This window comes from Pseudophryne corroboree, chromosome 5 (genome assembly GCF_028390025.1).
Source record: "Pseudophryne corroboree isolate aPseCor3 chromosome 5, aPseCor3.hap2, whole genome shotgun sequence".
Classification (NCBI taxonomy): Eukaryota; Metazoa; Chordata; class Amphibia; order Anura; family Myobatrachidae; genus Pseudophryne; species Pseudophryne corroboree.
The window spans coordinates 102,789,900-102,861,988 of NC_086448.1; the positions used below are offsets into that span (position 1 = coordinate 102,789,900).

The 72,089-nt window shown below is 45.9% G+C and overlaps 1 protein-coding gene across 1 annotated transcript; it reads left to right on the plus strand.

The window, feature by feature from the left end:
* Positions 1 to 29,225: 29,225 nt before the first annotated feature.
* Positions 29,226 to 48,138, plus strand: VIM (vimentin). The gene is made up of 9 exons (XM_063921529.1): positions 29,226 to 29,883; positions 31,294 to 31,354; positions 39,594 to 39,689; positions 42,157 to 42,318; positions 43,177 to 43,302; positions 44,798 to 45,018; positions 45,104 to 45,147; positions 46,599 to 46,678; positions 47,681 to 48,138. Exons 1-9 carry the CDS (start codon positions 29,336 to 29,338, stop codon positions 47,723 to 47,725), a joined length of 1,383 nt encoding a protein of 460 aa, XP_063777599.1. The 5' UTR covers positions 29,226 to 29,335; the 3' UTR covers positions 47,726 to 48,138.
* The last annotated feature ends 23,951 nt before the right edge of the window (positions 48,139 to 72,089 follow it).

Below are 72,089 nucleotides of genomic sequence, written 5' to 3' on the forward strand. Positions count from 1 at the left end.
GTGTGAACGCAAAAGATGAAGAGGAAACTGTAGAGAAACAGAATAGAGGTTGGTGACAGATGAGTTTGTAGAGGTGAAGAAGATTTTATAAAAATTTGACAACTGGATTGGGCACTACGGGGAAGTGATTCTCTACTTGGTCTATACCCCTTAAAAAAAATTCTGTGTGTCTTATCTCTACTGGGACTATCCCAGCCATCAATCCAGTGTCCTGTCCATCCTAAGTTCATAGGGAACCCGGTATCTGTGAGATAATTTGCTCTACCTGTGATGGACATGCATCTAGAACAGTAGAATGCGACATTAATCTTCAAGTTTTGTCAAAGGGTAATGTTGCATTTATTTTGTTCTTCCCATTAGCCGAATCTGTGTTTTCTATATGGCTTATGATTCCTTACTATATGTCCCTTGGTCCCGTCTATGTGTTTAATAATGTGGCTTGTGTTTTCTGTCTAGGGGATCTATATTGACTATGTTTCCTACTACTCCCACAATCTCTGGCAAAATGCCCTTCCTTCCTACAAGTGTAACATATTATTGACCATTAGGGATCTGGGGTTTGGACTGATGGGTCTTTCCTGTATGTGCCAGTATACTTACCGTCCTCAACCTCTCCACCTGTTGTTCTCTGCGCCTAGCACTATTCTTGTGATGTTCAATAGCACACTATCTAAGATTAGCTACTGTGACCCCTTTCCAATTTTGCAAAGAAGTCTGCACCCTGACACTCAATGCCTTATTGAGCCGGTCCATTTGCACAGAGACAGCCACCTCCCATTTGCCGAATAAGTGTTTACCAGTGGTCTTATCCAGATGGAGAGTTTTCTATTACTGCAAAAAACAAAAAACAAAAAAAAGTTTAACAAGCTTCTATGTCATGCGAAGTATTTCATTCAATCCTTCTCATCCCGTATTAAGGGTCTGTACATGGTCCAACAAACATTTCCGAGCTCATCTTGACTAGGGGCATTACTAGGAATGAATACTTCTTATATGGTAACTGAAAGAAATACCCTGGGGTTACCTTGTCTCTGTCCGCTTTCCTACTGGCAAATACTAATGTGCGGACAGGTTTTTCTCCATTTCTGACGTTACTTTCTTGATTTTTTGTTTTGTTTTATTTTTGGGTTTTACTATATATGTACACAAATGATACCATACTTACCTGTTCCACTGGTCTCAGCCACTTCCCCCACAGGCTACTGCTCTTCTTTTATCGGTTGGATACTCCTCTGGGTACATGAGAAATGGCTGAAAACAATCAGGTCACCTTCTCCTCCTAAATAAAACTTCAACATTCATTAGTACATATATAGGTTACAGTCATATTTTTCATATTTTTATTATTTTCTATAGTTTGTATGCTGGCCGTAACTGCTTCCACATCTACATATGGCGGTGTACTTGCATTCTCTTTTTTTTTCTTCCTTCTTATTTATTGTTGCTACAAGTTCAAACAATTCTTATATTTCCATTCTTGTCTTATATGACTTTGGTTAAACATACCACCTGCAATACCTTAGGATCAAACTCACCAACCCCTCTTGCTGCCACAGGTTTAAACACTTTGTATGTCTGACCCTTTGTTTTCGGGATTTTATCAGACATATTCTTATCCTTAAGTTCTGCAATACCTCTGGTTCAAAGCTGCCCACCCTAGGGAATGGTACCCTATCTTTGTCAGTCATACATAACCATTCATTGCATAAAACTTCTGTGTGTGAACCATCACTTAGACCACTTCAGATTTTTCACACACGACCTTCTCGGTCCTAACTCTTCTGCTGAACCCTGGCTACCATACGTCCCTTAGTTGAGCAACTGGCTCCCATAATTTGTGGGTCTTGCCTTCTCGGCTATTCCCACAAATACCAAAATACTCAATATAAGGCGACGGTGAAAGTTCTCCGAGCGCTTCCACCCGCTCTCGCCCACGCTGGCCAGTACTACCATACACTGTTGATAGCGAAGGCAATGTACCCAACTTAGGGCTCCTATCAGACCTTACAACACTGTAATTTCTTTCTGTGGAAGTTCTGTTTGGAATATTTTCCTGAGAGAGGCAGCGAAAAATTCCTTTTCGGTATCTTTCAACTGGAATTGTTTGCAGGGTGAAAAACAGAGAAATTAGATAACTATCCTTCACCCTTTCCGATGAAGCCCACCAGGGAGATTTCCCGACGTTGTCAAGGAAAACCCCCTTTGTCTATACAATCACGTCTGCGTATGCTCTTCCACAGCGCATATAACACAATAATATCACGTTGCGCGGTGCAGAACAAACGGACATGTGATGCAATAGCACAGCCTATATATACTAGTTATCTACAGTATATGCCCTACGGTTGCTGTAGACCACTTAGCCTAGACCACTCCAGACCACTTTAGTTGTATGGAATACCACTTCAGACCACTTCAGACCACTTCAGTTCCTAATAACGCAGGGTAGCGAACCCTACGCCACCGGGCCTCTGCTAACCCGGTGTTACCACTTCAGACCACTTTAGACCACTTTAGACCACTTTAGTTCCTTAAGTTCAATATCCACTCACTCCTACGTTCGCTCACTCAAATACACTTCGATTTTTCTGTACAGAAAATTTTAATTCATTCAGATAGGCAGCTTTACCCCCATAGGCAATACAGTTTTTAAAGTATATTTAGAGTAACCTACTTTTGAAATCTGATAGTTTTGTGCTATTGTATTAAATGTCTCCCACCTTTGAACTAAACTACACTATTGTGTAATTTGTACTTAGCGCCCGCATTCTTATGCAGTTTGCGTAAACACGCGACCGTGCGTGTCTCTTACGCTGCGTGCGCAGTCCTTTACTTTGTCTGAGACACGTGTACAAAACCCTGCGTCTGCAATAAAACAAATCCCACAACTTCTATAAATGTGAGCAATACTAACTATAATCGCTCACTTAACACAACACACAGTTTCTTTCTGTATAAACCTTTACAACCAGGCCAGACTGCGTTTGTGCTTTAAAACATTTATTTTAGTTTTAACTATATAGCAACAAATGTATTCGGTTTCACACAGATCTATAATGACTCTAGCAATGATCAATAATTTAAATGATATGATTCAGATTGGATAGCTATCCTGCAGAACATACACTGATATAAACACACACATAATTGTAATAATATTATATATAATATATATATATATATATATATATATATACCACTTGACTCTCATAGAACCCCCACACAGTACACACCTACTGAATGAATGCATTTCCTTCAAAGTCTCTAATTTGCATAACATAGGTTCATATGCCTGTTCAAGAGGGTAGTGGGACAGGTTAATTAACATTTCAATGGCTATCCTAAACTAGCAAGCAGATTTAACTAAATCCTGGAGGATAAAGAAAAAAACTTTGTTTATATCTGTGTGTAATTCATACATCAAGTATTCATCTATTAACTCTCACTAGGCCCAGCTGAAACTATTTGTAATTGACTATGGCATGGGTTAAATAAATGCATTGGTAACTCATAAATGGTGTTTCATGTGACCAAGGAATGCTGATTATTCTGAGCAGTGAAAATCAGCCATTTAGAAAATGACCTTCCCAAAATGGCCGCTGCTCCTCCCCCTTCCACATCCATGAGGGTTACACAAAATGGTGGACAGGCCATGTGGTTAGTCCAAAATGGAGGACAGACCATGCGGCTTCCTTTGTCACAAAGAAATCACACATCATACAAGCACCAGAAGTTATTTTAGGCCTGAGTTAAAAATAAAAACTATATCAAGGCTATGCAGCAACTTTTAAATATACTTTTAAACCTAATTAAACAGATAAACAATCCAATCTGAATCAAACACAATATGACTTATTTGAACCTTGTTTTGCAACAATAAAAATACATTTTAGCATCTTAAATATTATGACAAACGCATTGTCCCTTGAATTTCATATCAGCGTCTTACTAATAACACAACAATACACACGGATATGATTTTCTCAGCTTTAGGATGTGTCCATCACAAGCTGATCGACCACAGCATCGCGTTTATAATGTACAGTGCATCATTAAGAACGTGATATCGCGGACTAGCCCCCATCTGTGAATGCCAAATTGATTTCTCACAAATATTTAAAATGCCCGCTCTAATATATATTGTAAATGCCTGCACCTCTTATTACCATATCTCATGAATGTGCGCTATACATCGCAAAACACTGCATCCCATAAGAGAAAACAATACACCCACACATTATCTGAGTTCCAAAGCTCATTGATGTATATATTTGTTATTAAAAGGATATGGATTCAATATATATTACAAAGTACAGTATATCTATAGTTACATGATTACAACTCACACAGTAAGCAGTTAATACATACAGTTACATGCCATTATATACAGTTTCAGTTACAGGCCAGTGATACAATTACCATTCCCTCCAATGCATCTTATGTCTCTCTCTGTAAATAAATACAGGAACTGATCTGCCAGCAACTCCTTCATCCTCTGGTCCCAAAAAGCAACTGAGCTCCTGTGTGATCAATGTGTTATCTAGTTTCTTGGGGAGGGGTTCACAATGAGTCACCAGTCCCTTTGTATATGGTAATCAGGTTCAGCCTTGAAGACATCCAAAGGGCTGGCATGAGTTTCCTGTCCACTGTCCTAATAAGAGTGATTTTAGCTTTTATACATTTAATCATAATTATCCGCTGCAATGTCCCACAACTTCACAACAAGCATCAAATGAATCTACACATCAATCTGGTTGCTTCAATAGTAAACATGACCGGGCTATCTTGTTTCGTTCAAATAATACACATACATGACACCACTCCATCATATACAATTCTAAATCATCATGATGTCTGGCGCTTGATACCACCACAATTATGTACTGCATGAAATAAGTGTCGAATCCATCTCTGTGGCATGTCCGTGTAAATGCGTGTGTTACCATATATTGCTGTGCTCGCTGCGCGTATTTGCAAGTATAGCGACTTATATGTGTGTAGAGTTTGTATGTTCTCTTTATGTAATATTTTTGACTTCGACAGGTCTCAAACAGAAACCGAGGAAATACCGTCTCCTGAAGTCCAGTCTGGAATATCTGGGACATGTGGTCTCGGAGGAAGGGGTGAGGCCCACCCCGACAAACTTGCCACAGTCCAAGGGTGGAAGACTCCGGGCAGTGTGACGGAGTTGAGAGCATTACTTGGATTGGTGGGCTACTACAGGCGGTTTATACGGGACTTTGCTAAGATCGCGGGACCACTACATGAATTACTGCGAGGTGTTGCTACCGATGTACGGAACCAGGCAGTGGCATGGAATCATGCTCAGGAGGATGCCTTTTCTTGTCTGAAACAGGCCCTCACCCAGGCTCCAGTACTGGCTTATGCCAACTTTGATAAGCCATTTATATTGTACACCGACGGGAGTCACCAAGGGCTGGGGGCTGTACTCTCCCAGATACAGGAAGGCCAGGAACAAGTGATTTTTATGGATAACAACCCTTTGTCACACCTGAACACAGACAAGTTGGGAGCTTTGGAACAATGCTGGGTGGTTCATTTGGCAAAATTCTCGTTCAAGATTCGATACCGGCCAGGAAGGGTGAATACGAATGCTGATGCCCTGTCCGGCTATCCAGTGGAGTCACCTACTGGTCCCACGGATGAGGAGCAAGAAGGGCAGGAGATCCCTGACCTCACCAGGATGATTCCCCCTTCGGCAGACCCAAAGATGATGTGTGGAATTTTGGTACGGAAAACCTTGCCGGACTGGGCTGTGGAACAAGGGCGGGATCAGGATGTGCAATTTGTCCGCAGGTGGAAGGAAATGGATCACTGGACTTTCTCTTCGGAAAGACTACAACTTAGCCCGTGGGGTAGGAAGCTGCTCCATCAATGGGATTGGATGTCCATACGGGAGGGGGTGTTATGTCGACAGGCTTACCTTGAGCAGGAGCTTCGGAAGGTGTGGCAGATCGTTCTTCCTAAAGATCTGGCCTGTGCTCTGGTGACCGAAGCACACGAAGAAGGGGCCCATTTCGGAGCTGAAAAGACGCTACAGTGGATCCGTTGGCAGTATTTCTTCCCAGGCTTGCAGACAATGGTTGAAGAGGTGTGCCAGACGTGTAGAAGATGTGCCGTTATGAAGGGTGGCGAGCAGCGGGCACCGGTACAGACCATTAGGACCACAAGACCCCTCGAACTCCTCATGGTGGACTATGTTTTGATAGGGGAGTTGGTGCATAGGTATCAATATGCCATAGTGATGACCGACCACTTTACTAAATTTACAGTAGTTGTCCCTACCATGTTGTTGAACATTTTATCTGCAGATATGGCTGCCCTGAGCGCATCCATTCCGATCAAGGTGCGTGTTTTCAAGGCTGGGTAATAGACCGACTGTGCCGCACCTATGGCATGCACACCATACCACCCGCAGGGACCACACCATACCACCCGCAGGGAAATGGTGCCTGTGAGCGATTTAATCGGACTTTGCTACAGATGTTGAGGGTCCTAGAGGCCGAAAAGAAGTGGAGTTGGCCTGACTTCGTCCCAGAATTGGTATGGGTGTCTAACAATCAAGTACACCGGACCACTGGTTTCTCGTCGTATTTTTTGCTGTTTGGCCGACCAGGGAAGGAATTACAAGACCTTGATCTGTCCCCACCCACGGATGACGATCAGTGGAAACACAGTGGATGGATCGAGGAGCAGAAATGGCGCCTAAAACTTGCCAGGGATGTGGCGGCGCGGAACATCGGGTCCAAACGGCACCCTAGCCCTGAATGGACATTGGGAGGACCATTTGCTGAGGGTCAAAGGGTGCTAGTCCGAGAGAAGCGACTTGGGAACAAGCTGAGCGAGCGATGGGAGGTGATGCCTTATGTTGTGCAGCGGCGGGTGTCTCCTGACAACCCGGTCTATGAAATGAAGGCGGAGGACAGTAGCGGTCATGTCCGCACTTTACATCGGAACATGCTGCGGCCGTGCTTCTTTGAGGATTTGCTTCCCCTAGAGGCGATCCCAGAGGTCACCCCGGGACTGGATGAAGATGATTGGTGGGTCCCGCCATCTGACGTAATACAAGAGCCCTTGCTGTCGGAGGGATTAGCAGTGGCCACGGACCCAGTAGGATCTGTTTCACCCCCACCTGCTCTGCCCAGGCGCTCTACCCAAACAACGTTGGAAATGCCAGCCCCCCTCTTTGCGGATCCAAACTTTGAGTGGATGACGGCTCGCATCTTTGTAGGGACTACAAAGGAAACAGGGGGGGGGGGGGAAATGTTAGCGGGCACCATGCTGTGGGAACAAGGGAGGTCTCTCACCTCCGTTTCCCCCGGGCGGGCGGCGGTACGTGGTGGGATGCGGTGGCGCGGTGAGCTTCTGGGACAGAGGGGCTTGCATCCGTTGGGATTCAATCCCCTCCAATCACATCGCGGCCATTTGAGTTTGGCGCCGGGCGTAAGCCAATTGAGGCTCTCGCCCGGTCAGCCAATAGGAACGAGCCGCGACGATCCAATCAGGGCTCGTTGCGTCATAGCTCCGCCCCCTCCCAGCATCATATAACAGACGCTGCGGAGCGGGAGAAGTCAGTCGAGCGTCGGAGCCGGAGCAGGGAAGAGCTCCAGAAGAGAGGCAGGAGCCAGCAGCAGAAGGAGACCCGGCGGCTGGAAGAAGAGGAGGCGGCGGCCGAGGACCAAGAGGAGGCGGAGCCCGGGATCCAGCGGCGGAGGTCCGGCGGAGAGTGCTGCAGTGTGTGGGCAGCAAAAGAGCTAACGAAGCTCCCCACTGCAGCCTCTCCCTACGAACCGGGTAGGAGGACTTGGGCCGTCATCACAATCCTCTAGACCACCAGGTGTTCAGGCAATAGGCCTGTGGGCATAAACAGGCAATAGGCCTGAGTTGCAGATAGGAGTACGGGCCACCATCTTGTCAGTAGTAACCTTGGCAATAGGCCAAGGTTACTTCTACCCTTTGTTAGGCAGGCATTAGGCCTAGACGCACTACAGACTTAGGGCCTGCGGGGGCATAGAAGCATTAGGCCAAGGTGACCTCTACCTTCTGTTAGGCCGGCATTAGGCCTGGGCGCACTACAGGCTTAGGGCCTACAGGGACATAGGAGTATTAGCCACAGGTATAATTTGTAATCTTGGCGCTAGGCTTCGATGCTCCATTTTAGGGGCGCGGTCCAGACAATGCAGACGTGTCTGCGTGACGTCACATGCAGCCGCTGCGACCTTTAACATGGCAAGTAGTTGTCTGCCTTTGCAGCTAGGCTGCGCAGGCAGAGGGCTACTCGAAACATGCAAAAACATTGCTGCTGTGAGATGTTCTCGCATATCTGTGGGGGAGAGGGGCTGGATCCGGGCATGTGTTTTTTCGCACATCTACGATCAAGTCTGAATTAGGACCATTGTTACATAGCGGTGATACATATTATGCAGAAACTGCAGAATGAACTGAATTATAAAACTGCCCTAGTTTTATAATTTTATTAAAAATATTTCCCCAAGTGGCCTAATTATTATCAATTATTTTCTTTGGGTTATCATCTGAAACCGCTTGTGTTAGGTGGGAACCTGCAAATATTACATTTTCCCCGAATGTATCTACGGGGTACCACTGTTTGCTGCAGCACCCCATTTTGGACTGAAAAACAACCCCCACAGACTTTGCATTCCGGATCTTGGCCCCAGTAATTAACACCACCTTATGATAGCGTTAGCCAATGTAGCTTATAAGCTACATACCACACAATTTAATGGGAGAGGGATCTGTAGGCTCCCTCTCTGGCACTCTCCAATCACACTTTACTTTAAAACATCGCTAGGACAAGCTCCTATTGGAGACCCTGTCTCTCCATGTGTTTAATGATACATGCTGACGATACAGTATTTTGGGGTAGAAGTATTAACCTAGAGAAGGCATAAGGAAGTGATAAACCGCTGATAAAGCAGTGTTAAGTGCAAGGTGATAATGCACCAGCCAATCAGCTCCTAACTGTTAATTTACATATGGGAGCTGATTGGCTGGTGTGTTTATCACCTTGCATTTATCACTGGTTTATCACTTCCTTATGCCTTCCCCAGGTTAATACATCTGCCCCTCTATTTCTTATTGCCCCAAACAGCGGCGATAGAAAGTTATAATTATCGGGTCACAAACCCACAACCTGTAATGGTTTACAAAGTAGCATCTTTTAAATCTAATTTTAATCTCAAAATGCAATGTCTGGAGAGTTCATGGAAATGAGCAGCATTATCAAGGGGAAACCAGTGATGACCGAGCACTGGAACCAGCAATATGCTACTTGTGTTATAATGGTAAGGCCAACACACTCTAAAGCGTGAAGAGTGATGACCTGCTCAGCATTTAGCAATAGCAGCCACAGTGGTATCTGGTTTAGGTTAATATAATAATATAGGGTAGAAATTGGCAGTGTAGTCATCAATTAAATTAACCAGACCACAAGATAGAGGGTTAGTACTATAAATAGAGAACATGACCCTTTTATATATGATTCCTAATATGCAAACTGCGAACAGCTCTTCCCAGCCAACCTTGGCTCTGAGCTTCACAGTAATATTAGCAGTACAAGTACCAGAGTTTAACATTAATTCCACCTGTCTGGGCCCTGTTTAAATAGCAAAAGATCAAAGCAATTATTCTTCAAAAAAGTTATGTATAAAGTAAAAGAAATAATTAAAAAATCGAATATTATACAAAAAAAGTTACAATGAAAGCACTTTTTTTCTTTATAAATATAGGTGAATATCCTATTAGCAGAAAAAAACAGGCTGATATCGCGGTTTTAGCCCGATGGTGAGCATCGGACTAGCCTATTACAGCCCGTTTTGTTTGTCCGAAAAATGTGCCGCGATCGCCCAATAACACATGGGATATGGGATAAGTTCCCAAACCCATGTGTTATGGGTCTGAAGGGCTGCTTATTGCGGATTATGCTTTAGATTGTAAACTCTCACGAGCAGGGCCCTCTTCCCTCATGTGCTTATCCTTTGTCTTACTTTAATAATCTTCAACTGTACCACATCCAGCAGTCTTCTGCCACCTGATACTTATTCCAGTGTCATCTGCTGATGTAGCTATGTTTATTTACCCTGTACTTGTCCTATATTGTCATCAACTGTAAGTTGCTGTTTTCCTGTTTGATTATTTATGTACTCTGTAATTGGGCGCTGCGGAACCCTTGTGGGGGCCTTATAAATAAAGGATAATAATAATAATATTATGCTCCGCATACATGAGGCATGCAAAGCATAATACCCGATAAGTGCTGACATTGATGGATGCGGCATCGTGGCTAATAGGATAGCCCCCAGCGAACCTATTAGCAGCGGTTAATTACCGCTGCTAACAGGATATCCCCCAGGGTATTGCTTCCTTAAAGGGGGTACTCACGGAGTGATATTCTAAGCAATCTGACTAGATTGCTTAGAATATAAGCCTGATCGCTCCGTGTGTAGCCCTTGCAGCGATAGCGATGCGCAGCCCCGCGCATCGCTATCGCTGCTAGATTGGCCTGCCGTGCAGGCCACTCTAGCGGGTCGCTCACTTCACCCGCTGGGTGAAGTGAGCGGCCCCCCGTCTCCCCCCGCACGCTCAGCACAGGTCGCGCTGTGCTGAGTGGCAAAAGAGATGTGTACTGAGCGGTTCGCTCAGCATACATCTCTCGCCGCATCGGCCCGTCTATATGGGCCTTTACAGGGGAAGGCTCCTAAAACAATGTGCAATAATTAAATAAAAGCAAGCCCATTATTTTCATCTTTGCTGTATTTAAAATTTTACTAATGATTACCTGATGTTAACACTATAATGCAGGGTAAATAGTCCTATTGCTGATAGCACTATAATGCGTCACTTCAATTAGCGGCAGTAGTGGGCTGAGGTGCAGAAATATGATTTGGCCCCCCCACCATCACTACGCTCAAAAAACAACCTGTAGATACAGGAGTTTACAAATCTTCTTTCTCTTGCGTTTATTACACTATGGGCAGAATGTAATGGAGTCCAAGTCCGACCGAATTTAGGCTTTTTTTAAAAGGGGAAATCATTTGCAAGGCATGGTTATACCTTGTAAATGACTGACCCTTTAAAAAAAAAGTCTGAGTTCAGACGGCATCCCGCACGTCGGGCAAACTTGGACTCCATTACGTTCCACTCTTTATGTGAGATATATAGTGTAGTAAATGCAATACAAATAAAATTTGTAATCTCCAGAGACGACAACAAGCACAAACTCATACCCCCATCACAGCTCACTTACCCCTCATAGCTCACCTCCCCCTCACAGCACAACACTAACAGCATACCTCCCAACTGTCCCGATTTTCGTGGGACAGTATTGTTTTTTTGGGTCTATCCCGCTGTCCCTCCAGCGGGCCGCAATGTCCCGCGGTGGGGGAGGGGGGGGGTGCAGTTCGGAGGCTCCTGCACTCGCTGCTCTGCTCAGTTCAGAGCAGAGCAGCGGTGAATAGACGATAGTCTATTCCAGTGAGGCAGAGGGACTGGGGGCGTGCCAGCAGCTCACAGACATGCCCCTTTTCAATATGCCATGCCCCTTTTCGGTGGCGCGCAGCTGCGCCGCGCGAGTTGTCCCTCCTTCGTAACAGCAAATGTTGGGAGGTATGCTGACAGTCAGTGGTGCAGAGGAGGGGGGGGGGGGGGGAATACTTTTTACCCACGCCTGTTGTAAGGGCCCAGGTCCTGCTGCCCACCCCTCCCCTTTTGCAGAGGCACGGTTGGCCGCACTTAGTATGTAATTTTTAATATTCTCTAAGGAGGGGGTCTGGCCACACCTCCCCCACATTGGATACACCCCCTCCCTGTAACAGGGCCTGGCAAAGTTGTCTGCGTCCCTGCTCACAGCTTACCTCCCACTCACAGTGCAACCCTGACTGATCCACTCACAGCTCACCTCCCCCTCCCAGCGCAACACTGACTGACTGATCCCCTCACAGCGCATCACTGACTGATGACTTCACAGCGCCACGGTGACTGATTCCCTCACAGCGTAACACTGACTGATCCCTTCACAGAACAATACTGACTGATCCCCTCACAGCGCAAACTGACTGATTCCCTCACAGGCAGGGCCAGCTCTACCATTAGGCAACTTTAGGCGGCCACTTAGTGGCACTGGCCCTTGGAGGGCGCCACTGAATTCATCTAGCAAAAAACTGAAGGATGTCGCTGTTTTTACCCTGCGCTGGCTGCTATTGCGGGTCTAATCAGTTTCAGCTCAGCACTTCTTCCGTGCTGACACGTGTAACATCAAGTCAGGTTAAGGCACATAAGAGCCGGATGTAACTATGGCTCTCAAGGGGTGCCCCCATGGCTGCTACTCATAGCCCAGATGCACCTCCTCCGGGCCCCTGGATCCCAGCTCTCCAGCAACAAGCAGCACCTGATTACATATCTGCACCCAGCAGCGTCGCTGCAATGCTGCTACCGTCTGTAAGAGGAACCATGCAAATTAGGAGGAAAACAAGGAAACAACTTTTAAGTAAGTAACCCAGGGAGGATTCTGCAGGACTACAGACAGTACAGACCTTACAGCGCATTGGGTGGTATGGACTTGTAAACAGCATAATAGGGAAAACACAGGCACTGGGGCACAATACAGTACATATGGAGGGGGCTCAGCAATAAACTTACAGATGGGGGTATGGAACACAGTAAGAAGCATACAAATATATGTATGTATGTATGTATGTTGTATGTATGTATGTATATATATATATGTATGTATGTATGTATGTATGTTGTATGTATGTATGGTATACACCATACTTGCCTACTTTTGAAAACTAGTTTCAGGGAGATTGTAGGTGTAAGCAGAGTGCAGCATGTCACAGTCCACCCAAAGGGTGTGTCTAGCTCCACCTATGGGCGTATCTATTGCCACTAAGAGGTGTGTCCTGCAGTGGCAGGTGCGCACTCCAGTGACTATAAGCAAATTAGTATGTTTTAATTGTTTTGTCTCACCCAAAATGGCCATCTCCATATAGGACACAATCCTTAAAACATGGATTTTCAGGGGGCTGCATTTATAGTGAATCTAGCTTTTACAACAGACCTGCTAAAACCAGAGCTGTAACGATGTGTGTGCCAGTTGTGCCTCGCACACAGCCCAGTCGCCCTGAGGGCGCAACGGCCAGCATTCCATGTCAGCGGCTTGTAATGAGTCAGAATGACTCATTACAAGCCGCCTGTGCAGTGTGCGCCAGAGGAGAAGAAGAGCAGAGTCAGGGGAGGACCCGGAGGAGGAGGAGGGAGGGGGACTGGAGCCGCAGCAGCACTATGTAATTGGTAGCGGCGCCGCTGCAGCTGTCCCTCTCCTTCCGCATTGGCTATCTATCTATCTATCTATCTATTTTTTCTGCCTTACTGTGTAAAAGGGGACGCTGTTTGCTGTACTGTGTAAAAAGAGGGACGCTGTCTGCCGTAATGTGTAAAAAGGGGACGCTGTCTGCCGTAATGTGTAAAAAAGGCACGCTGTCTGCCGTAATGTGTAAAAAGCTTGTGTGCATTTCCTCAAGGGGGATCCGGTCTGAAGATCAACAGTGTCTAGGTCGACAATGTTTAGGTCGACAGTCACTAGATCGACATGTTTTCAAGGTCGAAAGGGTTTATAGGTCGACATGTTCTAGGTCGACAGGTCAAAAGGTCGACATGAGTTTTTCACATTTTTTTTCTTTTTTTCGAACTTTATCATACTTAAAGATCCACGTGGACTACGATTGGAATGGTAACCTGTGCCAAGGGCAGCGGTAGCGGAGCGAGGCACCTTGTCCGAAGCATGGCGAGCAAAGCGAGCCATGCGAGGGGACATGGTGCACTAATTGGGCTTCCTGGTCACTGTACGAAGAAAACAACACCAAAAAAACATGAAAAACTCATGTTGACCTGTCGACCTAGAACATGTCGACCTAGAAACCCTGTAGAGTTTCAAACCCTGGCGACCTAGTGACTGTCGACCTACAGTGGTTGACCTAAACATTGTCGACCTAGACACTGTCGATCTAATGATCCACACCCTCCTCAAGGTACTGCGGTTTCCTCCCACAATACAAAAATATACTTGTAGTATAATTAATTAGGCTCACAGTTAATTGGCTCCAAGTAAAAATAACCCTATCGTGAATGTGTGTGCCTGTACATGTGGTAGGGAATATCGATTGTAAGCTCCACTGGAGCAGGGACTTACGTAAAACCAAATATTCTCTGTAAAGCGATGCGGAATATGTGTGCTATATAAACTGGCCATAAAAAATAAAATAGAAAAACAAAAACAGCATTTAAATTTAAACATTACTTTGGCCTATACAACCATTGAAGAGCAATTTGACATAAAATCGATGCAAGGGACGACATAAGCCATGTTTAGGGATACCCATGCTTGAAAACAGACCGTGACATCACATTTGCTCTAAATTAACCCCCAAAACTATTAGATCACCTGTGCTCAAGCAGGAATATACTTAAAACATGGATTTCAGGGGGCAGCATTTAAATCTAGCTTTTACAAAAGATCTACTAACACTTGACAAGCCTAAACAATAGCGTAGACTAGAGCATCCCTATCCTAACCCTAAACATTAACCCTAATACCCTATAACTGGTCCAACTGTCATTCCAAACATCTCCCTTACCATAACCCCTAACCTTAATATCTAAACTAGGGGGTGGGTTAGGATTAGGCTGTGGAGAAGGGGGTCCTGATGATCGGCATGCCACTGTCGGTCTTTTGACCACCGGCATGGTAAGCACCGGGATCCCGTACCAAACCCATCCCTATAACACTGACCCTATACTGTAACACTAACACTGTCCCTATAACATTGACCCTATACTGTAACACTGACACTGTCCCTATAACTCTGACCCTATACTGTAATATGGACACTATCCTATAACACTGACACTATCCCTATAACACTGACTGTATACTGTAATAATAACACTATCCCTATGATATTGACCCTATCCTGTAACACTGGCAGTTCTCCTCCTAGGATGAGTGATGAATAATCACAGCAACACAGAAAGAGGTCTGTCAGTAAACACTGGCTCATGTTGGTAACACACTGAGTTGACACTCAGCACCCACTTTGTTCCTTTTTTCCAGCCAAGCCATGCCCTCCATCCATGATGCAAGCTTCTTTATGTGATTTTCTTACATTTTAAATAGGTCACCACTGCTGTGCTGCTGCTGCTGCCGCCTCCTCCGCCACTGTCACCTCTGCCATGCACACAGCCTCTCCTGCTACTGCTATGCAGCCACTGCTACCCATAACCCCGTCGGCATTTAAGTAACACAATGTCACAGCCCACGCTGGCCCCGCCCCTGCACTTCTGGACTGGCGCATGACAGGGAGATAGTGAGTGTACTTGCAGAAAGTTGGCGCCCACAGTGTGTGACCCTGTCCCAGTGCTTTCCCACCACCGGCTCCCTGTTTACCTCATATCGCTGCCAGTGGTGACAAGGAGATAGTGAAGGACTGAGGAGGTAGGAGTGATGGGGAGATAGTGGGTGACTGGGGAGACAGGGAGATAGTGGGTGACTGAAGAGGTAGGGGTGACAGGGAGATAGTGGGTGACTGGGGAGACAGGGAGATAGCGGGTGACTGAGGAGGTAGGGGTGACAGGGAGATAGTGGGTGACTGGGAGACAAGGAGATAGTGGGTGACTGGGGAGACAGGGAGATAGTGGGTGACTGAGGCAGGAGTGACGGAGATAGTAGGTGACAGGTACATAGTGGGTGACTGAGGCAGGGGTGACAGAGAGATAGTGAGTGACTGATGAGGCAGGAGTGAAAGGGAGATAGTGGGTGACTGATGAGGCAGGGGTGACAGGGAGATAGTGGGTGACTGAGGCATGAGTGACAGGAAGATAGTGGGTGACTGAGGCAGGGGTGACAGGAAGATAGTGGGTGACTGAGGCAGGGGTGAAAGAGAGATAGTGGGTGACTGATGAGGCAGGGGTGACAGGGAGATAGTGGGTGACTGATGAGGCAGGGGTGACAGGGAGATAGTGGGTGACTGATGAGCCAGGAGTGACAGGGAGATAGTGGGTGACTAATGAGGCAGGGGTGATAGGGAGATAGTGGGTGACTGATGAGGCAGGGATGACAGGGAGATAGTGGGTGATTGAGGCAGGGGTGACAGGAAGATAGTGGGTGACTGAGGCAGGGGTAAAGGGAGATAGTGGGTGACTGATGAGGCAGGGGTGACAGGGAGATAGTGGGTGACTGATGAGGCAGGGGTGACAGGGAGATAGTGGGTGACTGATGAGCCAGGAGTGACAGGGAGATAGTGGGTGACTAATGAGGCAGGGGTGATAGGGAGATAGTGGGTGACTGATTAGGCAGGGATGACAGGGAGATAGTGGATGACTGATGAGGCAGGAGTGAAAGGGAGGTGGTGGGTGACTCATGAGGCAGGGGGACAGGGAGATAGTGGGTGACTGATGAGGCAGGGGGACAGAGAGATAGTGGGTGACAGGTAGATAGTGGGTGACTGAGGCAGAGGTGACAGGAAGATAGTGGGTGACTGAGGCAGGAGTGAAACAGATATAGTGGGTGACAGGTAGATAGTGGGTGACTGAGGCAGGAGTGAAAGAGACATAGTGGGTGACTGATGAGGCAGGAGTGAAAGGGAGGTGGTGGGTGACTGATGAGGCAGGAAGACAGGGAGATAGTGGATGACAGGTAGATAGTGGGTGACTGAGGCAGGGGTGACAGGAAGATAGTGGGTGACTGAGGCAGGAGTGAAACAGAGATAGTGGGTGACAGGAAGATAGTGGGTGACTGTGGCAGGAGTGAAAGAGAGATAGTGGGGGACTGATGAGGCAGGAGTGACAGGGAGATAGTGGGTGACTGATGAGGCAGGAGTTAAAGGGAGATAGTGGGTGACTGATGAGGCAGGAGTGAAAGGGAGGTGGTGGGTGAATGATGAGGTAGGGAGACAGGGAGATAGTGGGTGACTGATGAGGCAGGAGTGAAAGGGAGGTGGTGGGTGAATGATGAGGTAGGGAGACAGGGAGATAGTGGGTGACTGATGAGGCAGGAGTAAAAGGGAGGTGGTGGGTTACTGATGAGGCAGGGGGACAGGGAGATAGTGGGTAACTGATGAGGCAGGGGTGACAGGGAGATAGTGAGTGTGCTTGTAGAAAGATGGTACCCACAGTGTGTGACCCTGTCCTAGTGCTTTCCCATGACCGGCTCCCTACTTACCTCATCTCACGGTCCTGGCACTCTTTGTGGGCAGTGCAGCAGAGATGCAAGCACATCTCGGGAGGCTGCAGTGGAAAGCAGTCGGGATGGAGAAGGCAGGGTCAGCAACAGAAATCTTGAATCCCGGCACACTGATACCTCTGGCAGACGGTAGTTCTAGCTCCCATTAGGTTGCCCAGGGCACAACAGCAGGTACAGAACATGGAAGGGACGGCGGCGCAGCACAAAGTATAATTATGTTGTGTTATTCATATGTGCAACGCAGCACATGACTAGGGGGGACAGGGGTAACTTTGGAAGGAAGCGGTGTCTTGATAAAAAATTTTTTTCGAAAGTGCATTGCTCTGGACAAGCGGTCGGCACAGTTTCTAAATTGGCCGGTGCAGTAGATACGAGAGGGGGAGGGGACGACAACATTGGAACAAGAAGGAGGCAACATCTAGGGAACAGTAGAGGGAGGGGGGATGACTAGGGAACAGTAGAGGGAGGAGGGATGACTAGGGAACAGTAGAGGGAGGGGGGATGACTAAGGAACAGTAGAGGGAGGGGGGATGACGGGAACAGTAGAGGATAGGGGGGATGACTAGGGAACAGTAGAGGGAGGGGGGATGACTGGGGAACAGTAGAGGGAGGGAGGATGACTAGGGAACAGTAGAGGGAGGGGGGATGACTAGGGAACAGTAGAGGGAGGAGGGATGACTAGGGAACAGTAGAGGGAGGGGGGATGACTAAGGAACAGTAGAGGGAGGAGGGATGACTAGGGAACAGTAGAGGGAGGGGGGATGACTAAGGAACAGTAGAGGGAGGGGGGATGACTAGGGAACAGTAGAGGATAGGGGGGATGACTAGGGAACAGTAGAGGGAGGGGGGATGACTAGGAAACAGTAGAGGGAGGGGGGATGACTAGGGAACAGAAGAAGGGGGGTGACTAGGGACAACAGAACTTTCCCAAATCTATATTAGACACTGCAGACTGGCCACACTGTAGGTAATAAGTGACCAATTACTGTGCAAGTTGTGTGACCCTCCAGACCCCAACCCTGTGATCCTAATCCTCCCTCCTGCCCAGGACAGGGCAGCAGCCTGCCCACAACGTCTGCTGCTTTATTACACCGAGCAGCTGTGGTCCCTTCCCACCAACGTGTTAATGGGAGAACGCGCATCACAACTCTCCTGGCTTCCTCCGCTACAAAGCGCTGCCGCTGATCCACTCTCTCCTCCATCCCTCACCTACCCACTCTTCTCCGAGAAGGCAGTGGTGCTGCCATCCACATGTGGCGCTCTACGCGGCTGCGTAGTTAGTGTAACGGGCGAACTGGCCCTGCTTGGGGGGAAGGAACAGATCACCACTGCCGCTTTCAAGAAAATCCTCTTCTAAACGGCCACCGCTGCTCAGTGCACGGAGGACAGAGCCCCGCGGTGGCCGGCATTTACATAAAATTACGTCCACGTCATGACATCGCCCGTGAAACCCCGCCCCCCAGCATTCAGAAAATGCCGGGGGCGGGGACTGCACAGGTCATGTCATGATGTGGACAGGCCCGCCCATCAGCATTCCGGACTCGCCCATGCTCAGTCCGCATTTTCTGTGAGCTGTACAGAAAAACCGTGAGGACTCTGTGGTTTTACGGGGCAGCGGGAGGGTCACTTAAAAAACGGGAGCCTCCCGCTGAATGCGGGAGGGTAGGCAACCCTGGTATACACATACAATGAAATCCTGAGTCTTGTTGGAGAAAGAGCGCTATACAAATAAAATTATTATTAATTATTATTATTATCATTATTATTATTATTATTATTATTATTATCATTATTATTAAATAGCCCAACCAGGCCCTAAAACGTGAAATTGGCCTCAGTGTCCTATACAATTCCTAACATGCCAGCTAGCGTGTATGCATAGGAAGAAAGAATGGTCGTCACGTAAGGATTTGAAAGTGAAAGTATATTGTGAACAAAGTTTGTACCCTGTATACTTTTTGACTTTAAAAGTCCTTGAGTGTTGCCACTTTTCTCTGTATATGTATAATGATGCAATCCACCCCAGCCCTTCTAGTGGCCACCTGCATCTCCCCTCTGGTCTGTACCAATTTTTCACTCTCCAAATTTCTATTGAAAGTATAGGAAAGCGGGTGACCACGCCCCTTTTACCTGTGACCACGCCCCTTCCTCAATGTGTACCGATTTTTATGTGTAAAGTGATGGAGGGTATGCACTGACTGATCCCTTCACAGCACAACACTGACTGATCCTCATGTAGTTCTGTTTTCATGAAGGGGAATGGTAGGGTTGGACTGGGCTAGCCTCACTGCCTGCCCCCCCCCCCCCCCCCCCCCTCTATGGATCAGGTCCCAGACTATGCAATTGAATTATACATTATACATATGTTACCTTATACTGCACAGAACTATGGTGTATTCTCTACAGTGCATTTCACTTATAATTCTGGTAAATTATCATGCATGCACTACCAGCATTTACTATATATCATTATCAAGGGGCCCAGACAATGCACTCTCTAATGGTTAGGCAAACCATTGTAGTGGCTGGCCACACCCCCTCTGAAGGCTGGCCACACCCCTAAACATGGGCCCCTACTACGGCATCCCCCCGGTGGGCCCCTCATGCCCCAGTCCAACACTGGGGATTGGCCCTCATTCACTTCTCCATCCTCTACCAGACTGCCTACTGCACACCTCTCCTTCGTCCTGGTCCACGTCGGCGTAATCATTACAGTACTGACTCATTACAGTACTGCTGACATTGCTGCTGATTGAATGGGCTGGCCCATTCATTTCCGTGGACCCCAGCGCAACACACCATGGTTGCGTATATACAGTATTTACCATATACGATACCCCTCCGGTAATTGAGTGAAAAATACATATTTTTGTATGCACCTCTATGGGACCAACTTGGTCCGACCAAGTGAAAATCCGTGATGAATTCACCTCTAATTATTAAATAGAACTTTGCATAACATGAATCTTACCGTGTGCCCAACCTCTGTTTGAGATTGGTTCGATTAACCAGTTAGAAAACCTGTCCATCCATTTTCCAAGTATCTTGTTGGCGGGAAATTCCTTTAGTTGTATTAATCTCTTGTGTAATAATGCTGGCTCTAGTCTAGCCGTGATTATGTATTTTAGGCTGTTCAAAATACCTTTTTAAAAGTAATTTAGTTTATAGATTTCTTGGATTAGTAATATACCACATGTACAATGAATCTGATCTGAGGAGACACACGTCTCCATATATGGTCTGTATATATTGTGCTATTTAAAGAGGTTGTTTTTCTTGGAATCTGTTTCTTGTAAAGGTTTCCCATTATACAAAGAAGCCAAAAATATAAAATATAGGATTACAGAAATGATAAAAAAATATTTAGTTCCATGCAGCACTGATTACTAATACAGACATATCAATAGTCATAATTCTCTTGAATCATTCCATCTAGTGATAACTTCATCACATTTGAAGTTCCCCAGCCTACTTCTTATATAGAAGTGATTCCACTATGGGCCGCCTGATACATGTTTGTAAGTAAAGCAAAAAAGCAAGCAATGAGGCAAAACCATGATGCACTGCAGGTGGAGCAAATGTAACATGTGCAGAGAGTTAGATATGGGTGGGGTGTGTCCAAACTGAAATCTAAGTTGCAGTGTAAAAATAAAGCTGTCCAGTATTTGTGGGCTACAGTACATGCAGCCAGTATTTACCTGCACAGAAAAAATATAACCCTCCAAAATTTAAATCTCTCTGCACATTACATCTGCCCCACTTGCAGGGCACTATGGTGTTGCCCATTTGGTCGCTTTTTGCTTTACTTACAAACATGAATCAAGCTCTATGTGAGTAAGATTTTGTACAGTAATGCAGACATTTCGGAATTAATGTAATATGGTAAATATGCTACAATTCCCTGCGATCAATCAGGTCTTTGCTTTCATTAGACCATTTTGCAGTTGCACTAGAAATATCAATCCTAATACCTCATTGGTTGCAGGGGCTGGCTGGGCAGGGGGGCAGGGTGCCATCTGCCCCCCGGGCCAGTGCAATTTAGGCAGGGTCGGACTGGCCCACAGGGGAAACCACCAGTGGGCCCTACTGCCTGTGGACCCTCCTCCTCCTCTAGGGATCAAGTTCCAGGCAGAGGCAGAACTCTGGGAGGCAACGGAGTCAGCTGCCGCCGGGCTCCTGCTTTGAAAGGGGGCACCTCTCCTCCTGTTCCATGTGTTCAGCGACATTAATCAATTAAGTTAATTGACAGCAGCAGGTATTTCTTCCGTAGCCGACTTCCACACTAGTCACTGCACCTTACAAATCACACCCTCTTTATTATAGATACACAGGAAGCAGACACCTTACTGATGAAGCTATTTGCTCCTATAAAGGAAACATGAGAATTCTAACTATACGAAGTTATTTCTCTGACAATGACACGTAACTTCATATAGTTAGAATTCTCATACTTACTATGCAAGAGCAGATATCTCCATCAGTAAGGTGCATGCTACCAGTGTAAAAGGTTGTGGGTTCTAATCCTGGATGTGACACTTGCAAATTAATTGTCAGAGAAATAATCAGCATTGTGAGTGACTGAACAGATCTATGTAGTGTGTGGCTGCACCCCTACATAGATCTGCCTAGTTGCAACGGTTTTGTAGTAGCTTCATATAGTTAGAATTAGAGATGAGCGGGTTCGGTTTTACTCAGTGTTACCCGGATCTCAAAACGGCATCTTGTTGGCTCACGGATGATATATAGGGGGGGGGGGGGACCAATATTTTTCTTGCCTCTGGGATAAACTTACGCCACTGGTTCCAGACTATCCTAGTGCACTGGATTTATGCATTATACATATGCTACATTATACTTCACAATAAATTGGTTTGTTATATATTTACCAAGGGGCACAGAACATGTAATGGTTATCCAAACCTCTGTGGTGTCTGGCCACGCCCCCACTGGAACCTGACTACACCTTTAAGCATGGGCCCCTACAGCAGCATTCCCCCGGTGGACCCTTCACACCCCAGGACGACACTGAATTTAGGTGTTCCAGGGCCACATGACTGCAGATTCCCTGAGAAAAAAATGGGCCGCTTGCTCGAGTCTGCCCCCCAGGCTGAAAGTTGCCAGCCAGCTCCTGATTGGTTGCAATGTTTTATAGCATCTTTGTACCAGCTGCACTATGTTATCACACAATAACCTCACAGTTTTATTAAATCCCCCTCTCTTTCCAGAAAGGCACACCACCAAAGGACATACTGTAGCTGCAGAACACACTATGGGGGTCATTCCGAGTTGTTCACGCATTGCCGATTTTCGCTATACTGCGATTAGTCGCTTACTGCACATGCGCAAGGTTCGCAGTGCGCATGCGCTTAGTTATTTAACACAAAAGTTAGGTATTTTACTCACGGCATAACGAAGCTTTTTCATCGCTGTGCTGATCGTAGTGTGATTGACAGGAAGTGGGTGTTTCTGGGCGGAAACTGCCCATTTTATGGGAGTGTGTGGAAAAACGCAGGCGTTCGAGTTGCAAAACGCAAGAGTGACTGGAGAAATGGGGGAGTGGCTGGGCTAACGCTGGGTGTGTTTGTGACGTCAAACCAGGAACGAAAAGGACTGAGCTGGTCGCAATGGCTGAGTAAGTCTGGAGCTACTCAGAAACTGCAGGGTAATCGTTACGAGAAAATTAGCGAAGCTTTCATTAGCAAATCTGCTATGCTAAGATACACTCCCAGTAGGCGGCGGCTTAGCGTGTGTAATGCTGCTAAAAGCAGCTAGCGAGCGAACAACTCGGAATCACCTCCTATGAACACAAACACTGCAACAGAATTTGTCCACTGGATATAATGATTACACAAGTTAAAAAAAAACTGAGTACTTAGAACACTACATATATCAGCAAGATATGTCCACTTGACTTGTTCATAATATAATTATTACATTCTGTAGGGAAATCTGCCTGGCAACATGATACCACCCAACTGTCCCAATCTGGGCAGAACGTTACAGATTTGAATGGACTATCCCGTCATCAACACAATTGTCGCAATGTGTCAGCGAAGTATTTACTCTGCTGCACACAGGGAGGCGTGGTCATTGTCACTATGTCACAGTCATACCCCCAGCATGTCACTGCCACGCTACTCTCTCCCTGATTTGTAATCTCCCAATGTTGGGAGGAATGCAGCATTACTTAACCACCAGGCATACCCATAAGGAATTTGTATTCTCTGCAGACACAGAGTAACATACCCGTCTCTGTACATGATCATGATACAATTTTATTACTCCACACACACACACACACACACACACACACACACACACACACACACACACACACACACACACACACACACACACAACATTGTTGTATTAATATATATATATATATATATATATATATATGAGGAGTAATGAAATTGTATCATGATATATTATAAGAACACTACACCTAGCCAACATCACCTGTCGATTGGCCAGCAATGACAATGTATGCATGCATTGAGCTGTAAGAATAGTGAGCTGTGTCAGGTAGGTCGTACATTGGGGGTAATTCCAAGTTGATCGCAGCAGGATTTCTGATAGCAATTGGGCAAAACCATGTGCACTGCTGGGGAGGCAGATATAACATGTGCAGAGAGAGTTAGATTTGGGTGGGGTGTGTTCAGTCTTCAATCTAATTTGCAGTGTAAAAATAAAACAGCCAGTATATTTACCCTGCACAGAAATAAAATAACCCACCCAAATCTAACTCTTTCTGCACATGTTATATCTGCCTCCCCTGCAGTGCACATGGTTTTGCCCAATTGCTATCAAAAATCCTGCTGCGATCAACTTGGAATTATCCCCATTGCTCCTTATATAGCACTGTCATGCACTATTAGATTAATTGAAGCCTAATTTATCTTGAGAATATCAAAATGCATGCTGACGATGAGCCGGAGAGCAATGCCCTATAGTTTGTAACACACAGACTGATCCTTTGCTCACAATATAGAGATTTTGAGCCTATTTTTGTTGTGTCATTGACATTTATTGCTATTTTCAGCTCTGCGTGAACCCAGAATGAACATACAGCCCTTTGTAGTAATGTGAGAGTATATCACTGCAAGAAATTGTATGCAGGTTCTGAGGTCAAGGATAATTCTGTTTAAAATGAACTTGTGGTACTAGATGGAGTTAGCCTCTATCGCAAAATATGACTTACCTACCACTTGCCTTCCCTCCACTCTATCAGAGGAGGGGTGGAATGTTTTGCTTATCTGACTATTGTTCAAAACAAATGACAATTCTAATAATCTGCACACAATGCAGGAAGCGTTCTAGTGACCAATACACACTATGCACCTCTATGCAGTACAGTGAGCTTTATACAGTACATAGAGCATTCTAGGGAACTCTATACAGTGCATAGAGCATTATAGTGACATCTGTACAGTATATAGAGAATTTTAGCGACTTATATACAATACAGACAGGGCCATCTTAACGTATGGACACACTGGCCAGCTGCCCAGGGGCCCCACAATTCTAGGTGCCTTTGAGCAATCTGCCCGGCTTCTCTAATTATGAATTACACACAGTCAGAGCAGCCAGGCAGCATTTTCTACCTGCCTTCCAGTCTGCAGTCAGACAGAGAATGGCATGCTGATTGGTGGATGGCTGGAGCTACCCGCTAATCAGAGTGCAGCATTCTCGACCTGCCTCCCAGCCTGCAGCCAGACAGAGAATGGTTGTCAGCATGCTGATTGGTGAATGGCTGGAGCTACCTGCTAATCAATGTGCAGCATTCTCGACCTGCCTCACAGCCTGCAGCCAGAGAATGGTTGTCAGCATGCTGATTGGTGGATGGCTGGAGCTACCCGCTAATCAGAGTGCAGCATTCTCGACCTGCCTCCCAGCCTGCAGCCAGACATAGAATGGTTGTCAGCATGCTGATTGGTGGATGGTGTACACTGTACAGTATATAGAGAATTTTAGCGACTTATATACAATACAGACAGGGCCATCTTAACGTATGGACACACTGGGCAGCTGCCCAGGGGCCCCACAATTCTAGGGGCCTTTGAGCAATCTGCCCGGCTGCTCTAATTGTGAATTACACACAGTCAGAGCAGCCAGGCAGCATTTTCTACCTGCCTTCCAGTCTGCAGCCAGACAGAGAATGGCATGCTGACTGGTGGATGGCTGGAGCTACCCGCTAATCAGAGTGCAGCATTCTCGACCTGTCTCCCAGCCTGCAGCCAGACAGTGAATGGTTGTAAGCATGCTGATTGGTGGATGGCTGGAGCTACCTGCTAATCAGAGTGCAGCATTCTCGACCTGTCTCCCAGCCTGCAGCCAGACAGAGAATGGTTGTCAGCATGCTGATTGGTGGATGGCTGGAGACAACCAGTCACTGTATGGAAGCATGTTGAGAGACAGCTGGGGACTGAAGGAGGGGTCAGTTATATATTGTTTTAAGAAAAATGTATTCCCATTAATGGGTCGGTAGGGGCCCCAGTACATTGCTTTGCCAATGGGCTTCAATGCTGAATACAGAAGCATTATATGTCACCCTATTTCTATGCTTTACAGTATGTAAGTAATTCTTGTAACTTTTATACATGATACCAGGGTTGACACCTCCTTATCTAGAGATTATGGTCCAGACTATTCATTTGTATTATACATTACACATGTTACCTTATACTGCACAGGACTATAGTGTATTTTGTACAGTACATTGCTGTACTTAATCTGGTACATTATCATGCATGCACTAACAGTATTTACTATATATATTTATCAAAGGGCCCAAACCATGTACTCTTTAATGGTTAGCCAAGCTTCTGTGGCAGATAGGCACACCCCCTCTGGAAACTGACCACACCCCAAAACATGGGCCCCTACTACTACATTACCCCGGTGGGCCCTTCATGCACCAGTCCGACACTGCATGATACAGATTTTGGAATTTATCACAACCTGATTTGCCTTTTTAAGTATTGCTGCTTTAAATCTGCAGCAGTGGGGCACTCAAGTTGGATAATGCCGGTTCTTGCAACTAAGCACCCAGTTTAAGGCACGAGTACCAGCATTCTCCAACATAGCAGCGCGTTGAATTGAATATCTGCGGTACCTTGTTCCCGGCACTATTAACAGTTCACTGAATTGAATTGATCCCAATGTATTGGATTTAGGCAAACTGTGATTTTTTTACTGCTATGGAACTGCAAGTCTCAGCATGCAGCAAGCCGTTCCAATATGACTCGATTTATATATTTTACTGCAGATTTTATTTCAGGTTTACAAAACATGCTTTTTCTCTAAGTTTCCACTAGAAAAGTGGATTGTCATTGTGGGACTTGTAGTTCTACAATAGCTGGAGATTTACAGCTGTTTAAATATTCCATATATGCATTTGTAGTGCAATTACCTACTCATCCTCTTATGAATTGACTGGTTTTAATTGTAGTATTTGTAGAGATTTGATATGAGAACTACAGAACGCTCACCGCCCCATCTGTCTTTTGCTAGTAGTGACTGACTAGAACTGCATACTCCTCATTATTAGTCATGGAAACTTCTAGTCGGAGACCATGAATAATTGTGGGAGGAAAGGTTAATCGCCACCAGTATTAGATGAACATTTCAGAAGGCTGAAACTCTTTTTTTTCTTTTTTTGGAATCCCTCCCAAGATTTCCCGCGCTGTGGTGAAGGAAATGTCTCAGAGATGGGATGTCCCCTTAAGGAGGGACCACCACGCCTCAAGTCTGCCAGATGCTCTGCATCTTTCTTAACCATTGCTGCACCCTCCTCAATCTCTGTAGCACCGCAACAATCTAAAGCCTTTTTAATGTCCCAGTAGATTGAAAACCATGATCTCATAATACACTTATTTGGTGCCACACAATCATTTGTGGGTCCTACACCAAACCTGGCGTGTTTGCTCCATCTGCAATCAGTACCAGTAGGACAGAAGTCATTTTTTACTATCTGGTACATTAGTCTGACATATATACAGTCACTTTAGCCTCATTTTCCAAATCATATAACTGCCTGGGCAAAATCATTATAAAGTCATTTTCTGGGGGAGATGTCTTAAATCTTTGAGAAAAATAAAGTGGAGAAATTTCTCATCATAACCAATCAGTTTCTGTCATTCTACAGGCTGTGCTAGATAAATAATAGCTAGAAGCTGTTTGGTTAGTATGGGCAACTTCACTTTATCTTTCTCAAAGGTTTGATGCATCTCCTCCTACCCTGTGCTGCTGGATCCCATTGAAGTTGCATGAGGTTCTAGACTAGAGTCATGGGGGGTAATTCCAATTTGATCGCAGCAGGAATTTTGTTAGCAGTTGGGCAAAACCATGTGCACTGCAGGGGAGGCAGATTTAACATGTGCAGAGAGAGTTAGATTTGGGTGGGGTGTGTTCAATCTGCAATCTAATTTGCAGTGTAAAAATAAAGCAGCCAGTATTTACCCTGCACAGAAATAAAATAACCCACCCAAATCTAACTGTCTCTGCAAATGTTATATCTGCCCCACCTGCAGCGCAAATGGGGGGTAATTCCAAGTTGATCGCAGCAGGAATTTTGTTAGCAGTTGGGCAAAACCATGTGCACTGCAGGAGGGACAGATGTAACATGTGCAGAGAGAGTTAGATTTGAGTGGGGTGTGTTCAATCTGCAATCTAATTTGCAGTGTAAACTTAAGCAGCCATTATTTACCCTGCACAGAAACAAAATAACCCACCCAAATCTAACTCTTTCTGCACATGTTATATCTGCCTCCCCTGCAGTGCACATGGTTTTGCCCAACTGCTAACAAAATTCCTGCTGCGATCAACTTGGAATTACCCCCATAGTGTTGCGCCCTTGAACAAAATAACTCTGTAACTTTGGTATTCAGCAGAACTTATTGCATGGCATGGCTCTCTGTATAAAAAGCAATGACACATTTGCATGTTATACACTTCTGTTTCCTGCTGATAGTAGTTACTAGGAAATATCTCCATCTGTTGCTAACTATAAAACATAAAGCATATTTTTCATTATTAGCCATGGGTACACATGTGGATAGAGCTCCCATGAAATGCTTATGTGCAATGGAGGATGGTTTGGGAAGGAGTGCAGCTGGCTGGTCCCTGCACCTCCCCACTCCCCCCCCTCCCCCGGACTGAGCCAGAATTCTGCCTGTGATCCTTTGTCTAAAGAGCAGCATGACTGGATGATGCCTCTGTATGGCTGACTCTATCCCACTGCAAAATGATTAGACTAGACGCAGATTGCTTGTCCTTCCTAATGCATATATAAGGTGGCACTGGCAACTCATAAAAGTATAATACACATAATTATCTTCCAATAAGACACTTTTTGTCTTGATATCTGATGTTGAGATGACAATGTCACTGGAAACATAAGACTAATGTGGAACAACAAGTGCCAGCATGACTGTGCCAGCTACACACTTTCATGGCATTCTGGGACTTGTAGTTTCATATCAGCTTCAGATACGCAGTTTGGTGGCTTCTGTCAACGGAGCACAATGCTTAGGAGCAGTTTCCACAATCAGATCGTGTGATTATAATATGATTAAAAAGATCTTAAATGTTTCACGATGTGCACTGTGCATGGTGGAAAGTGTTACATTGTGTCTAGCATGCACTTTGCTAGGACTACGTATCGCAGCTGAATTTACTGCATGTACGTTTTTGTCTGCTGCCTCTGGTCCGAGAGAGAAAAGAAAAAAAGAAAAAAAAAAAAAAAGTAGAACTAGCACAAACTTTAGATGCTGCCAGGAGAAAAAACTCTTCGCTCCAGCTAGGGTGGGTGTATGCATAGCCCATCCCTGCACGATGCTATTGGCTGCGCATTAGAGCAGGTCCTCTAGTGGGATTGCGCATTGGTCGCCTTTGGCATCGCTCAGTCCCCTGCACCGTTATCTTCTGTATAAATACCACCCTTAGTGCCAGGGCTCTTTCCTGCTAAAGCATTGGCTGGAGTGCACAGGGGGACCAGGCAGCACCATCTATTGAGCTCTCAGGATTTACAAAAACAGCAACTTTACAACAGCCATGGCCACGAAGTCTTCATACAAGAGATTGTTCGGGGGCAACCCCAGATCCAGCTCATCTGGAGGGCGCTATGCCACTTCGAGCAGCAGCAAGTACTCCCTGGGCAGTGCCTACCGCCCAGGTGGTGGCATCAGCAGCCGGACAGTCTACACAACCTCTTCTTCCCCGGCTGTCTTCAAGTCCTCCTCGGTCAGGCTGAGGAGCAGCCTCCCCCCAGCCAGGATGCAGGACAACGTGGACTTCTCCCTGGCAGATGCCATCAACCTTGAATTCAAAGCCAACAGGACCAACGAGAAGGCTGAGATGCAGGAGCTGAATGACAGGTTTGCCAACTTCATCGATAAGGTCCGATTCCTGGAGCAGCAGAACAAGATCCTATTGGCTGAACTGGAGTCTCTGAAGGGGAAAGGGACCTCCAGGGTGGGGGACCTCTATGAAGAAGAGATGAGGGATCTCAGGAGGCAAGTGGACATCCTCACCAATGAGAAAGGCAGGATAGAAGTTGACAGAGACAACCTCAACGATGACCTCCAAAGACTCAGAGAAAGGTAAGTCATCCTACTGAATTACACCCTAGAATGTAGATCATCACACATTTCATAATGAACCCATTAGCCTTTATGTTGAGTTCTGTGTTAACTTTCCTTAATCCATAAACAATAGATATTTCAGATAATTCAGTCTGCAGAGGTCTGTAGTGGAGAGTTTAAAATGAACTTAATACAATGTAACTCAGAGGTCTGTATTGGACAGTTTAAAATGAACTTGATACAATGTATGGCTTTGCAACAAAAATATGGAAACAGTTAACTTTCTGGATTCTATACATGTCATGCTGGTAGAAGTGCCCCAGCCTTGTATAACTGAGGCCACATGATAAAAATTTTTTTATTTCAATGTTGTCAAAACAAGGGTAAAAAAAAGTTACTTGCCAAAAGTTTGTTAACGTATGTAGGTCAGACTTCTGGCTCTCATTAGGGTTAATGCTTTGGCTCTGAGCAAAGGGGCAGTTTATCCATCAGTGTTTAGACTGCTGGTCCAGCAGAAAAGATGAAAAACTCCAGCCATGCAAGATAATAGCAGGACAGGGAATGGAGAGGGCAGCCAGGGGTTCTAGCTGTACCATAGTCAGTATCTTGGCTACAAAACTGTCTGGTATCTAGCTCCACGTCTGGATGGGTGTGGCAGGTCATTCAAGCTGAACTATGACTATTATCTGTCCCTAATAGTCCTGGTGGAAGCTGCAAAGTTCTTGCTGTTATATAGATTAATATTTAAAATAATCATGTACGATACAATGGTATAATTACTTATTGTCGTTTATATATTATCATTAATTAATTTTATATATTGTTTAGTCTTTCACCTTATGCTGTAAATATTAGACCTATTATATTAAGTACAATAAATTGCGGTCAAGATAATTTCACAATATTAAAGGGAACGGGTACACAAGTTCCTTAAAGAAACTGCCTGCAGAGGTATTGTTCCCTTAAGAGCTGCAGATGTTCAGGAAGGGAGGAGTCACAAATTAAGTTTTAAGAGTATTAAGCTCCTCCAGATGTAACACTACGGATGTGCCAGTGGTTGTTCCGCACATTTTGGGGGTTGGGTTTACCAATTGTGTAAAAGTTATTAGTGCCAGTTAGTGTAAGTAAGCTTTGCAAAGGGGTTATAAAATTCAGGTAGTCCCAGTTTTTTGTTTGTTTTATTACGTCTTTTTTTCTGTAAGCAGTGTATACACTTGCATCTTTGCCTTTACATTGTGTTCAAATATATATTTTATCCTCATTTAATTCATTTTAACTAACAATGTGGTGAAGACATCATGCAGTACTGGTTTTCACAGATAGGGGGACTTTTCAGTGCAGTTTTCTGAGCAATTGAGTTTCGGAACTTGTGATCTGTTATCTTTTCATCCTGTGTGATGCTTAACTGAGATCTCTCTCTGCTTTCAGGCTGCAAGATGAAATGATTCAGAAGGAAGAGGCAGAGAATAACCTGCAGTCATTCAGACAGGTTTGTGGCTAAGGAAGTGTGACACTCAGGAAATGGTGCTCACCACCCATTCTTTCCTGTCTGCTCAGTAATGCTGCCTCCTGTGCAGGGCCCACTACTGGCCTACACAGTGGAAGGGGTTAATCATGCCTGTCAAGTTGCACAGGCCGCATGTATGAGCATCTGGTTAAACAGGATTTCTATAATTCTATCACTGTACAGGATATTCCCTGGAGCACAAACTTCATCATTCCAGCTCCCAGTTAGAACTATGGGGGTCATTCCGAGTTGTTCGCTCGTTGCCGATTTTCGCAACGGAGCGATTAAGACAAAAATGCGCGTGCGCATGCGGTTAGTATTTTAGCACAAAACTTAGTAGATTTACTCACGTCCGAACGAAGATTTTTCATCGCTGAAGTGATCGGAGTGTGATTGACAGGAAGTGGGTGTTTCTGGGCGGAAACTGTCCGTTTTCTGGGAGTGTGCGGAAAAACGCAGGCGTGTCAGGGAAAAACGCGGGAGTGTCTGGAGAAACGGGGGAGTGGCTGGCCGAACGCTGGGCGTGTGTGTGATGTCAAACCAGGAACGAAACGGCCTGAGCTGATCGCAATCTGTGAGTAAGTCTCGAGCTACTCAGAAACTGCTAAGAAATTTCTATTCGCAATTCTGCTAATCTTTCGTTCGCAATTCTGCTAAGCTAAGATACACTCCCAGAGGGCGGCGGCCTAGCGTGTGCAATGCTGCTAAAAGCAGCTAGCGAGCGAACAACTCGGAATCACCCCCTATGGGCCTAAATCAGACTTGATCACTCCTCTGCAAATGTGCAAAGGTTTTCAAACAGATAGTCGCTGCCAAGAAAGAGTGAAAATCCGCCCCGTGCTAGTCTGCGTACGGCGGTCGAAAAGCTTTGCAAACGTCGGTCAGCTGCAAATCCGTTCGCAACTCACTCATTATTTAATGATTTTTCCAGTCTGTGCAGTCTATGCGTAGCCCAGGACTTACTCCTACAATGCGATGAGAACAGGCTGATTGGGGCCGGAGCTGACGTCACACACCCGCCCTGAAAACACTTGGGAAAGCCTGCGTTTTTCCTGACACTCCCAGAAAGTGGGCAGTTACCACCCACAAACATCTCCTTCCTGTCAATCAGCCTGCGTTCGCCTAGCGATCAAAAAAGATGCTGATTTCTTTCACACTTTGGCCTCGCACGTGCGCATTACAATCTGTACGCAGGCACAGTCGATCAATAATTGGCCGCCTTGCGAATTCGCACAACCGTGATCATTTCTGAATTAGGCCCTATGTGCTGTCAACATGTACAGTTTTAAGTTGTTGCTACTGCGTTATGTACAGAGAGCAGTTATTTTGCATTAGGTACTCATCAACTCTCCCGTACGTGGGACACACTTTGTGGCTGATGCAGTGTTGAACATACGCCAATCTGCGGAGCTTACTAGACAGGACCACTACACGGCACATATTAGACAGGACCACTAGGCAGCACACAGTACATACTAGACAGGGCCACTAGGCAGCCACAGCACATACTAGACATGACCACTATGCAACACACAGCACATACTAGACAGGACCACTAGACAGCCACAGCACATACTAGACAGGACCACTAGGCAGCACACAGCACATACTAGACAGGGCCACTAGGCAGCCACAGCACATACTAGACATGACCACTATGCAACACACAGCACATACTAGACAGGACCACTAGGCAGCACACAGCACATACTAGACAGGGACACTAGGCAGCCACAGCACATACTAGACAGGACCACCACACGGCACTTACTAGACAGGACCACTAGGCAGCCACAGCACATACTATACAGGACCACTAGACAGCACACAGCACATACTAGACAGGACCACTAGACAGCACACAGCACATACTAGACAGGGCCACTAGGGAGCACACAGCACATACTAGACAGGGCCACTAGGCAGCACACAGTACATACTAGACAGGGCCACTATGCAGCACACAGTACATACTAGACAGGGCCACTACGCAGCACACAGTACATACTAGACAGGGCCACTATGCAGCCACAGCACATACTAGACAAGACCACTAAGCACCACACAGCACATACTAGACAGGACCACTATGCAGCCACAGCACATACTAGACAGGACCACTATGCAGCACACAGCACATACTAGACAGGACCACTACACAGCACATACTAGACAGGGCTACTATGCAGCACACAGCACATACTAGGCAGCACACGACACATACTAGACAAGGCCACTAGGCAGCACACAGCACATACTAGACAGGACCACTAGGCAGCTCACAGCACATACTAGACAGGGCCACTGGGCAGCACACAGCACATACTAGACAGGACCACTAGGCAGCTCACAGCACATACTAGACAGGACCACTAGCCAGCACACAGCACATACTAGACAGGACCACTACACAGCACATACTAGACAGGACTACTATGCAGCACACAGCACATACTAGGCAGCACACGACACATACTAGACAAGGCCACTAGGCAGCACGCAGCACATACTAGACAGGGCCACTGGGCAGCACACAGCACATACTAGACAGGGCCACTAGGCAGCACACAACACATACTAGACAGGGCCACTATGCAGCACACAGCACATACTAGACAGGGCCACTATGCAGCAAACAGCATATAATAAACAGGACTACTAGGCAGCATGCAGTAGATAGTGGATAGAACCATTGTGCAGCACATACTAGACAGGACCACTAGACAGCCACAGCACATACTGTACTAGACAGGGCCACTGCAGCATGCAGCACATACTAGACAGGACCACTGTGCAGCCACAGCACTTACTAGATAGAACACTGCACATACTAGACAGGGCCACTAGGCAGCACACAGTACATACTAGACAGGGCCACAAGGCAGCACACAGCACTTACTAGACAGGGCCACTAGGCAGCACACAGTACATACTAGACAGGGCCACAAGGCAGCACACAGCACTTACTAGACAGGGCCACTAGGCAGCACACAGCACATACTAGACAGGGCCACTAGGCAGCACACAGCACTTACTAGATAGAACCACTAGATAGAACACTGCACATACTAGACAGGGCCACTAGGCAGCACACTGCACATACTAGACAGGGCCACTAGGCAGAACACAGTACATACTAGACAGGGCCACTAGGCAGCACACAGCACATACTATACAGGGCCACAAGGCAGCACACAGCACTTACTAGACAGGGCCACTAGGCAGCACACAGCACATACTAGACAGGGCCACTAGGCAGCACACAGCACATATTAGACAGGGCCACAAAGCAGCACACAGCACTTACTAGACAGGGCCACTACGTAGCATACAGTACATACTAGATAGGGCCACTAGGCAGCACACAGCACATACTAGACAGGACCACTATGTAGCACACAGAACATACTAGACAGGGCCACTAGGGAGCACACAAAACATACTAGACAGGGCCACTATGCAGCACATAGAACATACTAGACAGTGCCACTAGGCAGCACACAGTACATACTAGATAGGGCCACTACGCAGCACACAGCACATACTAGATAGGGCCACTACGCAGCACACAGCACATACTAGCCAGGGCCACTATGCAGCACACAGAACATACTAGACAGAGCCACTAAGCAGCACACAGAACATACTAGATAGGGCCACTAGGCAGCACACAGCACATACTAGACAGCATGCACTACTGGCTACGGTAGGGAATTGGCATTTGCAAGCACAGTTATATTAATGTAAGTGTAAATAAAGCAGGGAGAATTAGACATCTTGTATTTCTGTAAATAAGGTACTATACAAGGCCGGGCTCTGATTAACATTCTGTGTGTATGACCACACAATGGAACATCCATCAGTGTACAGTCCTGTAGAAAAGGACTCTAATGGTCAGTCTGTTAATATTCTCTGATGTATAGTTAGCTCTCTACAACAATATTGTAAATGATCACATTTACATACAGACATACATTCAGTGTCGGACTGGGGTATGAAGGGCCCACCGGTGTAATGCAGTGGTAGGGGCCCATGTTTCGGGGTGTGGCCACTCTCCAGAGTTGGTGTGGCCAGCTGCCACATAGTCCTGTGCACTACAAAGTTACATATGTATAATGAATAATTTTGAGTGCACAGTCTAGAACCTGATCCCTAGAGGAGGAGGTGGGCCCCTAGGCAGTGGGGCCCACCGGTGGTTTTACCTGTAGCCCTGTGGGCCAGTCCAACACTGCATACATTCCATGTTTTATAGGGCAACTAAAACCTTTAAAAACTTTTTTTTTTAATTTTTTTTATGCGAGATACGGATTAAACATCAATGATTCCCTGCTGTTGCAAAAAAAAAAAACCCACCACACCCACAGTATGAAGTCATCCAATTAAGCGGGTTTGCAATGGTCCAAAAATCTTGGCAAGAAAGAGAGCAAGTCCTTTCAAGACTGCAGGGACATCACTGGTCAGGCCCGTATATTTGAATCCAGCAAACTTTAGCATTGTAAACAACTTTACAGAGAACGGCACAGTACTTGTGTGTATTATTTAGGCCTGAATTTCTAGAACAAGGACTGTTACATAATATTACAACCTCTTGCTTGTCAAACTATTTAAAAATGAGCCTATCACCCCTCCCCCCAAAAAAACAAAAAACAAACAAAAAATATTATGCTGTTATCAACCAAGTTTTAGCCTTGATTTAAAATGTTTTGATTACTTAATCGTACTCCACTTAGAACTAAAAGACATATAGGACATTCAAATGCATATTGAACTCAGGGGTCTCTGTTGCTTTGCGGCGCAGTTATTCATGCTCATTACAGCTAGCAGTCACAAGTCACTTACTCTGCAGGCCGCAAAACAATGGCCCAGTTTTCTGCAGAGTACACGACCCCCTAAAAATCAATTTATAGTTCTGTCAGGCTGACACACAATAGGAAGCCACTTGTGTGAATGTTAAGCAGTTTCCAGGCTCTGCCCTCACCCCACTTCTATTCCTTCACTGAAGCATCCCACCTCTGCCAAGCACAAAAGTGTTTGAGGCTGGAGGGAGCTCCAGCAGTAGAGTCATGATCCCATCTGTTTCCTTCCCTGACACAAGTCTTGCTGGTTTCTCACGCTCTCACTGTGGAATGCAGATCCCGGAATTATACCAATAGCCTGGAATAATAGCTCTTTGTGGCCTAGTGGCATTCTATCGCTGGCAGCGTTTCATTGTGTGCTGGATGCAGGGGGAACCCTTTCTTTTTATTAATTTCTTGAGGAGCAATGAATGTTTCATTATGTTGCTTCCTTATTAATGTGACAAATGGCAGGATTATTCTGTGTTTGCTGTCTTGTTTAAATCCTGCAGCAATCTTTCCGGATTGTGGCTTATTCTGGTTATAGAAGGGAGCAGGCCGTATTTATTGCATAACTTTCTGCCGGGGATTCTCCAGTTTATGTGGATGAAAAAAAATATTAAGTTGTGCAATCTGAAGATAGCTGATGTGGCAGCGGTCCCGCCCATACCAAATCCTTAACCCTTTCCATTATTGCATAGCGAAATACATGCTTGCCTAAATTCACAATAGTAATGCCAGTTGCATTGCATTTACATGTAACAGCTGTGCAGGGGAGATATATTCAAAAGATGTTTCTTATTATGACATTGATAATTGTGCAAACGCAGACGTTCCTGTAGTTTAATGAAATATAATGATAATTATTATTTCTTAACAGTATTTATATAGCACATATATATTCTGCAGAGAATATTTCACCATTCACATCAGTCCCTCCACCAGTTGAGTTTACAATATATATTCCCTACCACATGTACACTAGGGTTAAAAGATCCTATTAAACCTAACACCATGTTTTTGGATTGTGGGAGGAAACCAGATTACCCCCATGCAAACACAGCGGGGACATACAAACTCCACACAGTTTGGCCGTTGGCAGAAACAAAACCCAAGCTGGACCAGATTAAAGTGTATAGGGGCCCCAGGGCAAATATCTTGTTTGGACCCATACCAATAAAATTGACACTATAATATACTTTCTAACGTTATTGAAAAGTAATTCAAACTCTCAGCAGCACAAATGTGTAAAGATAACACTGTAGTGCCTCCAGTTCACATTATGCCACACAGAAACCCCAGTTCACACTATACATTACCCCAAGACCTCAGTGCTGTGATGCAGCAATGCTAACCAATACACCAACCATGCTGCCCATAATATATAAGACCAAGAAAGCATAAAATTATAGGGCATACTTACTAAGCGTATGCAGTATGGGAAGAAAAATCTTTTAAAGACACACGTTATTATCTTTTGAGTAGGTGATAATGCAGTTAATAATATACTGTCAGTTTTAAATTGGAGGTAATCAGTGACAGAGTTCCATTATATCAGGGACGGGCAGCGAGACAATGGTAGAATAATGGCTGCCACTTGTTGTACTCTGTGCACACAGGGTGCTTGGCAATGCTCTTGTATAAGTAGTCACAGAAGTGATGCGTTCAGAGGAGACTAGCAGTCACACTCAGAGGACATAATTGTCAGCTCTTATGTTAGGAGGCATTTCTAATGTTTAATCCTTCTGAAAGCACAGAAGACGCAGCGTTTGTGCAATGCATTTATGTAGGGGTTTTTAAGAGCTTCTTTTGTTTAAAAAAAAATCTTAACGACTCATGGAATGAAGACTAAATGCTTTCCTCGCCATTCTTCCCCATCCTACGCCCCCTCAGAAGATACATTTAGACTCAATAAAATGTTCTGAAGAAGTAGAATTATTTAGAAAAGATAAAAGTTTTTTTTGTGCCATATTGAAATTTAAAGAGTGTCCACATTCCCGTAAGTAATTTATTGGCCTACATGTATTACTAAATGCGTTGCTGTCTTCCTTCCTTCCTCTGTTGGCAATAGTATTATTTTACAAGACGTTCTGTCATGAACTATGTATCCGAGACAATGCAGAGAGCTGATGTCTGTTGTATACCAGAGCAAAGTAATAAAGTCATGGCTGAAAAGCAGAGGGAAGGACTAAAAAAGAATACAGTATAAAGTAAAGGTTGAAAAGCACAGAAGAAGGCTACAAACGAATACAGTGCAAAGTAATGTCTGAAAAGCACAGAAGAGGTCTAAAAAGGAATACAGTATAAAGTAATGGCTGAAAAGCACAGGAGAGGACTAAAATTAATACCCTATAAAGTAATGGCTGAAAAGCACAGAAGTGGGCTACAAAAGAATACAGTACAAAGTAATGTCTGAAAAGCACAGAATAGGGCTAAACATGAACACAGTATAAAGTAATGGCTGAAAAGCACAGAAGAGTACTAAAGAGGAATAAGTTTGCAGGAGGAACCCCTCTAATTGTGGTGTACAGATCTGCAAGTACACTGTAATAATTTATTATTTATTTATTAACAGTTTCTTATATAGCGCAGCATATTCTGTTGCGCTTTACAATTAGAACAACAGTAGTAAAACAAACAGACAGTCATAGAGGTAGGAAGGCTTAAGTTGCTTGGAGTAATCGTATAATGAGTAATGGAGTTGGAGCCTTGTTTGTCCCTAATTATCTGCAGAAAAATCTGGCTATCACTAATGGGAGTCCTAGTGCAGAACGTGTTCTCATTGGTGCCGGAGGTGAAATTGAACTATTATCTTAGTGTAATTGCTGCCAAATACATTAACCAGGCACACAGACACATAAACAACACTGGCCTAGGACAATTCAGCTATATTTTTAGATAACATCCCAGGTTTCATTGGGCTACAACAGGACTCCTAAAGTGGTTTAAAATAGAAGATAAATTTGAGACCCCAGCTGAGGTGCTGCCCTGCACTCTACGCACTTGTGTTCTAGAACAGTGTACAATACGCATTGCCTTGAGGTAAAGGAGCCCAGTCACAGGCCCCTCGGCAGATACAGGCTAGAAGTAACATTACCGTTTATGTATGTAATGTGTACATGTCACTTGCACACGGATGAGGCACCCATTGTGTGAATTTAATATGTAACCTCTCCATTTACAAAGAGTTAGTAACATGACTGAGGCATGAAGCACAACATGCCTAATCGCCGTTCCTTGTGAATTGATAAGCTGCCTCATTAACATTTGGTCCAGCCTACAAAATGTGTAGACATCGAGTACACTACAAACTGCATGGTTGCGTACTTAAGTGATGTCGCAGATTAATAAATAGCAATCATTTCTTTAATTTTTCTTACACTCAGGATGTGGACAACGCCTCCTTGGCACGCATTGACCTGGAACGCAAACTGGAATCCCTGCAAGAAGAGATTATTTTCTTGAAGAAGTTACATGATGAAGTAAGTCCACAGCTTTTGCTCTTGCAGCCATTTAGTTTTATCATTATGCCTTTGTCTGCTGTAGACAGGTCCATGCCTTTGTTTTATTGATCAGGTAAGACCGATATCTAGCCAATTGCACGGGGATAACTGAGAATTAGTGGGTCCTGGGGTACACTTCCAACAAGAAAATGAAGGCTATCAAGTTAATTAATCTGTTACTTCCATAGTCCGGCTCTGCTAACCCATGACATAGATTACACTGTGGGTCGTACGGTACTATCCGCTCTAGCTCATTACCCCAGACTCTCTGCTTTTATTTGTTTACATCTTTTCAGTGGCGTAACTAGAAATTTTTCTCCCCCAAGCCAAAAAATTCTTCGGCGCCCCCTCCTTCCCCCATATCCCCCATAATTGGCACTAGTAAAGGGACAAACATGTGCGCGCGCCACCAAAAAGGGGGCGTGGCTTCGTTGGAATGGGCGTGGCTTTGCATAAAGGGGCGTGGTATTGCAGGAAAAGACTACCTTATACCTCAGTTTTGCAACCTGCACGCCCAGACTTTAGCCACCACAGGAAAGAAAAATAATCCTGATTCATGCCGCTTACATTATTTGTCATTTTTCCTCCTTATAGTAATGCCCAGTATACATTATGCCACATACTGCAATGGCCCTTAGACATTATGCCACACACAATAATGCACATGACACAATATGCACACACCGTAATGCCCCCGACACATTATGCCACACACCGTAATGCCTGTGACACATTATGACAGGAATCGCAATGCCCGTTATACATTATGCTATACACTGCAATGCCCCTGATACATTATAGCACATACAATGTCTGTGACACAGTATGACACACACTGCAATGATCCTGAGACATTATACCACATACCACAATGCCCGTGATATAGTATACAACACACCGTAATGCCTGACACATTATGCCACACACCGCAATGTCCGTGATACATTATGCCACACACTGCAATGACTCTGAGACATTATACCACATACCACAATGCCCGTGATATAGTAAACCACACACCGTAATGCCTGTATCACACACCGCAATGCCCGTTATACCCTATGCCACACACCACAATGCCCGTTATACATTATGCCACATGGCAATGCCCCCGAGACATTATACCACATACCACAATGCCCGTGATATAGTATGCCACACACCGTAATGCCTGTGACACATTATGACACACACCGCAATGTCCGTGATACATTATGCCACACACCGTAATGCCCATTACACATTAAGTTCTACAGTAAGGCTTCTAATTACTTTTAAATTACCTGCTCGTTGCCAGGGGTTTCATGCTCTTGGTTCCATGCACGGTGCCAGGGATTTTCATGCTCAGGGTGTCATGCTCGTTGCCAGGGGTTTCATGCACTGGGTGTCATGCTCGTTGCTAGGGGGTAGTGCTTGTTGCTAGGGCCGTGCACCCAGTGTCGCATATGCCCCCAGTGCCAGGTATTCCCCCACAGTGCCAGGTACTCACATGCCCCCAGTGCCAAATATAGCCCCCCCCCATGTGCCAGGTACACATATACCCCCCCCAGTGCCAAATATACCCCCCCAGTGCCACATATGCCCCCAGTGCCAGATATTCCCCCACAGTGCCAGGTACTCACGTGCCCCCAGTGCTAAATATACCCCCCCAGTGCCACATATGCCCCCAGTGCCAGATATTCCCCCACAGTGCCAGGTACTCACGTGCCCCCAGTGCTAAATATACCCCCCCCCCCCAGTGCCACATATGCCCCCAGTGCCAGGTACTCACGTGCCCCAGTGCTAAATATACCCCCCCCCAGTGCCACATATGCCCCCACAGTGCCTGCCACATATGCTCCCCCAGTGCCGCTCTCCCCCGCTCTCCCCCCCCCCGCTCCTTTGTGTTGGAAGGACACGGAGGGCACAGCGCGCGCCTCTCCTGTGTCCCTCTTGGTCTCCGGCGGGTTAAAGGAAGTGCCGGTTCGTGAGCCAATCAGAGCTCACGAACGGCACTTCCTTTATTAGACCCGCTGGAGACCCAGAGGGACACGGGAGAGGCGCGCGCTGTGCCCTCTGTGTCCCTCCTTACAGCAGCGGGGGTTAGTGATAACAGATTGACATGCTCGTCCGCATGTCAATCTGCTTTAAATCAGTGGCGCCCCCAAGCCACCGCGAGGGCTGCGGGGGCAGTAGTTACGCCACTGCATCTTTTCACAATTTATACCAATACATTTTAACATAAATAAAAAAAAAACTTTGCGTGGGGTCTGGGGTTCCTCCTGTAAGATCCCTTCCTTTGTGTTTGTTTATTATAAGGTGGCTGGATTCTGGACTCCTATAAAGTCACTGTTTGCTTGCTATAGGTTACATCACGTTAGTGTATTGCAGAGTTGAGGCTAGAACTCACTTCGTAAGTGAAATGTATTTTGATGGCTTCTTTTTTTTCTTTTCTTTTTTTGTAAAGGAAATCCGTGAGCTCCAAGCACAACTCCAGGAGCAACATGTGCAGATCGATATGGAAGTTGCCAAACCAGACCTGACAGCAGCCCTGCGCGATGTCCGTCAGCAATATGAGAATGTGGCTGCTAAGAATCTGCATGAAGCAGAGGAATGGTATAAGTCTAAGGTATGCTATGGAAATACACAGCACTACTAGGCTGAGAAGAAGTAGATCATTGGTGTCCCTGTGTGAGTCTCAGCAACCAGACCCAGGAATCAAGGTCCGTTTCATGGGACTAAGTAGTATTGCTAGAACGGCCAGGTTAGCTGGGAGGTCTCCATGTGCTTAGTAGCTATAGTTTAGGCGGTATCTGTTTACTTCATTGTGAAGTAGGGAGTGGTGTATTTCCCACTAGCCACATGAGGCACATGTTAGGTTTGTTGTCATTACGACCTATTTTTTAAAATATTTTATCTTGCAACTGACGGGAGTGGGACAATGAGCAGCAAATTGTGGTCCAGGAGGTGGTAGTGGGGCATGGTTGGGGCTGCTTTGTCGGTCTCGAGGCATCCAGACAGGCTGGCCGCAAAATGAGCTGGGCAGTAACATGATGGGGAAGGGGGGGGGTAGGTAATGTGCCCAGTGGCGGTCTGACCCCTGAATCCGCCCCTGTAAGTAGGATGAACTTCGCTAGACTCTGGAGGACAAAGAAACATTGTCTTCAGCTGAATTCCATTGTCTTACCACTGTCGGCAGTGACATGCTACCAATAATCAGAAATGTCATTGTGCATATGTGTGTATTGGATTTACTGTCCATTCTTTATGGATTACAACTCGTGTTGTATACATTTATTGTGCTTTCATGCAGCACTTGTGGAGCCATTCGCAGATCCTATGCTGGAGAAGTAAAATAAAGCCTCTTCAAATTCTGGCCTGCTACCCTACCAAATGACAATCTCGCTGTTTTAATTAATGAACGATATGAAACCTCCTAAAAAAGTAACAGCAAATGGTAAATATATTATCCTCTTTCTGTCTGCAGTTCGCTGACCTGTCTGAGGCTGCTAATCGCAACAATGACGCCTTGCGCCAAGCCAAGCAGGAGACCAGTGACTACCGCCGGCAGATCCAGGCTCTTACCTGTGAAGTCGACGCAATGAAAGGATCTGTAAGTACAAATACATCATGTGGGAATGGTGTTCTTGTAATGAATTCTGTGCAGGAACAGTTCCTCCAGCAGTGGCATACAGTATGTGTTCCAATTAAAATGCAAAACGGTATACTGTAGTTATGTGATGGGAATGCTCCTGGTTCTGTTTGTATACGATTTTCTTTAAAATACTCTAAGTAATTAGAACCAGGAATCTTCCAATTTAGCTGCTTGTAGAGTAAGTAGTGGTACATGTTTGTAAGTTGGTGTGCAGGTAGGGCAATCTTTATTGCAGCAGATGGTTGGTATTCCACAACATAAATCATTACTTAGATAAATCAATGTCACATATATTACACATTTAGAACATACTGTATGTCTGTCACATAAAGGCTTATAATGTGCAGTACAGTTTACTCAATCTGTTTTTGTTACTGTTGGATACATAGAGAAGATTGTTGAAAAACAACATTGAAGCATAAGGAATTTGACCGCACTTCAGGGGGCTTTGATATCCTTTTGCTAACGCGTCCCAAAGGCTGTCACATAGCGAACCGTGAGCCTGATTCCAATGTGGGTGGTGCTGCACAGCTGCAAAGAAGCAGCTGTGCAATATCGTACTGCAAATATTCAAAGCAGGAGGCGCCTGTAGGAAATAGACCTCCAAGTATCTGCAATCCCAGTGCTGTGTCTGAGGAAGTAGCATTGGATCACCAATGTGATCATCACCCGTGGCCCGTGAGCAGCCCTCGTTCAGTCTGCGTACGCTGACTTAGACTGGCCGTCGGAACCTGTCAGCTGGACCCCAGAAGTCTGCATCCGATGACACAGTCCCTTTTCCTGGTATGCCTGCAAAACGGGTAAGGTGGAGCTTACTCAGTTGGCTATCTACATGGAAAATCGTGACAGATGGTTGCGATGTTGGATTCCAGCTTGCAACGCCGCTCACAGTGCTGGGATCGCAGTTACATGCAGGAGCCGTCTCTTCTACTGAAATGTCTACTGCATGCCCCTCCTGGAGATCGGCCGAAATTACAATGCCGCTTGCATACAGCATTGCATTCTCGTCCATCTCTAAATCAGGCCCTGAGTGTTTTACTAGGCTTGGTTGACAGACACCCTTTAAACATGAGTTGATTTTAATGCCCATGTGTACAAGCCCTTAGAAAAATGTACCCCTAACTTTGAAATATCATTGTTCTTGTAATAAATCAATGATAAAAAGGTGAATCGATGAAGATTAGGGTTCTATGTGCACAGCTGTTAATTGCTCAGGCATATAATGTGGGCTGACACTTCAGCTATGGTTGTATAATGGAAGTATACTATCACAGGAGAAATATTATAGAGAGATAGAGAACATCCTCATCTGAAAGCAGCCTAGTTGAACAATTATTGGAGACACATTAAGGCTGACGTTTCCTTGGGTGCATCCATTTCAATGTATAGCCATTTCGGTCATTGTCTGTGGAGAACTTTTATGAGCAAGTCAATCATGATTATAATTTTTCAGAACGAGTCCTATGAACGCCAAATGCGTGAAATGGAAGAGAACTTCGCCATTGAAGCTGCTAATTATCAGGACACTATTAACCGCCTGCAAGATGAGATCCAGAACATGAAGGAGGAAATGGCTCGCCACCTCCGCGAGTACCAGGATCTGCTGAATGTTAAGATGGCCCTTGATATCGAGATTGCCACTTACAGGAAGCTGCTGGAAGGAGAAGAGAGCAGGTAACATGAGCTGTGCGGCTGTCCTGCCGCTAGATCTAAAGGTTCTCGTTATCTGACCTAATTCCTGTTCTTCCTTTCCTTTCAGAATTTCCATCCCAATTCAGTCCTTTTCTAGCATGAGCATGAGAGGTAAATACTATATATTACTACGTTTATTTTTTAAGTAATTTTTGTTCAGCTATTGTTGGGGGGAAATGTATCAAGCCTTGAAGAGAGATAAACATCTCTATCCATGGCTTTTTGCATCCCATCCATTGTGTAATAAAATAAGATTAGTTTTAGATCCAAGATATACAATTAGATTTAGTGCATCTAAGATGGCTACCTTCTTTGTAATATGGTTTCTCCTGGTAAATAGAAAGCGATTGAGTACTATTTGAAAAAAGTGCCATATCTATATGTATAAATAAATATTCTTATTATTCTTATAATAATAATAATAATAATAATAATAATAATTATTATTATTATTATTATACATATTTTGTTTGATTAGCTAGAGAATGCCATCTACAAGTACATTTATAAAATAATTAGTCCTCCTTTGGGGCTCATATGCAGCTCATCTTGAACCTCTCAAAGCCAAAGAAGCAGTGTCATTTTGGCATTTGTGAGGTGGAAGATGGAAGACCAATGTCCTAAGTCATCATACAGTGATGTTGAGCTGGAGACTTCATGGGCTGTTCTTGTACAATTGAGAAACCCTGCAGATCTGACATTAGTCTAAGGGGTAAATTTACTAAGATGAGTTCTATTTAAGATGGGATGTTGCCCATAGCAACCAATCAGATTCTACTTCTCATTTATCTAGCACCTTCTAGATGATAATAGCTGGAATCTGATTGGTTGCTATGGGCAACATCCCATCTTAAATTGAACTTCCATTTTAATAAATGTACCCCTCAATGCATTATTATTAGAGTTTGGATTTACTCGGTTCTTAACTCCAAAATTAACGCAAGTTTGGCTTTATCCGGATTTTTCTTATTGGCTATCCAAAATATGTGCTATCCGAGAGCCAATAAGATGCCTTTTTGAGGGACGGGTAAATCCGAACCAGCACAGCTCTAATTATTATTTGTGTTCATTTAGACACCTATAAATGAGGAAATATATGTACAATACATATAATTGTAATGTTAAATACTGTATAAAATTTCATTATCACCTATAGACAGTGGAGTCGGCCATTTTGTGAGCTGTACATGAGAATGCAGCCGATTAATCATGAATCAGTGACATCACTCACACTCTTTATGGCCAGTATTCACGAATCATGGACAATAATTATGAGGCACAGGTTCCTAGTGAGTTCACTGGCTGCATTGTCATAAATATGGGCTGATCTCACAAAATGGCTGCCACCACTCTATCTACACAACAGGTCTAGGTAGCTAGGAATAGTCTCCTATTTATAGTACATTCTTATTCCTCAGTAATGGCTTCATGTAATAGATATGGAAGATAGCAGTACGAGATCGCTTGGTAATAATTATTTTGTCACATAATGTATAGTATTTGTTATTTAACTCTGTTCCGTTTCTTTACCTATTTGTATAACCAAATATTTTATTTTTCAGAATCTAATCTTGACTCACTCCCAGTGTCCAGCAATAAGAGAACAGTTCTTATTAAGACTGTGGAGACCAGGGATGGCCAGGTAGGTTTTACCGTGTTTGTGCCAACCACTGTAATTACAAAGTCATCATTCATATGCCTTCCTATCTTCTGTATTTAGTGGAAGCAGCCATTACTTATGCTGAACAGATAAGAATGCTTCCTGGCCATTTATTCAATTACCCCACTGGTTCCTAGGTTATTGCTTATATGGCCGTGTATATTGGTTAATCTTACAAGATGGCTGCATGTCGGTGATGGTTGCATCGTAAGATTTCCTAATTCAGTATGGGACAACCATTTATCATTTCTTTACAATGCACTTGTTCCTTAGATAGCTGAGACCTTCTAAATACCTGCACAAAGCCAACTTTTTGTTCCTCTACAGTACACTAATTACAAGTTCCAAAGTTTACCGTCTCTCAGAGTCAGATGTATCACCAGTCCACTGACAGAAGCTATGTACATTTTTAAATGGAATTATAATACCCGAGAACTTCCTTTAATTGGAGACACATGCACTGATATAAGAAAATCAGGGCTCTTTTTGCATGTATGCGGCCCCAAAATGATTGACTTGCCCGTGAATGATGTGGTCAAAAATAGATATTTTTCCTGAGTATAGCCAAAGATCTAGTTGGCCAGTGACTGAGGTAGGCCTTTGTGTGGCCACATGCCATCCGTACAAACAGGCCATTATTTGATCTGGGTACTAAACTCAGTCCCAAGTCAACTGGGTGTCTAATTGGACCAACCTGGGAGCTGATCCTTGTCTCTCCACATTCAGGTGGAAAGGCTGGATCATCTGAGTAAAGCCATCTTATTTTGCCTCATTATAGGGACTTATTAACAATTCAGTTTACCATGTATTGACTGCAACTTTTCTCAATGAATAAAATTAACATGGGTAAAGCGGTTGGTTATTTGGTGGTAAAATGTGCTACAGTGGCATGGTCTATGATGTGAATAACAAATATCAACATTTTTGATCATCGGCACTGGTTCTACAACTTTATACTAATAGTATAATTATTTATTTTTCCAGGTTATTAATGAAAGTTCCCAGCACCATGATGACTATCAGGAGTGAAGTCTGAAGTCTATCCTGTTGGAACCAATTAGAAAACCTTGACCAGCAACATAATATTGTCCCTTGTGTTTAAACTTTGAAGAACATCAGCTTTCAAGTGCCTTTGCTGTTAATCCAAGAGCGGGAGATAGATCCTATAGGGCAGAGTAAGCCATCCTATGGCTCCCCATGCACTCATCTTTCCACCACAGCTGGGGAGACATAGGTTGCCTAATCCTGCTGTAGAGGGTAATTAGCCATTGGGTTTTTGGAGAGTGAAGTCCTTTTTGGACGACAGTGGTTTTACTTCAGTCTAGTTTACGAACACTATTATAGCAATATCTTGTGCCGCAATACTGTTTTTAAAGTATCCAAGAAAAGCTTTTTACTTCCCGGCAACCTGTCAGAGCTTCAATAAATCTTTAGAAATAAAATCTGTTTTATCTCTTTGTATCCCAGTCCTATTATATTATGCATTGCCTGGTTATATTTCCTGCTTAATGGACCTAATTCAGACCTGATCGTAGCCGTGCAAAATTCCAGCCACGCAGCTGACGCGGCCCGCCCCCCGCACGGTCCGGGCAACGAGCGAACAACTCGGAATGACCCCAGGTCTGAACTGCGCATGACAGACAGCCAATGGCCATCTCAGCCCTGCGATCGCCTCTGCCTGATTGACAAGCAGAGGCGGTCGCTGGGCGGGAAGGGGCGGGCCGGCAGCTTTCGGCCGCCATTTAGGGCGCGCGGTCCGCGCCCCCTAAATGGCGGCCAAAAGCCGCCGGCCCGCCCCTTCCCGCCCAGCGACCACCTCTGCCTGTCAATCAGGCAGAGGCGATCGCAGGGCTACGATGGCCATTGGCTGTCTGTCATGCTCAGTTCAGACCTGGGGTCATTCCGAGTTGTTCGCTCGTTGCCGATTTTCGCAACGGAGCGATTAAGGCGAAAATGCGCATGCGCATGGTACGCAGTGCACATTCGCTAAGTATTTTAGCTCAAAACTTAGTAGATTTACTCACGTCCGACCAAAGAATTTCCATCGTTGAAGTGATCGGAGTGTGATTGACAGGACGTGGGTGTTTCAGGGCGGAAACTGGCCGTTTTCTGGGAGTGTGCGGAAAAACGCAGGCGTGCCAGGATAAAACGCGGGAATGTCTGGAGAAACGGGGGAGTGGCTGGCCGAACGCAGGGCGTGTTTGTGATGTCAAAACAGGAACGAAACGGGCTGAGCTGATCGCAGTGTAGGAGTCTGGAGCTACTCAGAAACTGCTAAGAATTTTCTATTCGCAATTCTGCTAATCTTACGTTCGCAATTCTGCTAAGCTAAGATACACTCCCAGAGGGCGGCAGCCTAGCGTGTGCAATGCTGCTAAAATCTGCTAGCGAGCGAACAACTCGGAATGACCCCCAATGTCGGGGAGATGGAGATACTGGGATAGCTAATGGTGAGATGATAACCGTTCACCTTACTTTGTGTAGGTACGGCTTTCGGGGGTAATTCAGACCTGATTGCTGCTGTGCGTTTTTGCACAGTGGGCGATCAGATCCAAACTGCGCATGCGTATGCACCGCAATGCACAGGCGCGACGGACGGCAGCAAAGCAGATCGCCAGTCAGTTACAGGTTTGTGCGAAGGATCCATTCGCACGGGCATTCGCAAGGAGATTGATAGGAAGACTGCGTTTGTGCGTTGCAACTGACCGTTTTCAGGGAGTGTTTGGAAAAATGCAGGCATGTCCAGGTGTTTGCAGGGAGTGTGTCTGACGTCAAATCTGGTCCTGAACAGGCTGATGTGATCACAGTGGCTGAGTAAGTCCTGGGCTGCGCAGAGACTGCACAAAATCAGTTTGTGCAGCACTGCTACACATGCGTTCGCACACTTGTACAGCAAAAATACACTCGCCTTGTAGGCGGCGACTATCTGATCGCAGGACTGCAAAAATCGCTGCCCAGTGATCAGGCCTGAATTACCCCCTTCTTTCGCTATAAGGTGTGGCACTGGGCATTGGGGGTAATTCAGAGTTGATTGTAGATGTGCTAAATTTAGCACATCTACGATCATTTACTCTGACATGCGGGGGCCCTGCAAAGAGCTAGTCCACCCCGCATGTCAGACCCAACCCCTCCCCTTCCTCCCTGCACAGGTACAAAAGCATTGCACGGCGGCAATGCTTTTGTATCTGGCGAGTAGCTCCCTACCTGCGCCGCGTTCTAGGTCGCATTGGTTGCATGTGATGTCACGCAACCACCGTGGCCTTCCCCCTCCAACGGTCTGGACATGCCTCCATTGTCTGTACCGCGCCCTGCCAACGGCGTTCTAACGCCGTTGGCATGCCCCCTCCCGCCCCGCGCCCGTCTCTTCCTGTCAATCAGGCAGAGGCGATCGCAGCGAGTGAGATGCTGATAGCATCTCACTGGGCTCCAGGTGTGAGCACTCACAATGCGGCCGCTGTGCGTGCGCACTTCACAAAGTGATTCAGACTGCGATCACTGCCGCTGCAGCGATCCAGTCTGAATTACCCCCATTGTGTGCTATAGTTGCACTAGTTTTAAACAATTTCAAGAAATACTCTGCAGCTGTGCAGTCCAACACATCTTGCCTGATAGTCTGTCAGTGAGATGGACACATCTGTAGGGTCTTCTTTGCTGTGCAAACAGTCTCGTTTTGCAAAAGGACTATGGGCCTAATTCAGACATGATCGCTCGCTGGTTTTTTTTTGCACTGCTGCGAACAGATAGTCGCCGCCCATAGGGGAGTGTATTTTCACTTTGCAAATGTGCAAACGCATGTGCATCCGAGCGCTACAAAAACACTTTGTGCAGTTTCTGCGTTGCCCAGGACTTACTCAGCCACAGCGATCACTTCAGCCTGTCCGGGACCGGAATTGACATCAGGATCCCTTCCTGCAAACGCATGGCCACGCCTGCGTTTTTCCAAACACTCCCAGAAAACGGTCAGTTACCACCCACAAACGCCTTATTCCTGTCAATCACCTTGCGATCAGCTGTGCGAATGGATTCTTCGTAAAACCCATCGCACAGCAACGATCCGCTTTGTTCCGGTGCATACGCATGCGCAGTTCTGACCTGACCGCAGCGCTGCAAAAAACGCCAGCGAGTGATCAGGTCTGAATTACCCCCTATACTTTTTTACCAAGTCTGAGCTGGTTGTCTACGTCTCTCGGCCTATACTCTTATACGAAGTGTCCTTTTAATGAAGAAGCGCTTCCCAACCAATGTGATGAAAAGCTCACAAACAACAAAAGTGGCAGATGGAATATAAACAGTGGCATTGTCCCTTCCAATGCATGAGAAACGTAAGGTATTAATGAGCATATATAATACCACCAGGTATTTTAGGAGCAGTGGCGGAACTAGTGAATGGTGGGCCCAGGTGCAACAATATGCATTGGGCCCCCGACCCCCATGGGATGCATTTATGTGACTGGCGGTTGGGAGACCACCGGTCACTATACCGACGCCGGAATCCCGCCAAATTGAAAGCCCGACAGTCGGCATGCCAACTTACAGGGACTATTCCCACTCGTTGGTGTCCACGACACTCATAGAATGGGAATAGAACCAATGGTGAGCGTAGCGAGCCACTGAGCCAGGGGCTTCGTTGCGCTTGACAAACCGGCAATCTAAACACCGGGATCCTGGCGTTGGTATGGTGACCGGTGGTATCCCAACCGCAGGTCACCCATACCCAACCCACCCCCACCATAGCTTTTCCACAATACATATGCATCACGGCATACCTAATGGGAGCCACTGTACAGAAGAGTACTACTGGGTAAATGGGACTGGTTAATTCCGGACAGCAGCAGCTTTGAAATCAGATACCCACCTGCTGCCTGTGTGACACAGGGAGCATCCTCTCAGAGCTCCACCTCCAATCTTTGCAAAGCGTAGCACGACCCCCACACAGCAACATGTATCAGCCCACCCCTGCTGATTATACAGGGAGCAGAAAGCTCTGAACGCTGCCTGACCAAGCTGAGCTCATTCATAACAGTAATGAGCTGGCCGTGGTAAGCGCGGATCTGTCCCAAAATCCCAGTGGCCCAATCTGCCCTCCCCCTCTGCCTCCGCACCAGCCTCCCCTATCAGCTGACCCCATATATCCCCTGCATTTCCTCCCAAAACAGGTGCATTAATCATCCCATTAAACCAACAAGGTCCCAGCCATGCCTGCTTAGGGGCAAACTCTGGAGATGGGCAGTTTCACTGTACTTGTCTCTAGCAGCAGCTTTCTAACTGCACTGCTGCGAGGAGTGCTGTCACAAGAGCTAGATCAGAGTAGCTCCGACCGGAGTGCCCCTGGAAACCAGGGGGCCTGAGGTACTCACCACCTATGACCCGCCATTAGTATGGCTCTGCTCCCCGGCGCCCAAGCAGAGCACAGACAGAGGAAGGGGGCGGAGCGGAGAGAGCGGCACCTCCTCTTCCCTCCAGCCGAGTCCTGACTGCAGAGCAAGTTCGGCGTTACATATTACTAGGATGAGACAGTAACGCCGAACTTGCTCTGCAGTCAGGACTCGGACGGAAGGAAGAGGAGATGCCGCTTTCCCCTCTCCGCTTCCAAGTTGAAACAGCGCAGCACAGTGCCGACGGCAGGTTATGAGTCAGTGTGACTCATTGTTATGCTGGCGGCGATGGGCCCCTTCAAATCGTTGGGCCCCTGTGCAATGCACTGGCTGCACATGCGCTAGTTCCGCCACTGTTTAGGAGACAAAACAGAAAAGTTTAATATAACAAAAGTTAGGAGGCTGAATTCTGATGAGAAGGTCGGACTTATACTCAGGATTTCTCATGTTTAAGCATATTTAGTTTGTAGAGGTGTTTTCTAATGAAAGATAAGGAAGGAGGCATCTTTATGTGTGCTGAGGCACAGAACCGAGGTGATGATCTGTATTACATACAGTATGTAGCCCTCGATGGAACACAGGTGGATGCACAGGTAATGCTGGAACCCATGTGAAAAAAATATACCAAGTTGCGCTCAACAATCAAATATAAAAAACATTTATTTTAGTACATGAAATATGATAATAGTTACAACAGATCTCCCGGGAGTGTAATTATAACAATTCGACATAAGAATACCTTATCTCTATGCCTAAATGATTAATAATTTTCTTTTAACTAGAATGAATATTCCTGTTATTCCAAAACATATAACCCCGGAGGTATCGTTTTAAATATAACAGCAGCAGTGATTAATAGCTGTTAAAAATGGATTAAGAGTCTGTATTTAAATACATGTAACTCACTTGGTCCATTAAAGTCCTGAACAGTCCTGAATGTATATAACTGGGTATTAATTCCAGTGGTGCTGAAGTGAAAGGGACCCTTGAAGCAATAAAATAATGCTCAAATGAATGATAATGTGAACAAATGAACTGTGTCGGAAACCTCAGGCCGCTGTCTTGGTGACGGGAGGGAGAGCCTGGAGCGATGTTGCTGCGGTCAGCCGCTGACCCCTGCACGGGGGATGGAGAGCAGTGCCTGGTGTAGCCGCCGGGCTGGATGGAATGCAGCTGTACAGGGCTATCAAGCGGCTGTGGTATCACAACGGCTGGATGTTACCTTACGTGGCACGGTGTGGAAGAGCTCTCGACAAAAAGCGGCTGACCTGTGCTCCCACAGGCAGCTCCGATTGAGCCTCCCTGCGGTCACCGGTGTGTATAGAAGACGAATCAACACTCTGGTCCAATGAGTGTTCTTTGTGTACACTTGGAAATCTGTTTCCTGGAGCGCCCTCCAAAAAAACTGGGGGCTAGGATGTTTTTCAAATTGTTTGCCTTTTTAAAAACTATAGAGGGTGTAACGGTAAGATGTTCTTTAAGAATGGGATCCGTAAACAGTAATCTGTAATTTTTCTTGATTATGTGACTAATTTTATTCGCAGCTATATTAAACTTAGATTTAAATACCAACCCATATTTATTATTTTTCAGATTATCATTACTTTTGATTTTATTTTTACCATTGGTATAACTATAACCATGATTAATACTCCTGGATGGAGTATTCTGTATAATATCTGTATTATCAATATTGTTCACACTGTCATTACTGTAGACATAACTCTGCACTTCCATCCCCACAAGGAGTCTATCCTTATTGCTAGAAAGCGTGTCTGTTCTAATTAACTTTGAAGCATATTCTGATGCTTCAAGTACTGCTTGTGGATATTCGCAATTTTTAAAAATTTCTACCAGATCCGTTATCTGTTCTTGATATTTTATATCAGATGTACAATTTCTTCTAATTCTATGTACTTGGCTTTTAGGAACATTCCTAAGCCAACTCTTATTGTGATTACTGGAGTATGGTATATCATTACATACATTTACTGGTTTCTTAAATGGAGAAACCATAACGGTTTCCTCTACCACCTCCACCGTGACATCCAAAAAATTAATTTGTGAAGGATGGTGAGTGCAAGTGAAAGTTAAACCATAAGTGTTATTATTAATGTAACTAACGAACTCAGTGACAGAAAGCGAATCCCCCTTCCAAACAAAAAATAGGTCGTCGATATAGCCTGGAACCCAGCATTACCCGCCTTGTGATCATTGGATACTGGTGACATCATCCTTTAGCCTGTACAGTGATGGGAGCTGCCATGAGAGGGGTGAATGTATTGAAGCTAGGAGCAGACATAATAAAGGATTATGCAGTCAATCTCTCCATGGCTGAACTGGTAATCACTGATTGGCTTCATATAGATGTCCTCTTAGATTACAGTAAACTCTTGTAGACACACCTATTTCCCATCTCCCGTCCGGCAGGGGAAATATAGATGGCCAGTGCGGAGGTGGGGCAACACGAATCACGTCATCATATTCCTTGCACATGTCCAAAACTTTGTATTAGCAGATACACATTGTAAATATAGTGTAAATCATGGGGAAAATTGACACAGCACTGGCTAGAGAGGATGGGCACCGTCCTTTCTTAATATACCCCTACCTAAAGTATCATTTATTATGGATGTCTTTAATCATGCACAGGTGAGCTAATCTACTTTGCTGTGTCAGTAATTATCCTACCTGCTTCCACAGACAGAAATCCTCAAAACATGTCCTGCTGGGAAAACTTCAGGGTTGAGGTTTAGAACCACTGCTATATATTAGGGTTACTGTCAGATGTAACCCCTATTTATCAAGCGTTGAGGAGATGCTCCCTGTTTTGTTAATGCCATCATCAGATTTTTTTCTTGGATTAAAGTATTCTCTCTGTGTATTTGTTTACAGAATTTTAACTGATTGAAGCATAGCTGCTTCCACTTGAGCCACTGTTTAGAAGGAAAGAAGAAGAGGCTGATTTGCACCCAGAAGTGGCACAAATAGAACAACACACATACGCCTAACCTAGTAACTAGTGACACTCAATAGCCGTGAACCTGAGACTTCCATGGGCAAAATTTACTAAAGTTCGATTTTGGTGATTCAAGGGATTTGTCGTTCGATTTCCATTCGATTTGGATTGATGGATTGAAGAGATTTACTAAAGCCCAAATCAAATGTCAAATTGATTCTATTGCCAAATTCAACTCACATCCCAACAGAAATAAAATTTCGGGGAAAAAAATCAATGTTTTCCCATAGCCCAACATAGAATCCCCTCATTATACTAAAGTTCTATTTGAAATCGAACTTTAAATCAAACTTCAAACCCAAAATGTTTAGAATCATGTTAGACATTCGATTTTGGCTTCTAAACCCATTCTAATGGAAGGAAATTGATAGTGATGACATTTCAATTACCCAAAAGCATGTAGGGCAGTGTAGAAGTAGGGCAGTTAGAAGTAGTAATGGATGTCCAAGGTTGGGGGTAATTCCAAGTTGATCACAGCAGGAAATTTTTTAGTAGTTGGACAAAACCATGTGCACTGCAGGGGAGGCAGATATAACATGTGCAGAGAGAGTTAGATTTGGGTGTGGCGTGTTCAATCTGCAATCTAATTTGCGGTGTAAAAATAAAGCAGCCAGTATTTACCCTGCACAGAAACAAAATAACCCACCCAAATCTAACTCTTTCTGCACATGTTATATCTGCCTCCCCTGCAGTGCACATGGTTTTGCCCAATTGCTAAAAAAAAAATCCTGCTGCGATCAACTTGGAATTACCCCCGTTGTGCACCAACCTGCACAATGCAAATCCCCATTTTACTGAGATAATCCTGTAGGAGCACGTACATGAGTTGAATAGTGCACATATTTATACTTATAGACATCATACTTATTCCATGAATGTGCAATAGATAGCACCAGAGCACAATACTGGGCAATTTGTCTGGATGATACAATGATTTTTAAAATCATGAGTGTTGTAACTGGCTATCCTGGTTCGTCCCATGATGCCTACATCCTCAGCAATGTATCCCTGTCTGCAAAAATTCTTATGAGACAGAGGGGTGGTTGTTGTGTAAGAAACCAGTATGTGCTAATAAAGCAGCTAATAGTAATTGTTACTATATTGTTCTAATTTGTTCCCCTTCCATCAAAAAATGTTATTTTGGCTATGGCTGTTGCTCCTGGTCTCTGACTCCATTGACAAATCATCAAACTTCTGCTGAGCATGAGTATAAAGAGACACATATAGCCACCCAACCCATGACAGAGTGCACCTTTGGTTTATTTTAAAAAAATTAATCGGATGACATTTTATTAAATCATTTAGCAAAATTGTTTGATATTGTGCTCTGCTGTCGTCTATTGCATAATCGCGCATTAAATAAAGCACTCACCCAGATTATGCAATAAACAGGGAGCAGGCAGAGGTTTTGTTACCAAAAACTGACTGTGAACACATAAAGTTGAAGGCAGACAGTAAGGCAGATCAGGACTAAGCTTAATACCAACTATTTAATTTGTATTTTTTATATATATATTAAAAAAATCACAACATTTTAATCACCAGTTAAGTTTTCATGTATAAAACAGCGTAAAGAGTGAGCTTCCCATTTAATTAGTGTGCATGTGATACATTTGGGCCAGAGCTGACATCACACACCCGCCCTGAAAAAACTTGGGAATGCCTACGTTTTTCCTGACACTCCCAGAAAATGGCTAATTACCACCCCCAAATGCCCGCTGCCTATCAATCAACATGCTAACACCTAGCACTCATAAAAACGCAGGATTTTTTTCCGCAGTTTGGCCTTGTGCCTGCGCATTATGATCCCTTAGGCATATGCGCAGTCGTTCAATAATCGGTCGCTGTGCGACTTCGTACAACAGCAATTCATTCTGAATTAGGCCCATGATTTGAAAATCTAGTGCAAAATCAATTTTTAGAAAATAGAGAATTTTTCAGGCAATTAAAAAGGAATGAATTCCAATTGATTTTGAAGATTCATAAAGTGATTTCCAAAATCAAATTTGAGTACATATAGCCCCATGTTTCTACTCAGGGGGGTGTGCATCAGGAGGTTGAATTAGCTCGATAGTCACTAGGCTGACCACATATAGTTGACGTGCACATGGTTAACAGGGTCAGTTGGTCGACAAGTAACAGGTAGACACCTGAAAAGGTCGACAGGTACAAAAGTTCGACATGGAAATGGTCGAGACAAAAATGGTCTCATTATTTTTGGGTGTCATTTTGTATGTTGAACCATGTAAAAGCCAAATGAGTGGAAATATCCCCTCGCGGGCTCGCTTTGCTCACCATGCTTTGGGCAGGTTACTCCTCCCAATCGTAGTCCATGTGTATGGTACCGTATCAAAAAGTTGATTTGAAAAAACCCAAACTTGTGTAGGCCATATGTGTATTGACCATTGCCATGTTAACCATTTAAACCTGTCTACCTTAAGCATTGTCAACCTTTTACGCGTAATCCTTTTGACCATGTTGACCTTTGTTCATGTTGACCTAATGCACATCGACCATATTGACTGTTGACCTATTGACTGTCGACCTATCATCCAGATACCACTCAAGGGCACATTGAGCAGTATACTTCTACCCATAGTGTGTGAGCCTTAGTCTAAGTCAGACGCACTGCGTGATGTTGGATACAGCTGAGCGTATTGCGGTAAAAGCAGTGAAAAGAGCGGAGGAGTTGCCATGGCAACCAATCAGCTGCTACATTTAATTTTATAGAATGCACTTGACAAATGTTACTTCAAAGCTAATTGGTTGCCATGGGCAACTTCTCCACTTTCTCACATCTCCACTCTTTTCACTACTCCATACATCTGCCCCTTAATTTCTGCTGCGCATGTGTCTGCTGTAAGTCCTTGTGCACAGAGTTGCAGTTGCAATTGAGATCCACTATCTCAGAAATGTTTTGAAAATTTACTGGGTGCCCAGTATCTTTTTTGGGAGACACTGACTCTTGGGGATGCTACTTGTGCTCACTCGTTGCTGAGGGGATCTACCAGATGTGGAGGATTGACCAGATATCTTTTGAGGAACGAGTGTACCTGTTCCCAGGAGAGGTTTTTTTTCTGAGGAGGAAACTTTTCTGGTATACTGTACACTGTGTCCAACTCGTCAGCAGGGCCCAGAGCAGCTGAGAATTGAAAGATACCTTTATGTGAATGCATTTCACTGTTATTCAAATTTCACCAACTGATAGTGTGCATTACAGTAATAGACTGTCCTTTTATTTCCCTGAGAAACGAAGAACTTTCATCAGGAAGGAGACCAGAATTAGAGGAAAGAGACACATTTGTTTCCAAAAAGAGAGAGTGCTTTTCTGGACCACTGATACATTGCTTACCTAATTAACATCATTTTACAACAAAGGGGTTTATTTACTAAAAGTCAACTTGGATCGATGTTCATAATTTTTTGGTCAATGTTTGGACGATTTTTGATCGATTTTGTGTTTCAGGGTCTAAATCACACATTTAATAACAGATGATTTTTGACATTGTTTAAAAAAAAATGTCAACAATCATCTTTTAGTAAATGTGGGATTTAGACACTGAAATACGAAATCGACCAAACATCGACCCAGATCCACGTTTATGAAATATGCCCCTAAATCCCACATTTACTAACAGATCATTTTAAAATATTTTGTTTAGAGATGAGCGGGTTCGGTTCACCGAGAACCGAACCTCCCCGAACTCCACGTGTCAAACACGGGTCCGAGCCCGGCTCGGTTATTCCCGCCAGACTCGGAAAACCCGAAAGAGGCAAAACGTCATCATCCCGCTGTCGGATTCTCGCAAGATTCGGATTCCATATAAAGAGCCGCGCATCGCCACCATTTTCACTCGGGCATTGTAGAGGGTACAGAGAGGACGTGGCTACGTTCTCTCAGTGTCAGTTCTCAGTATCAGTGCATATTGCTGCTCAGTAATACTAGTACAGTGTCTCTCTTGTGCTGCATCTTGCTGCTGTAGGGTGCTGTGGTAGTAGTGTCCTGTGACTGTGCATCGGTCATCATCATTCCAGTCACAGTGGTATCTGGGGGGTGACAATTCCAGAGTGCTTTTGTGCTGCTCACTAATACTAGTACAGTGTCTTGTGCTGCATCGTGCTGCTCAGTGTCAGTTCTCAGTAGTATCATCAGTGCTCAGTATCACTGCTCATTGTCTTGTGCTGCATCGTGGTGCTCAGTAATACTACATTACTAATACTAGTACAGTGTCTTGTGCTAATCGTGCTGCTCAGTGTCAGTTCTCAGTAGTATCATCAGTGCTCAGTATCACTGCTCATTGTCTTGTGCTGCATCGTGGTGCTTAGTAATACTACAATACTGATACTAGTACAGTGTCTTGTGCTGCATCGTGCTGCTCAGTGTCAGTTCTCATTAGTATAATCAGTGCTCAGTATCACTGCTCATTGTCTTGTGCTGCATCGTGGTGCTCAGTAATACTACATTACTAATACTAGTACATACTTGCCTACCCTCCCGGAATGGCCGGGAGGCTCCCGAAAATCGGGTGACCCTCCCGGCCCCCCGGAAGAGCAAGCAAGTCTCCCGATTACAGGGGTCCCCCCCTGCCGGCTGCCCACTTAGCGAGTGAAGTGGGCGGTCCGGGCAGGCGATGACGCGATTCTTGTTGAATCGTGTCATGCAAGCCACGCCCCCCACTGTATAATGCCGGTAATTGCGGCATTACACAGTGGGGGCGTGGCTTGTATGACGCTATCCAGCAGCCACACCCCCATCCCTCCTCTGGCCCGTCCCCGTGCCGCCTCCGGCCCGCCCCCCTCCTCACATCAGCTCACTGCCCGCCCCCCTGCTGAGCCGACTGGCTGCTCTCTCCCGGAGAGAGCAGCCCAAAAGTCGGCAACTATGTACTAGTACAGTGTCTTGTGCTGCATCGTGCTGCTCAGTGTCAGTTCTCAGTAGTATCATCAGTGCTCAGTATCACTGCTCATTGTCTTGTGCTGCTCAGTAATACTACATTACTAATACTAGTACAGTGTCTTGTGCTAATCGTGCTGCTCAGTGTCAGTTCTCAGTAGTATCTTCAGATCTCAGTATCAGTGCTCAGTAGTATCATCAGTGCTCAGTATCACTGCTCATTGTTTTGTGGTGCTCAGTAATACTACATTACTAATACTAGTACAGTGTCTTGTGCTGCATCGTGCTGCTCAATATCAGTGCTCAGTGGTATAATCAGTGCTCAGTATCACTGCTCATTGTCTTGTGGTGCTCAGTAATACTACATTACTAATACTAGTACAGTGTCTTGTGCTAATTGTGCTGCTCAGTGTCAGTTCTCAGTAGTATCATTAGTGCTCAGTAGTATCATCAGTGCTCAGTATCACTGCTCATTGTCTTGTGGTGCTCAGTAATTGTCACGCCGCCGCCCCGTCCGCCTTACTTACCTCTCCGGGCGCGCTGGTCCTCTCTGCGGCCGTCCTCGCTGGCGGCTCCCGGCTCCCGTCGCTTGGCCCGGCGTCTGGGCGGGTGACGTCATCAGGCACTTCCCACCAACCAGATGGTGGTGGGAAGTATAAATTCAGGCGCCAGGCACTGCATCAGTGCCTGAGTATCATCAGTTCCCCAGGAGTGGTGATCGCCAGACCTCCGTGCCTCCAGCACCTCTGTGCCTCCAAGCATCGCCGTGCCTCCAAGCACCTCCGTGCCTCCGAGCACCTCCGTGCCTCCGAGCAGCTCCGTGCCTCCGAGCATCTCCGTGCCTCCAAGCACCTACGTTCCTCCAGCACCTCCGTGCCTCCGAGCATCTCCGTGCCTCCAAGCACCTCCGTGCCTCCGAGCATCTCCGTGCCTCCAAGCACCTCCGTGCCTCAAGCACCTCAGTGCCTCAAGCAATTCCGTGCCTCCAAGCACCTCCGTGCCTCCAAGCACCTCCGTGTCTCCAGCACCTCAGTGCCACCAAGCACTTCTGTATCTCCTTGCACAGTCAGTGCCTTCCACGTCCTGTACCTCTAATTTACCGTACGTCCAGCAAACACAGGCTTCCGCACCGTGTATTCCAGTCACGGTTACTACTCTCAATCTTCCTGTTCTCCAGCCACATTCATTATCATCTGTCTGCAGAGGATTCATCAGCCCTTTCAAGTTTTTGTTTTTCAGGAGATCTTCAATATCCAACACGTGCTTCCTGCCTGCTGTCCGAATCCTGTATGAGGAAAACCTACATTCGGCCATCCCTGTTGCGGCCCAGTTGCGGTTCCTCTTTCCGATCTTCGGAAGATACCCCGAGTCCACAACAATCCCAAACCAGGTCAGTGATAGTATACTCAGGCCTCATGGACCCGGGGATCGGAACACGGAATCAAGTGCTATCCAGAATCTGGCTTCCCGAGTACAAAGTCAGGAAGCGGCACAAGGTCAGGTGATGCAGTACCTCCAGGAGTTGTCCGGGCGTCTGGATCAGATTCAAGCGTCCCTAGCCTCGGTAATTCCAGCACCAGTTCCAGTAGCCGCACCAGTTGCCGCTTCCAGCAATGTTCAGCCATCGGCCGGTGCCACTCCGCGCCTTCAGCTGCCTACTCTGTCCCATTATAATGGGAATCCTAAAAATTGTCGTGGTTTTTTAAACCAGTGCGAGGTACATTTCGAGCTACTTGCACATAACTTTCCTACAGACCGGTCCAAGGTGGCATATATTATTTCTCTGCAGGAAGGATCTGCCTTGGATTGGGTGTCTCCATTATGGGAATGTTCTGATTCACTGGTTTCCAATTACTCCGAATTCATCACGTCTTTTCGAAGAATTTTTGACGAGCCTGGCAGGATGACCTCGGCCTCTTCTGACTTGCTCCGCATCCGTCAAGGCTCCCGATCCGTGGGTCAGTATGTGGTTCATTTTCAAACCATTGCCTCTGAACTTCGCTGGAATAATGAGGCTCTGAGAGCTGCTTTCTGGAACGGTCTCTCTGATCGCCGGAAGGATGAGTTGGTCACTTGGGAGCTTCCGGATTCTTTAGAGGAATTGATCTCTCTCTGCGTCAAGGTAGATCTCCGGATGCAGGAACGTGGAGGTGAACGTAGTCGATTGGATCGTTCTAGGTTCCGGCTTCCCCCTGCAAGGCAAGCGGTGGTCCCAAGTCCGGACGAACTCATGCAGATTAACCGATCCCGATTGTCTCCGGAAGAGCGACAGCGTCGTCATGAGGGTAAACTGTCTGTACTGCGGAGCTGCGGGTCACTTCATCAAGTCCTGCAAATCCCGTCCGGGAAACGGGCAGGCCTAGCTTGTTCCGGAGGAGTCAAGCTGGGGGTTACGACCAAATCTTCTCCGACTTCGGACTGTTTGCTCCCCGTATCGTTAACCACCAAGGTTACTTCCAAGTCTTTTGAAGCCCTGTTGGACTCCGGGGCTGCGGGGAATTTCGTTTCTTCTCTCTGTGTCCAAAGCCTGAATTTGGAAGTACGGCCCATCGAACGGTCTATTTTCTTGACAGCTATCAATGGTACTAGGATATCCAAGGTTATCATAACAGAGCGCACGGTTCCAGTTAAATTACAGGTCGGGGCTCTACATCAAGAATATTTGGAGTTCCTGGTGATTCCGGAAATGCATCACGATCTGGTTCTCGGAATGCCTTGGCTCAAAATTCACAATCCACATATCGATTGGAAGACCGCACAGATTCGGTCTTGGAGTTCTTTTTATCACGCTAACTGTCTCAACCCTGTCTGTCCGCTTCGTGTTTCTACTAAGGCGGAGGAAGAACTTATCCCGGAGGCGTATCAAGAGTTCAAGGATGTGTTCTCAGAACAGGTGGCTGACCAGTTACCACCCCATAGGTCTTGGGACTGCCCCATTGACCTCATCCCAGGGAAAATGCCGCCCCGGGGTCGCATTTATCCTCTGTCCCTTCCAGAAACACAAGCTATGTCAGACTATATCAAGTCCAATCTTCACAAGGGATTCATTCGCCCCTCTATCTCCCCGGCTGGAGCGGGCTTCTTCTTCGTGAAAAAGAAGGACGGGGGGTTAAGACCATGTATCGACTACTGCGGCCTAAATGATATTACCATCAAAAATAAATACCCCTTGCCCCAAATCACAGAGCTATTTGATAGAGTTCGTGGTGCCCACGTTTTTTCCAAGCTCGATTTGAGGGGGGCCTATAACCTTATACGCATCAGAGAGGGAGATGAATGGAAGACTGCCTTCAATACCCGGGATGGGCATTATGAGTATCTGGTGATGCCGTTCGGTCTTAGCAATGCTCCTGCTGTCTTCCAGGGATTCGTCAACGAAATCTTCTGAGACATGCTATACCTAAGTGTCGTGGTATATTTGGATGACATACTGATTTTTTCCAAAGACCTTGCTGAACACAGGATACAGGTCAAAGAGGTACTCCGCCGTCTACGTGAGAATCATCTCTATGCCAAGATATCCAAGTGTACCTTCGAAGTAACATCAATACCGTTCCTCGGTTATATCATCTCGGGGATGGAGCTTCGCATGGACCCGGAGAAACTTTCCGCCATTCGGGACTGGGCACAGCCACTCTCCTTGAAAGCAATATAAAGATTCCTGGGTTTTGCGAACTATTATAGAAAGTTCATTAGAAGTTTCTCCACCATTGTTGTGCCCATTACCGCCTTGACGAGAAAGGGTTCCAACCCGGGTTTGTGGCCTCCCGAAGCCATAGAGGCTTTTTCCCACTTGAAATAAGCTTTTATGTCCGCTCCAGTACTCCAACAACCAAATTTCGAGGAACCTTTCTTCCTAGAAGTTGACGCATCCTCGGTCGGAGTTGGGGCCGTTCTCTCTCAGTACTCCTCAGATAAGAAATTACATCCGTGTGGCTAAATTCTCTCCGGCTGAACGAAATTACACTATTGGAGACCAGGAACTCTTGGCAATTAAATCTGCCTTGGAAGAGTGGAGATATCTCTTAGAAGGGGCCAAACATGTGATTACCATTTACACTGATCACAAAAATTTGTTGTAAATCAAAACCGCACAGTGCTTGAATGCTAGATGGGCACTCTTCTTCACTCGATTTTCTTTTGTTATCAAGTACCGAGCCGGGACTTTCAATACTAAAGCGGATGCACTGTCCCGTTCACAAACTCCCACAGATGAAGAGGATTCTTTTGAGCAGAGTTTAATTCTGAATCCAATTTCTGTCTCCGCTGCCTCAACTACTCCAGGTCCTCCCCCTGGAAGAATGTCCGTACCAGCTAAATTCCGGTCGAGGATACTACAGTGGGCCCATATCTCCAAATTTTCCGGTCATCCCGGCGCCCAGAAGATGTACAAGTTTCTGCAAAGATCTTACTGGTGGGACTCCATGAGGAAGGATGTACAGGATTACGTTAATTCTTGTCCACAGTGTACACAGCATAAATCTCCTCGCCTACCTCCTGCTGGGTTACTTCGTCCTCTGTCCATTCCTATGAAACCCTGGACTCACATTTCCATGGACTTCGTCACCGACTTGCCCTGTTCCAAAGGTTTCAACAGTGTCTGGGTGATCGTCGACCGTTTTTCGAAGATGGCGCACTTCGTTCCATTGACTGGTCTGCCGACAGTGTTAGGGTCTCCTGCCCTGTGCTGCCACGTCGTCATGGCAACCGGGAGACAAGTGCTAGCGGAGTAACCTGAGCGCAGCTGATACTCCGGTTCGGGTCTTTTGCTGTGCAGTGGTTACAGGCTCTGTGCACGGCAGGGGATCCGGTGCTGGTTTTTGTGCTCACAGTCTGTGAGGTCTGAGTGGGGCGTGGACAGCACCTGCTATATAAGGCCTCTTCTCAGGTTAAGCAGATGCTGCTGAATCTTTGTTGGTTAGTCAGTTCCTAAAAGTTAGCCAGTACTGTGTAGCTTTGTATTTGTTGTTGCTTACTGCAAATAGGCCTGGGGATTTGGCATTACACTCTGCCAATCCAGACCTAGCAGTAAGACTGGAGTCAGTCGTTTAACTTGCTGGGGTTCTTTTGCTACTCTGTGAACTTAGCAAGTTTGCAGCTGTATTCTCAGAATTGCCTGCCTAAATCCTGTCTCACTGTGCAAGGTGTTCAGGGGTCAGTTTAGTGGCAGTAAACTGAACCTGTGCACTGCAAGTGAGGATTAGGATTGTGGAGACTCTCCTTGTGTCTATCATTCCATCTCTGACCAAGGAGTTTACTGCGACACCCGTTGGTAACCCTTTAGGGTTTTGCTGTTGCCCTTAGCAACAGCATTTTGAGTTCTCTACGTATTAAAACACAACATCTTGCTTTTTCCATCTGAACATTACTAATACTAGGGAGACACCCAGTTTCTTAGCCTCTGGGCTTCTCTGTTCACTTTGTGTTTATTTTGTTACCCTATCACCTTCTGTGTGTCACAACTGAGGGCCTGAGCTGACGGGAGGCAGCCTCAGTTGTAGGGGCTGAGGTGTAATGGAACCTGGCAGGTTGTATCAGACCCCTAGACATATAGAAGAATTGCCCGAAGGCGTGACCACGACAACCAGGAATAAAAGTCAATGATGTTTATTTATGACAAACTCCATGCATCACAGTAGCAGTAAAGAAACATAAAAATCAGCAGAGAAATAATAATACAGTTCCTGGGTACTACAGGGTGGCAGGGGCCACAGAGCTCTGGTGGTATGAGACAGTTCTTATTATCTACAAGTTGGAAAGTCCTTACCAGGCTCAACTGTAGCAATGCAGAAAGCCCAGGGTCGTACCAGCTGGTGTTCCAGGGAAAGCTGGACTGCTGAAGATAAAATGCTGCTGTGGGTACTGGTTAGAACCAGACAGGTGTTGGCACAGAGTGGATACTGGCTGGAACCAGTTAAATAACAAATGAGGCTTGAGAGCGATGCAATATGGATGAAATGTAGAATTTGAGAACGGAGAAATAATAATACCGGTGGAGAGAGGTAAACTGCAGAAAGGACACCGGCCCTTTAAGAGAAGCTGTACACTGCTGGAAGCTGGGCTGGAAGCAGGTGATTGTTGTAGCTGGAAACAGGTGAGTCCAGAATGGATCGGAGAGTCAGGCTACACCGCAGATGGAATGCTGGTACACCGGCCCTTTAAGAGAAGCTGTACACTGCTGGAAGCTGGGCTGGAAGCAGGTGATTGTTGAAGCTGGAAACAGGTGAGTCCAGAATGGATCGGAGAGTCAGGCTACACCGCAGATGGAATGCTGGTGCGGGTCTCTATAGCAGAAGTCTGGAGACAGGAGCTGGAACCTGGAAGACATTCACAGAAGAGAGACAAACTGGAACTAGGTTTGACAACCAAAGCACTGACGCCTTCCTTGCTCAGGCACAACCTATTTATACCTGCAGCAAGGAAGGCATTGGCTAGGCAATTATGCAAATTAATAATACTGACAACGGATTGGTAGGAAAGATCAGCTGACAGAATCCAAGATGGCTGCGCCCATGCAGACACTTGGAGGGAAGTTTGGATTGTAATCCATGTGGTCTGGAAAACAGTAATGGCGGCGCCGGCCACCGGAAAACAGGAGACGCCAGGCTGACAGATGCACATCCAACCACGCGGACACAGCGGAGGCCGCGGCTGACGTAATCGCCACTCTGAATGCAGAAGCTCAGGGACGGCGGCGGAGGCCGCGGAAGACGCCATGCCAGATGTATAAGGCGTTACTGTGACTGCGTCCAGAGAGACAGGCGAGGATGCGGGATTGTGCACATCAGGATGACAGATGGGATCCGGTCCTGGAGCGCTGAGCCAGCCTTAGGAGGCATCTGATAGGTAAGAAATGGCGTCCAGATACCCGGATCGTGACAGCACCCCCCCCTTTAGGAGTGGCCCCAGGACACTTCTTTGGCTTTTGAGGAAACTTGGAATGGAATCTCCGGACCAAGGCTGGAGCATGGACATCAGAAGCATCGGTCCATGAACGTTCCTCAGGGCCATAACCCTTCCAGTCAATAAGATACTGGAGTTGACCGTAACGGTGACGTGAGTCCAGGATCTTGGCCACTTCATACTCAACGCCTCGTTGAGTTTGGACTTTCGGAGTTGGAGGAAGTGAGGAATGAAACCGATTCAAGATTAGCGGTTTCAACAAGGAAACATGGAATGTCCTGGGTATTTTTAAGAAAGGAGGTAACTGGAGTCTGTAAGCAACAGGATTGATGACTTGATCAATTTTAAAAGGACCGATGAAGCGAGGTGCAAACTTCATACTGGGAACTCTCAACCTCAAATTCTTCGTGGATAACCATATCCGATCACCCACCTTGAGAGCAGGAACTGCTCGACGCTTCTTATCCGCAAACTTCTTGTACCTGAACGATGCCTTGAGCAGAGCTGATCGTACGCTCTTCCAGATATTGGCAAACTGATGCAAGGTGATATCCACTGCGGGAACAGAAGTTGCTGGAAGCGGTTGGAACTCAGGGACTTTAGGGTGGAATCCAAAGTTGGTGAAGAATGGTGTTGAAGAAGATGAAGAATGATACTGGTTGTTATGACAGAACTCGGCCCAGGGAAGTAATTGAACCCAGTCATCTTGAGAGGAGGACACATAGATGCGGAGGAAGGACTCCAAGTCCTGATTCACCCTCTCAGTTTGACCATTGGTCTGAGGATGGTAAGCCGTGGAAAACTTTAGCTTGACTTGGAGGACTTGACATAAACTTCGCCAGAATTTGGCTGTGAATTGAACTCCTCGATCTGAGATAATTTCTTCTGGAAGACCGTGGAGTCGGAAGATCTCTTGTATAAATACTTGAGCCAACTTGGAAGCTGACGGAAGACCGGTGAGAGGAATGAAGTGTGCCATCTTGGTGAACCGGTCAACTACCACCCAGATGGTATTGAACTTGTTGCACATGGGCAAATCTGTAATAAAATCCATCGACAAATGGGTCCATGGTCGACGGGGAACAGATAGTGGAACCAGTTGCCCCGCAGGCGACTGGCGGGATACTTTATGTTGAGCACACTTTGGGCAAGATGCAATAAACTCCAAAACGTCCTTTTTCAGAGTTGGCCACCAATAGGACCTAGAGATAAACTCCAGGGTTTTTTGGATACCTGTATGTCCGGCAAAGCGGGAAGCATGGGCCCAATGCATGAGCTTCTTCCTTAGTGTCGGCTTCACAAAACTTTTCCCTGATGGGGGCGTAGAGTCCATCCCTACCGTGGAGAATGCCAACGGATTTATAATAGGATGCTTGTCTGAAGACTCTGACTCATTTTCTTGCTCCCATGAGCGGGAAAGGGCATCGGCCTTGCGATTCTGAGAGCCCGGACAGAACTGGAGTTTAAAGTCGAACCTGGAAAAGAAAAGTGCCCATCTGGCCTGACGAGGGTTGAGACATTGTGCGCCTTTCAGATATAGAAGGTTCTTGTGGTCTGTAAGGATGGTGATTGAATGAGAAGCTCCCTCCAACAGATATCTCCACTCCTCTAGAGCGAGCTTGATGGCTAGCAACTCCTGGTCGCCAATGGCATAGTTGCGCTCCGCTGGAGAGAACTTCCGTGAGAAGAAACTGCAACAATGTAAATGGCCATCTTTAGCCCTCTGAGATAACACCGCTCCTACTCCAACGGAGGAGGCATCCACCTCTAAGATGAAAGGAGAGACGATGTCAGGCTGTTTCAGGACAGGCGCAGAGATGAACCTCTGTTTTAAAAGATGAAAAGCTTGCATGGCTTCTTCAGACCACTTGGACGGGTTAGCACCCTTCTTGGTGAAAGCAGTAATAGGCGCCACAATGGTGGAAAAGTCTCGTATAAACTTTCGGTAATAATTGGCGAACCCTAAGAACCTCTGGACCCCTTTGAGGGTTAAGGGTACCGGCCAATTCTGGATTGCTTGTAGTTTCTCAGGATCCATCTCTAGTCCGGAACCGGACACAATGTACCCTAGAAACGGAATGGACTTGACTTCAAAGACGCATTTCTCTAATTTGCAATAGAGATGATTGACTCGGAGACTGGACAGAACCTCCTTTACCCAAAAACGATGTTCCTCTAAATTGTTGGCAAAAATGAGGATATCATCTAGATAGACCACGACATGACGGTATAGAATGTCTCTGAAGATCTCATTGACGAAATGCTGGAAGACAGCTGGAGCATTGCTCAATCCGAAGGGCATGACGAGGTACTCATAATGTCCGTCACGGGTGTTAAATGCGGTCTTCCACTCGACACCCTCACGGATCCGGATGAGATTGTATGCACCTCTCAAGTCCAGCTTTGTAAAGATGGTAGCTCCGCTAACTCTGTCAAAGAGCTCAGTAATCAGGGGTAAAGGATAGCGGTTCTTGATGGTAATGTCGTTCAAACCTCTGTAGTCGATGCACGGCCGCAGACCACCATCCTTCTTTTTTACAAAAAAGAAGCCTGCGCCGGCTGGAGAAGAAGAAGGTCGAATGAACCCCTTTGCTAGGTTCTCTTTAATGTATTCCTCCATAGAATGCGTCTCGGGCAGAGACAACGGATAAGTTCGGCCTCGAGGTGGAACCTTCCCTGGAACGAGATCAATCGGGCAGTCCCATTCTCTATGAGGAGGAAGGATATCAGCAGAAGCTTTACTGAACACATCCGTGAAATCTTGATATGGAGGAGGTGGAACATCAGACGACCTGGGGGAGGAAGAACAGACAGGCAACACTTTAAACAAACATGTCTCAGCACAGGAGGAACCCCATGCCAGGATTTGCGTAGTCGTCCAATCAATTGTAGGATTGTGAAGACGGAGCCATGGAAGGCCCAGGACCACAGGATGTGTGGCTCTTGGAATCACTAAAAGTGAAATAAGTTCGGAATGAAGAACTCCCACTCTCAGACGAACTGGTAGAGTCCTTAGAGCAATAACTGTATCAAAAATTTTACTGCCATCCACGGCAGTTAAGGAAAAGGAGGAAGGAAGTCTCTCGGTGGGTAGGGACCACCGTTTAACATAGGCTTCGGTAATAAAGTTCCCAGCTGCTCCGGAATCCAGGAGGGCAATGACGTTCTGATAACGTTGAGCAACTTGAAGCGAGACTGGGAGATTACAATCTTGAGGAGATGGAGAGGAGATCATTACTCCTAGCCGGCCCTCTCCTTGGCGAGCTAGGGTCTGGAGTCCCGGACGTTTGGGACAGGCATTAATGGTGTGAGACAGAGCTGCACAATAAAGACAGAGAGACTCGGAGAGACGTCTTCGGCGCTCAGCAGGAGTTAAACGGGAACGACCAATTTGCATGAGCTCATCTTTAGATGGTGACAGTTGGCGAGGAGGAGGAGCAGAAGATTTTGGAGCAGATGATCTTCCACGCTCAGTTGCTCTCTCTCTGAACCGTAAGTCAACTTTCGTACAGAGTGAGATTAGCTCATCTAACTTGGAGGGTAAGTCTCTGGTAGCTAACTCATCTTTAATACGCTCGGATAAACCATGCCAGAATGCAGCATACAGGGCCTCGTCGTTCCATGCCAGTTCGGATGCCAGGATCTGGAACTGTATAAGATATTGTCCTACAGTACGTGATCCCTGGCGTAAACGGAGAATCTCAGACGAAGCTGAAGTTACCCGGCCTGGCTCGTCGAAGATGCGCCTGAATGTTGACACGAATGCAGTGTAAGAAGATAGCAGGGTGTCGGACCTCTCCCATAACGGTGATGCCCAGTCAAGGGCTGAGCCACTGAGAAGAGAGATGATGTAGGCAATTTTTGTACGGTCACTGGGAAAATTGCCAGGTTGTAGCTCAAACTGAATCTCACACTGGTTGAGAAATCCCCTGCAGAATCTTGGAGATCCGTCAAATTTTGCTGGCGTTGGAAGATGAAGACGTGGAGCAGAAACGGGTAAGGTGGGTGGGGTTATAGTTGGAGTCACTGTGGTTGACGCACCGGACGCGTCTGATCCACGGAGGGTTGTCTGAATCCCATCCAGCCGAGTAGAGAGATCCTGGAGACAGCGGATGATGTGGCCCTGTGCAGCCTCCTGATGTTCAAGTCGGGCTGCCAGTTCTTGCATTGGCCTAGCCGCTTGATCCTGGTCTCCGGCTGGATTCATTAGGTCAGTGCTTACTGTCACAACTGAGGGCCTGAGCTGACGGGAGGCAGCCTCAGTTGTAGGGGCTGAGGTGTAATGGAACCTGGCAGGTTGTATCAGACCCCTAGACATATAGAAGAATTGCCCGAAGGCGTGACCACGACAACCAGGAATAAAAGTCAATGATGTTTATTTATGACAAACTCCATGCATCACAGTAGCAGTAAAGAAACATAAAAATCAGCAGAGAAATAATAATACAGTTCCTGGGTACTAAAGGGTGGCAGGGGCCACAGAGCGCTGGTGGTATGAGACAGTTCTTATTATCTACAAGTTGGAAAGTCCTTACCAGGCTCAACTGTAGCAATGCAGAAAGCCCAGGGTCGTACCAGCTGGTGTTCCAGGGAAAGCTGGACTGCTGAAGATAAAATGCTGCTGTGGGTACTGGTTAGAACCAGACAGGTGTTGGCACAGAGTGGATACTGGCTGGAACCAGTTAAATAACAAATGAGGCTTGAGAGCGATGCAATATGGATGAAATGTAGAATTTGAGAACGGAGAAATAATAATACCGGTGGAGAGAGGTAAACTGCAGAAAGGACACCGGCCCTTTAAGAGAAGCTGTACACTGCTGGAAGCTGGGCTGGAAGCAGGTGATTGTTGTAGCTGGAAACAGGTGAGTCCAGAATGGATCGGAGAGTCAGGCTACACCGCAGATGGAATGCTGGTACACCGGCCCTTTAAGAGAAGCTGTACACTGCTGGAAGCTGGGCTGGAAGCAGGTGATTGTTGAAGCTGGAAACAGGTGAGTCCAGAATGGATCGGAGAGTCAGGCTACACCGCAGATGGAATGCTGGTGCGGGTCTCTATAGCAGAAGTCTGGAGACAGGAGCTGGAACCTGGAAGACATTCACAGAAGAGAGACAAACTGGAACTAGGTTTGACAACCAAAGCACTGACGCCTTCCTTGCTCAGGCACAACCTATTTATACCTGCAGCAAGGAAGGCATTGGCTA

Coding starts and splice junctions, on each gene's coding strand:
- VIM (XM_063921529.1), top strand. CDS start 29,336: ATGGCCACGAAGTCTTCATACAAGAGATTGTTCGGGGGCAACCCCAGA. Junction 31,355..39,593: donor ACCTGCAGTCATTCAGACAG/GTTTGTGGCTAA, acceptor TCTTACACTCAG/GATGTGGACAACGCCTCCTT. Junction 42,319..43,176: donor AGGAATGGTATAAGTCTAAG/GTATGCTATGGA, acceptor TTCTGTCTGCAG/TTCGCTGACCTGTCTGAGGC.